We start from the raw sequence: 72,089 nt of genomic DNA on the forward strand, positions 1-72,089 counted from the left end.
CCATTGCATTTACTTTATATCGAATTGTGCAACCATGCATGGCTCTTCCCATTTCTTTGATTTTAGTTGCATCCATGTTCTCATGAAAATTGCCATAAATATGGATGTTGTTGCAATTGTTGATTAAATTCCATGAATTATATATATATATAGAAAATCAAATCCAAGAACCAAACAACTCAAAATTTAGGAAAAGTCAATGGTGCTAGTGTGAAACTTGCATTGTTTCAGTCATGACATTGCCAAGTTCCTCAACATTTGTCAACCTTATTTCCTTATCTTCGCCATGTACCTCCACATCATTTTTATCAACTTCATTTAATATTTGTTTTTCATATATTCACCATTTTTCTTATTTCTTTCATCTAAATCATACTCACTATGATCTTACTTTTTCTTATGATTCCTTTGGCATCCCATCTTCATAGACACAAAAACTAGGATTTATCCAATGCTTAAATTATACTTCAGTGAGAAGCATAAAATTTCACAAGTGATAAAACATATTTCAATAAATCTTACATCAAAATTTCACAAGTGATAAGAAAAATTTCCTAATATCCCAAAGCCAAAATTCCACAAACAATGAGGTATATTCTAATATCCCAAAACTAAAATTAATTTCACAAGTGATGAGGCAAAGTCCAAATTTCCAAAGGCATAAATTCAAAATTATTACTTAAGAAATTTGATAAATGATAACAAAAATCACATATCCAAAATTCAAAAATAATTAACCTTTTTTTTTTATTATTCAAAGGTAATTCAAATATAAATGTTATTAACAGAATTTCAACCAAGTGCGTACACACATCTTTCTACTAAAATATTGGATGTGCAAGATTGTCGCTTCAAAAGATTCTCAAGGTGGGGTTGTAAAAACCCTCGGTTAAGAGTTTTTGACAACTCTCGGTGAAGAGATTTTTGTTAACCAAAACAAGAAAAATTCATGTAGTTTTCAGCGACTAGTAACTTCAACAATCGTGGACTCCTTCAAATTTTACATATTACACGTCAACAGTGCTACCAATAGATTCATTATGAATATAATTTGCAATGATATACGAATTATCATTTTTTTTTGTTGAGAATTGCTATTTTTGGTTTAAATATTTATTGTAACGACCTATCTATAATACAGAGAACACAAGAATAATAGCAGGCATACGATGCATGCATATGATAGCTACATATGCATGTGTTGCATGTACCACACTAGTATTTATATACTAAATTAACTATAAATATTAAATATCATGACGCTTCTTCAAATAGAAGTTATATTCGCCCATCAATACCCATATTGCTTAAATGCGTCATGATTAATGGGTAAATACTAAATTTAAAATGTATAACGTAAACATAACTATAAAAGATAGATGTTAAAAATTAAGCTAAATCCTAAAAGATGGTTATATAATTATATATTTTATATTATTAATAAATTAATAAAATGATTAAACATATATATATATAATAAATTAATTAAAGATAAGGTACTTAGTATAACCTTAGGATCTTTATATTAAAAAGAAGTATTTTATTAAATTATAAAAGAAAATATATTTATTACGTGACATGGATGGGTGTCACGAGGAGGCAAAGCGATAGGCTTGTTGGTATCATCCCAAGACCTCTTTTTCCTCCAAAAAAACATATCATTTACCCATTCCTTTTCATCATATATCCCTTAGAATCCTTGAAAATTAATTATTAATAGTCTTATAGTTATTAAAATGCATTGGAATTGATTTAGGAATTTTATGTTGAAGAATTAGAAGTTTTTGGTGAAATGGTTACAGGAAGTTCCAACATCCTGTAATTAGCTCATTGTTTGACATGTGGCACAACAGCTGGGCGAGAACGAAAGGCATGGATGAAAAGTAGAATGTCCAAGCATGGACAAACACCTATCTTACAGCCGGATCGACTCTCCTACATGCGCGGTCAACTCAGGTCAAAGCATGGCACACTGGCGACAAAGGCAGAAACAGCAGCTCATTCTATTTTGATTTAGTTTTTGTTCTTTTTGATCAGTTAGGATAGAAACATTTTGAAAAGCTCGATGTAATAAAAGCGGCAACAGCCAAATTCCGAATGTACATTCATTATCGAAATGACATGGTTATGTAAATACAGTCCGAGTAATGGATAGAAGGTTAATCGTTGTATCATTCTAAAAACTCTGTTTTGAACTTAATACTAAGAATCCAGTTACAGTTCCGATTTGTGTCTCGTGTATTGATTTGATAGCCGGTCGAATATAGTCCAGTGTACCTCTGGAACGCGGACGGGCCCTGCGTTCAACCGGTATACTGTTCTTTTCATTTTATTTGCACTTAGGTTATCGTATGGTTTGATTTCGATTTCAATAGGTCTTATATGGTTTGCACAGCAGTTACAATTACTTGGGTTTCGATTTCCATAGCTTTTGATTTCCATTGAATGTATATGGTTTGCGCTTATGGTTGGTTTGCGTTTATGGTAATGCTGAACAGTCATCACTGAGATCTGGAAGTGCGTCCTGTAAGGGATTCGATCCCTGTGTTGTCTTTTAAAAGCACCATCATAAACTTTGTTTTCATTTCACAATTCATTTATGATCTCTGTATATTTTGATATTGTATAAATATTAGCGAATGCTGGGTGTTTACTGAACAAGGGTTTTATGTGTAATGTCTTTGTAAGGAGATTGAGATCATTGTTGCAGTGATACACAGTGTTTAGTTTCAGTGTGTAATTTGGTAAATGCATTTAACGATAGCATTGTAATCAGTTATATTAGCAGGGTGACCTGAGTGTTTGGATGATAGGTGACATATCCCAGTCTTCCGTAAAGAAGCCCTGTGACCTACATCATAACCACTTAGTCAACAATCCTTTATGTCTATATACTTTAGACGCATGCCTCTAAGCGTACACATCCTGATCGATAATTAATATAGTCTAGTCTAGTACCCTAGCTAGAACACTACATTTTGGCGCCGTTGCCGGGGACGCGTACTTAAAGGATTCAGACAAAAAGAAAAAAAAAATTCAACACACAAAAATAAACAAAAACACAGTTAGAAATCATGTTCATTTATGCCTAGATTTAGAGACAGTCACGGGAGATTTGTAAAAACCCCCCACCATCTAAAAACTAACCCATCATCATCAGGAGCAGACTCTCTAGGGAATACAACACCAGCTGAGGAAGTTATCCAAACATTGGCAGAAAAATTTTATTCAGGACAGGAACTTACTCTTATTGAGAGGGAAACTTTATTCACACATAAATCGCAGAAGAAGCACTTTCCTAAACCTTCTACACAAGGAGAAAGTAGTACAGTTACCGAACAATCTTCCTTCCTCCTTTTTCCACCAAGTGACACTGACACAGAGAGACCAATTACAATGGCTGAGGAAGGATCTGGCTCAGTACCACGCCAAGGAGATGAAGAGGAGTCAACTTTTAAGTTCCCTATACATGAACCACAGGAGGATGAGGAGATCAAAATGAAAAACATACCCCCATCCGTGCTACCAAATTTCTATGGTATGGCTTCGGAGGATCCGGACTCATTCTTGTTCGAGTTTGACATTGTATGTCGAACTTATGGCTATACAGATGATGCCCATAGGCTTAGATTGTTCCCAGCCACACTAAAGGCATCAGCCTTAAAATGGTTCATGGGGCTTGGTGAGCATGCTATAGTTGATTGGGATGGTATGAGGAGAATATTTCTTAGGAAATATCAGCCTTATTGTAGATCCAAAGACTCTAAAGATGATATCTTTAGAATGAGTCAGCAAGAGGACGAAACCTTAGAGGAATATTTAGAACGGTTTGTCTATAACTTACAAAAATCTAAACACCGAACTATGCCTCCTGATCTGGTCCGCACAATATTCTTGAAAGGTATTCGAGAGGAATACATGGATGATCTCAACCTGATGGGCAAAGGTGACATTTCTGCCTTACCCTTTGAAGAAATCGCTGAGTTGTGCGAAAAGCATTCAAGGAGTAAAGCTAAAATGGGAAAGAGAAGCCTGTCATCAAGGATCACAAAATCTGCCTCTGCAAGTGTTACAAGGACCGAAATAGGGAATCTTTTAGAAGAGTTTAAAATAGATTTGTTAAGCACTCTAGGGAACCAAATTGACACTTTAAAAGCCAAAAAGAAACAAGAAGATGAAGATCATATCATGGCTATCTTCTGCCCAAAATGCCGAAAGAAACATGCATTAAAAGATTGTCCTCTAGAGAACATCCAAGTTTGTGCTTTCTGTACTGAACATCATGATATGTTTAACTGTCCTAAAGTTAAAGTTTTGCAGAACTGTAATATGGCAGCCAATGCAGAGATGGAAAACGTGTATTACATGGGCACAAAGCGACCATGGCAGCCAAGGCCAGCAACCCAAGGTATGTTTCCAAATCAAAATCTGCAGTTTCCTATGAATGATCAAATGTATGCACAAAACTCATGGAATGTACCCATGCCATGGCAGCACCAAAACCAACCACAACACCAATGGTGTTATAGACATTTTTGTGCCTTACAGCATTAAGCATGAAATGTCCATAATCTAAGGGATCCAAAGTCCCTAAACATGTTGTTCCTACCCCTAGAGGAACAAGGCTAACAAACCACAGCAATTCACAGAAGTTCTCCACCAGAAACTGCTCAAAAACAAGTCAATTTAGGATCAATTCAGTGGCTCCACTAGCTATTTGTGCTGAATGTCAAAGCCAACACTGGCTACCTGCGCTGAATGTCAAAGGCAACACTGGCTACCTGCGCTGAGCGAGAGTTGACATGTGGCAAGTTCATTCCACGAGGTGTCAAAGCCCAGGAAGCTTCCAAAATCTTCCTCAATGACACTTGCCTCAGGGAATTCGACTGGTGATGAGTAAGAGGTTCCAAATCTCCAAGTGGAAGCAAGAACCTCCAAGTGGAATCAAGAACTGACAGAGGGAGAGGACACTAGTCAGATCTCAAGCTGACTCATCCTCTCTCCAAACATCTATATATGGATCTCTCCTCCATGAGATCTAGGGGCTGGAATTTTGTTATTGCAAAGAATTGCTGTTGGTTTGAGATTGGAATCATTGGGTGCTTAATGCTTTGAAGGGGGTGAAGATAGGAATTCCATTTGCTGGGAAGGAGATGCTGGATTGGAGCCCTCTGGGTTGTATCTCTTCCTGAACCTTGTTATTCATCAATAAAGCTATCTTGGTTTCTCCTATATGCTGATGTATTTTTGATGTATGAATGCATTAGTATGTTTAGTTTATTTCTAATCCTGAACTAGTTATGAATATGAATCCATGTCTTGTGTAGTGTTCTCTTCTTGTGATCTTGCAAAAACCTCTTGAAGCTGGGCGAGCGAGAAGGCAAGTAGCTAGGAATTCTCCAAGAGAAGAGAAGCCGGATCGAGGGACAAACGGAAGACATCGGTTAGTCCATCTATCTATCTCTTCATTCTTAATTCATAAAGGAAGAATACTAGAATAGTTGTCTCTGTTTGTTGCTAAGGCACTGTCACACCTTAGGTGGATAGGATCGTCCTGCATAGGCATTTTTCCCCACAACAAATTGGCGACTCCGCTGGGGAGATATGTTTAGTTATTTTATTTGTGTTTCTATCATTGTTTATTTCATAGACTTGACAGCAACAATCGAACTGCATCTTTCCCGGATGCAAAGTAGACAGTTGTTGCTTTGATCCAATCACTGGACTTGTCTATGATCTGAACAATGGACTCACAAATGATTTGATGATCCTTTGTGATAGATCTTAGTACCCCCTCAAAGCATCCCTTTGATTGTACCTTGCTTGTTGCTTTTATTTGGCCTGAAACAGTGAATTAAATAGCAATCTGTGACCCAGAACTTGTGAGAAACGAGAGTTTCTCCTTCAGCGCAGACCCAGTGAAGGGATTCTGCATTTCAACGCAGGTCCCGTGAAGGCTACCTGCGCTGAATGTCAAAACCCCTGTGTTGAGGTTGCGCTGAACCAGTTTGCTCTTGTGCAGCTGGGGTTCTCTGCTCTGTTTTGCCTTGTTTTGATCTCTGATTTTTGCAGCCTATAACCAGCATAGGTACCAGTCTGATAACTCCTTTTCTCTGCTTAGATTCCGCCTCCTTTTGTACAAAAAGACTGTGAGTGTTTTTATGTGTTTGTAGCGTCATTTACAGTTTTCCTTTGCATGAGTGAAATAGTCATCCTGTAGCCCTTGATTCAGATCTGTTGATTGTGATCTTAGAAGAGAGTTCATTGGTTGTTTGCAGATTGATTATACATTTGCTTTTGCTTATTGGTTTGAGTTTGTCTCTTTTAAGTGTCGAAACAAGTATTCATTTCGAAAATCGTTAAGTGTTGTAATCTCTTCTACCCTCTCTGATTTTGAAAAAGTAAACTTGTTTGTATTTGTCATTTAAAATCAAATTCAAAGTTGTACAAAAAGCTTTCTTTGTAGGCATCAATACTAAGAAAGCGGAAAACAAACACCTGCATTGTGCATTTGCATCTTGATAGTTTGCATGTTGGATTTAGGAAAAGTGCATTAGAGTGTGTTGATTGCTCTTTGAGAAAAGATGGTGTCTTTCTTTTCCCTTAGTAGCTAGGATTTTCAAAGTTGAAAAGATATAAAGCTTGCTTATCATCTTTAGACTGCATTTAGGAATTGTATCATACATCTCGTGGTGAACCTTGAAAGGCAAACTTCTAAAAAGATCAACCTAAAATAAATTGAATGAACTTAACAACGCTTTGCAACATAACACACAACATAGAGGTCTAGGCTAGAGACGTGTTCCGGCGTCGTAAAGCCTGGTGACTGTCGATCTCGTTGATGGTGGGTGATTCCTCCTGAGAGACGATAGCGCCAGTACGGATTGTGCTCCCACGTACCGTCGCGTATATATTGGAAGACCCCTATAGGCATAAAACCTTTATCCTTAGGAAGTCGTGTCGGCCGCCCTACTGATCGCAATGCACTGAACACAGCATTCAGGAAGATCGACCGCCCGTACCCTAAAAAGTATTCTGCGGTTTTGCGAAAAGTTTGGCACACCCTCTACCTAGAACTCCATAGCAGTTTCTTTTGGCCTTTTTCAAACTCTATAACAGAAAAAGTCCATTTGAGCATTTGTCACTTCGGGCTCGTTAAAACATCGAAGGAGACTAGAGTCATCTTTAGTTTTTTCTCGACTCTTTAAAATTGAAAAAGCAGGTTGTGTCTAAGCGTCGTTAAAATTTATTTTAAGCGGAATAATCATCACCATTCCCTCGTTGATCTTCGAAGTTAGTCTCTTTTCATCGTAAGTTCTTGTAGAATCGCTAGAAAATCTTTTGGATAGACTAGATATGTCTGAACAACCGTCGACATCCAGGACTGTGTCATCCGACACAGCAGCGGCAGAGCCTCCTGCTGCTACCCCAACGATGTTCGATGGTATACCATCTGTCCCGGCAAGTTATCAACAACAAGCTGGAGTCCCATCAGGGACTGCTTCGATGACATGGTTAGTTCCTATTTCTTCATCCGGATTATCATCTGGTATTTCTTATGTTGAAACTCAACAAATTGATCCAATGTGTCTTCAAAGGCCAATCTGCCCTTTAAGTACTGGATTGCCACCATATGGAGGGAAGTATTCTTTTTCATTGTTCCCTCCTGGAGAACAACCATATGGGAGTTTACAACAAAGTTCAGGTCAAACTGGAATTACATCCAGCGGTTGGGTACCAATACTGCCTCAGCAACCAAGGGTTGTATATTCAATGCAACCAGTCCACCCTGTGTCGAATATTCCCACTATACCTGCTATGGTTACTGCGTCGCAAGTACAAGCGCTACATGTTGTATGTCAACCCCAACAGCCTCAGGTTGCAATACAACAACCTCTTGTCTCAACAACTCAATCACAACCTCAGGTTAGTGCCTCCTTATCTGGAGCGACTCAGGATCAAACAAGTACTGTGACTCCTCATCTTGGTCAATCATCTAGTATTGGTCAACAGCAAATGGTTCAACAACCAGAGCTGGTTCAAACTCAACAACCTCCATTCCAGCGATCATATCAAGGACCTGAGCAACAAGTCTTTGTAAGTAATGGGCAATGGCATTTCCAAAGTGGTAATCAACAACCATATTATAATGGTTATGCCCATCAACCTTGTCAAAGTTGCCAGCATCAAATACATTATCCTGGTATGCAAAGACCCACTGCTCAGGCGATTCCATCTTATCCTGGGTATGCTTCGCCTAACCTGAATCAACAGTTGCCCTTTGTAGCAACTCTAGAATTACCAGATCTAAACCGGCTGACGAATGATCCAATTTCTTATGCCCCTTGGTGGCCAGCGATTCCGCATAAACTTCCGTCAGATATTCCTAAATTTAATGGAAATCCGGGTGAATATCCGTCGAATCATGTGATGACATTTCATCTGTGGTGTTCATCAAACACCCTAAACGATGATTCAATTAGGCTTCGCCTTTTTCAGAGGACGTTAACTGGTCCAGCGGCAAAATGGTATATTGAATTGCCTAGAGCTTCGTTCAACAACTTCAGTACCTTAGCCACGACTTTCTTAACCCATTTTCAATTACCGATAAGGTATGAAACGGGAACGGAACTCCTAACCAACTTCAAACAGACAACGGCCACTCACATATCTGATCATATACATGAGTGGCGACGTCGTCGTAGGATGGTGAAAACGTACGTTCCCGATCAGCTATTAGCTGAATGGTTTATCAAATCCTTACTTCCTACAATCACGGAAGATGTGGCAAAGGGGGGGGTCGTAACAGAAGAGCAAGTCATCGCTCGTGCGCAATATCTGGACTTGGTATATACCCAGTCTGGCACGCTCTACGACAAAAATACCTGACGCCCCTAGACCAGAATTCTCAATTCCTCCTCCTAAATCAAACAATGACTCTCACGCTGGCGATGGCGTGATTGGCACGAAAGACACGAAATCGACAAAGGCTACATCTAAAAAAGCCCGTAAGATTTCCAGTCAAAATGCAAATGAGGAACTTCTTGCCTCGGAAGTAAATGCCGTGTCGACCGACAAGGGCAAACAACTGAAGCAACCGGGGGGCAAGAAGAAAAAGAAAGGGAGAAAAAGGAAACCCACTGCGGGGTGTCATATATGCGATGAGGATCATTGGACGAGAGATTGTCCACATATAGCTGAAGTTAAGAAACTATTTAAGAGTTCAAAACCCTCAGCAGTATTGATTGATCCGTTTCCAAACCCGGGAACCAAACTGGTTGCTAATCAAAATACTTCCCGATCCCAAGTGCTTATGTTGTCTGTCTCAAAGCAGCAAAATGATGCTTTGACAAGGAATAAAGATTACGGGAATCCACAGCTGTCGAATAACAAGGCTAATGAACAACCTAGTAGTTCGACGACAACTTTGATCGAAGTTGTGCCACCCATCATTCCTGAACCAATGATAAAGTCGCCAAAGGGAGGAGTACACAAATCAACATTTAATCCTCGTGCCAAAGTAGCACAGAATTATAATATAGTAGAGGACCTGGCCCAATCACCGTCCGCTATGTCGACACTTGAGGTACCGCAAATTTGCCTCTCCCAAGAGCAAGCTTTATTATCAGCAATAGGTGGGATTGGCCCAAGGGATTCCAATCTTGTGGCCTTTGATCATAAAGGATATGACCCTCAGTTACCAGCTCAACTAGCTTTCCTTATTCAAGTGAAAGCCCTCAACAAAACTGTTCATCGAACAATTATTGATGAGGGGGCATCTACGTGTATTATGTCGATGACTTGCTGGAAGAATTTAGGCTCACCACCCTTGTCGAGATCGTCAACGACGTTAAAAGCATTTGATGGACGATCATACACTCCATACGGGATTTTAAGTAACTTGCAAGTTGAACTAGGGGGCAAAACAGTAGGAATTGATGTTGAAGTAATTGATGGAAACCTCGATTACAACATCCTACTGGGAAGGCCCTGGATATATGCCATGGTTGCAGTTGTGTCGACCTACTTCAGAAAGATTGCATTTCCCTTTCAAGGAGGAATTACAGTCGTCGACCAACAAACTTTCCTCCCCGACAGTTCACAAGTTACGGGAAGCATTCCAATGATCCATGGAAGCAATCATTCGCTTCAAAATATTGGAGTAGGTCTCCTAAAAGACCCTGCCTTAATGGGTACTTTTGCCCTACCGCCTGCAAGTAATCTGGCGGAAGTGGCCACAGTGGAAACCTACAATATGAAATCTTCTATATCTAATGGATTCGGAAGATTCCTAAACATTTTTTCAGCGTGGATCATCGCCCTAATAGAAATATTGTAAATACAGTGGGCTCCAAGGACGGTTCTCATCTCGTGTCAACCTCGTTAAAAAATGAAACAAGGAGTCATGAGGATAGTTCTTTTACTGTGTCAACCTCATTAAAAAATGAAACAATCCCCTTTCCAAATCTCAAAGGTAAACCTTCATTCCAACCACCGAGTTGAATGCAATGAAGCTTGGGGGGCATGCACCTCGATTTGCGTTGTTATGCTAGGGGAATGCAAACTCATCGAATAGTTTTAGCACACAGTTCATGCTCGTTAAAAAATAAACGCAAGATTCGAGCAGTTTTAGCACACAGTTCATGCTCGTTAAAAAATAAACGCAAGATCCGAGCAGTTTTAACGCGGACTTCATGCTCGTTAAAAACTAAACATAAGCAATGAGAAAGTGTTTCCACCAGCGTTTAAGCTCATTTTAAAATAAAAAATGAACCTACCCGGTAAATAACCACTGTGAATGTAACCTTATCAGCCATTAAAGCCTTGGTCGTGTTTGCACCGTCACCTCCACTTTTCATTTGGCCGATCGTTCACCTCCATATGATTGTTTACCCATTTTGAGGAACAGCTGCGAAGAGTGATTTCACCTAGCCATCCTTGTGACACTGCCGTGATTGGAAAATTCCAACCTGTACCTGGAATCAGCTGCTAACCCTGTTTATCACTCGTTCCTCAAAAGACGAGTCTTCTTTAAGCTCTTTTCATCTGACTCGTAAAATATGAAAAGATTGCCGAGTCCTTGGCCTTCCAGCTCGTTAAAGGGACGGGAAGTGCTATCCCTCCTCTAGATTTTAATCTTTTTGGACCTGAGGGATTATTGCACAAAAAGATCGAGCGCTTGTTTTGTTCGGCTCGTTAAAACTATCGAAAACTCATCCCTTCTGTATTGTTTTATACTTTTTCGGACTTAAGGGATTAGATGACGAAAAAGGACTTTTGGAGTTAACTTTATGTACCTTTTCAGACTCTCTAAAAATGAAAAGGACTGAGTTATCCTTGTCGTTAGACTCGTTAAAATCATTAAATAGCGACAAACTTGTCTTTAGACGAGAACGAGTTTCACTATCGCTAGGCTCATTAAAACATAGCAATGGGTTTGCCCGAAGGGCAGGTTATAGAACAAGCATATGTTATCCTCCTCAAGCTTGACAAAAATAAAGAGGTACTGGTCAGCAATGACTAGGGAAAAATTGGGAGAAACTCAAGAAAACTTTGATGGTAGCAAGTCGCTCTTGAACATGACACTTTTCCTCCGTACCACAATCGGGTTGGGTTGTTTCATTCACCGGTCACATCACCATGGTCTCGCCATACCATCCATATTTGGGGTAATGCTACCGATTCATCGCATCAGTGTCGCCATATGTTCAAGAGAAGTCGTTCAGAAAAGTCAACCGTGTCCTATCCACTGCCATACATTATCCTTCATCCTTTCATGACCGCCACCCTGAATCATATGTCACAGATCGTTTTCACCTCCATCAAAATCATTAGCTCCGTTCCGTGTCATTGATGTGGGATTCATTAAGGCCCTCCTTTGATGGATCGCTTCTTGTCGACATCAGCTCATTATCCAAGAAGTTGATCTAGGAACAACCCCTTCGGTACTTTGAAGCTTGCATGCCTCAATGGCAAGTTTCTCACTTCCGGCGACAGGTATACATCAATGACCTTCGACTGAAATATTTTGCGTGGTGTTCGACGCCAAGTCCTTTATTCACACCACGTGAATTGTACTGCATTACCTTGAGGGTCATTATCATTATCGGTGATTCCTCTCGCGCTTGTTAATGGTTTACCTCATTGACCGGTAATCAAGCGATGTCTTTCCATGTTCGACTTCAGAACATTTCTCACATGGATCGACTTGTACTTAGAGTGAAGATCGAACGAGTTTGAAGACCCCGGATCTAGTTTCATCCATCCGGGCTGCGATATATATTCAGGAAAGATAAAGACATTGACATGTACATCATTGCAGCAGATAATCATCCTACTCAAAGGATGATAATTTCATCAAAATTATCAGTCTACCATCAGACGATTGTCTGTTCTATGTACAGAAAAATGAATTTATAAAGCTGAGCATGGGAATGCCCGCCTCAGCTAGATCATGAAAGCAGTATGAAAAATAATGTATTGTATTGTATCTTATTACAGGTCCCCTCCCAGCATCGGATGAACTTCGGATCCTCCTGATAAAGCATTTCACCCGATAAACGGCCTCATACTTTAGGGGGCAACTGTTATAGACATTTTTGTGCCTTACAGCATTAAGCATGAAATGTCCATAATCTAAGGGATCCAAAGTCCCTAAACATGTTGTTCCTACCCCTAGAGGAACAAGGCTAACAAACCACAGCAATTCACAGAAGTTCTCCACCAGAAACTGCTCAAAAACAAGTCAATTCAGGATCAATTCAGTGGCTCCACTAGCTGTTTGCACTGAATGTCAAAGCCAACACTGGCTACCTGCGTTGAATGTCAAAGGCAACACTGGCTACCTGCGCTGAGCGAGAGTTGACATGTGGCAAGTTCATTCCACGAGGTGTCAAAGCCCAGGAAGCTTCCAAAATCTTCCTCAATGACACTTGCCTCAGGGAATTCGACTGGTGATGAGTAAGAGGTTCCAAATCTCCAAGTGGAAGCAAGAACCTCCAAGTGGAATCAAGAACTGACAGAGGGAGAGGACACTAGTCAGATCTCAAGCTGACTCATCCTCTCTCCAAACATCTATATATGGATCTCTCCTCCATGAGATCTAGGGGCTGGAATTTTGTTATTGCAAAGAATTGCTGTTGGTTTGAGATTGGAATCATTGGGTGCTTAATGCTTTGAAGGGGGTGAAGATAGGAATTCCATTTGCTGGGAAGGAGATGCTGGATTGGAGCCCTCTGGGTTGTATCTCTTCCTGAACCTTGTTATTCATCAATAAAGCTATCTTGGTTTCTCCTATATGCTGATGTATTTTTGATGTATGAATGCATTAGTATGTTTAGTTTATTTCTAATCCTGAACTAGTTATGAATATGAATCCATGTCTTGTGTAGTGTTCTCTTCTTGTGATCTTGCAGAAACCTCTTGAAGTTGGGCGAGCGAGAAGGCAAGTAGCTGGGAATTCTCCAAGAGAAGAGAAGCCGGATCGAGGGACAAACGGAAGACATCGGTTAGTCCATCTATCTATCTCTTCATTCTTAATTCATAAAGGAAGAATACTAGAATAGTTGTCTCTGTTTGTTGCTAAGGCACTGTCACACCTTAGGTGGATAGGATCGTCCTGCATAGGCATTTTTCCCCACAACAAATGGAGACCGTCTCAACAGTACTCCCAATCTTATCATACATATCCTCAATCATACCCACCTTACTCACAACCATATCAACAATACCAACAGCCGTATCCATCACATTCTCAACCATATCAGCAGTATCCTTGGCAAGTTGTCTATCAGCCCCAACCTCCTCAACAAGCTCTACCTGCTCCTCCACCAATAAATGCACCACAGCTGCAACTTCCAGCTAACTCACAACCTCCCAGACCCACTCAAATTCCTGCTCAAACTGTCCCAAATCCTAATAATAGAGCAGAGAGGCCAGCCTACAATGTAGAAGAAGGAACCTCATATTCCACACTGCCTTTGCAAAACATTAATTTGAGGTCTGGTAGGGTGCTTCACAAGGATTCTCCAATAACAGATAAGCAAGAAGAAAACTCAGAAAAGGAAAATGAAATGACAAATCCAACAAAACCAAACAATGATACCAAAGATAAACAGATGCAACCACTGCATCCACCTTTTCCAGACCGATTGGTCCAAGTAAAACCACCACTGTCTATACCACAATTTGATGTCTTAGATGAGCTTAAAAATGTCTACATAAAAATCCCACTGCTGCAAGCTATAAAAGACATTCCTATCTATACCAAAGCCATCAAAGACATGTGCCTCAAGAAGCCTGCTAGGAAAAGGATTGATCCTCAAATCATTCATGTTTTAGGAAATTTAGCAGGCCTTATGACCAATACCATATCCATGGAGAAGTATGTTGATCCTGGCATTCCCAAGGTGACCACCATCATTAACAACATACGGATTCCAAACACTTTGATAGATCTTGGAGCCGCAATCAATGTCATGACTCTTGAAACCATGAGAACACTCCAGCTCATGAATTTGCAACATACCACGATTGTTCTTGAACTAGCTGATAGGTCCAAAGTCATTCCTGAAGGGATTTTGGAAGACATCATTGTCTCACTGGATTCTTGGGAGTATCCAGTGGATTTCCTAGTCCTTCAACCCAAATCCAATTTAGGAGGACACCCTATCATTCTAGGTAGACCATGGTTGGCGACTGCTGATGCATTTATAGGATGTCGATCAGGCAACATGATCATTTCAAGGGGGACCGAAAGAAAACAACTCACCCTTTATCCATCGGCACAATCACCAGCAGTAACACATAATTTGTGGCTTGATGATAAATTTAATGATAAAGAAGAAGTACAATCTGTTTTTAGCATTGACCAAATCTATGATTTCCAGGAAGACAATAATGATTTGGTGGAATTATTCCTTTCTCAACCTGATATATCTGAAAATTTGAGAAGTGAACAATATCATGCTGCAGATGTACTTCTGGCCCAAAGCTTTCAAGAAACATGCACCATCCAATCTTTGCAAACTACATTTCACGACATTTTTCCCGTTCAATTGATCACCAATACACAGAGTCAGATCATAGAGATTAGTACAGGGAAAACTATGAATATAGGCAATCACCTAGACTCATCTCAACAAGAGAAATTGATTAAACTCTTGAGAAAATACCAAAAAGCCTTTGCTTGGGACTACACCGATATGCATGGGATTCACCCCGACACATGCACTCACCATATCTATACAGATAGCACCATTAAACCAGTGAGACAACCACAGAGAAGAATGAACCCCATGCTCCAAGATATTGTCAGAGAGGAATTGCAAAAACTTTTGAGAGTTAATTTTATATATCCTATTTCTGACAGTTAGTGGGTATCCCCATTGGTTATAGTGCCCAAGAAAAATGGTAAGTGGCGCATTTGTGTTGATTACAGAAAGCTGAACAAAGCAACACTCAAAGACTACTTCCCACTGCCATTTATTGACCAAGTGTTAGACACCCTAGCTGGCAAATCATCATTTTCTTTTCTTGATGGTTTCAGTGGCTACAACCAGATCAGGATAGCCTCTGAAGACCAGGACAAAACCACATTCACTTGTCCTTGGGGCACCTATGCCTACAATGTTTTTCCATTTGGACTTTGTAACGCACCAGCTACATTTCAGAGAGCTGTGTTAGCTATTTTCGCTGATTTAATTCATGATTGTGTTGAAGTCTACATGGATGATTTTTCAGTATATGGCAATTCATTTGAACATGCATTAGAAAATCTTGAGAGAGTTTTGAAAAGATGTATTGAAGCTAACCTGTCCCTCAGCAATGAAAAGTGCTTTATGATGTTAAACGAAGGGATAGTGTTAGGCCACTATATTTCTTTTCAAGGCATCCAGGTTGACCCAGCCAAGATCCAGATCATAGCTGATTTGCCAATTCCACAGAATCAAAGAGAGGTAAGAAGTTTCCTTGGGTATGCAAGCTATTACCGCAGATTTATTGAAAATTTTAGTAAGATAGCTTTACCTTTGTTTAAACTTCTAACCAAAGATGTACTTTTCAACTGGAATGAGAACTGCCAACAAGCATTTGAACAGCTCAAAAAGAAGTTATCAACCGCACCAGTCTTGAGAGGGCCTAATTGGAGCCTACCATTTCATATCTTTACAGATGCATCCGACACTGCAGTAGGTGCATCCTTAGGCCAAAAAGAGGAATCTTGTACTTATGCCATTTATTTCATTAGTAAAAATCTAACACCTGCAGAGTTAAACTACACAGTTAGAGAAAAGGAAACACTTGCCATCATTTATGCTGTGAATAAATTCTGACATTACATAACTGGTTATGTGGTCTTTGTACATACTGATCATTTGGCCATTAGACATTTAATGAATAAACCAATAACTAGTGGCAGAGTTACCAGATGGTTACTATTGTTACAGGAATTTAACATCACAGTGTTAGATAGACCAGGCAAAGAGAACCAGGTGGCAGATTTTCTCTCTAGACTGCAAAATCCAGGTGAGGTTGTTCCAGTTGAAGATTCTTTTCCAGATGAAAACTTATTTGCAATTTCCATAGTAACTCCTTGGTATGCTGATTTGGCCAATTATTTGTCTACAGGAAGGACACCTCCACACTTTACTGCAAAGGAAAGGAAGAGACTAGTCAAACAAAGTGCTAGATATTCATGGCTTAATGGCGATTTATTTTACACTGGTTATGACATGATTGTTAGGAGATGTGTAAGAAATGATGAGGTAATTGATATTTTAAAATCTGGCCATGATGAACCGTGTGGTGGGCATTTTGCAGCGAAGCGGACAACATTCAAAGTTCTTACTCTTGGATACTACTGGCCATCCATTTTCAAGGATGCCAAGAAGTATGTAAAGAGTTGTGACAGCTGCCAAAGAATGGGCAGGCCCACAGCTACCGATGAGATGCCCCTTCAGCCCCAAGTTCACTTAGAGCCATTTGATAAGTGGGCTCTCGACTTTATAGGACCCATTAACCCAACCTCCAATGGTAAGAAGTACATCTTAGTATGTACTGATTACGTTACAAAGTGGGCTGAAGCAAAAGCACTGGTTAGAGCAACCGAACACACAGTAGTCAATTTCCTTTTTGAGGAGATTTTTGTGAGGTATGGAGTACCAAGGGAAATTGTGACTGATCAAGGTACCCAATTCACCTCAAAGCTAGTGAAGGACATCACAGACAAATACCAAATCAAGCATAGGAAAAGTACCCCTTACCATCCACAGGCCAATGGGCAGGTGGAATCCACAAACAAAACCTTGGAAGGCATCATTACTAAAACTGTTGCAATGAACAGGAAAAACTGGGAAGAGAAGCTCAAAGATGCACTCTGGGCTTACAGGATTACCTGGAAAGATACTACAGGATTTACACCATATCAATTGGTGTACGGCAAAGAGGTAATGCTTCCTATTGAGTTCCAAATACATACTTTTAAACTGGCTGCAGATTTACAAATTGATTTGGACCAAGCACAAAAAGAAAGAATTCAGCAGTTGAACCAGCTGGATGAGATGAGGCAGCAAGCAGAGGAAACCACAATCCTCATGCAAAAACAAAGGAAGCAGTGGCATGATGCACATATTAAGAAGAAGCAGTTTAAGGAAGGTGACTGGGCTTTACTTTTCGACTCAAAATTCAGAGATCATAAAGCCAAGTTCACCACCCATTGGATGGGCCCCTATGAAATTGTTCAGGCTTATGACAATGGTTCAGTCAAGCTCAAAACTATTGATGGAGAAGGTCACTCTTTCACAGTCAATGGTCATCGCCTGAAACTCTACACCAAGCCCATCAGCAAGCAAGATTTTCTCCATACACTATCTCAGCAAAGAGAGGTTGAGGTATTGCAGCCCTCAGCTGCAGTACCACTGCCTTAGTTTCATTTCCTTTCAATTTCAGAGTCAAAAAGAAATAATAATTAAAAAAAAAAACAATAATAAAAAAAAAAATTAATATAAAACAAAAACTAAAATATATATATATATAAAATAATAATGGGTTAGATGTGAAAACCAGTCTCTGGCACACTCTAACCTCGAATTCCTACTTGAAAACCAGTCTCTGGCGGGTATGAATTCTCTTTCTTTTGTTTACTGTTTGATTTATCAGCTGAATCATGACTTGAGGACAAGTCAAAATTTTAGTCGGGGAGAGAGGCATCAGCACTTTGTTCTTTTATCTCTCCATTGTAAATTCTTAAAGATTTCTTATTCTATATCTTCACTGTAAATTTCCAAAGCAGCTTGTTCCAGCATTCCAGACTTCAATAAATAAGCTGTTTTGTCATTGTTTTATCTCAGAGGGACCTGGTTATAAACATTATGCAGGGGGACCTGTTTTGTCCAGACAACTATGCTACCAACACCAGCAGTAAGGGACCTGTTTAAGACATTCAGAAGGGACCTGTTAAAGAAATTGACACCAAGGGCTACTTCAACAAAGTTTCATCAAGCTTCTACAAGGATTTGGGCACCAAGACTCCATCAAATGCCCAAGCTCAGTGAACCTGTATCAATATAAGGAGCTGCATGAACATTTTCAATTTTTCTCAAGGGACCTGTTATATCTTCAAATTTTTCTCAAAGGACCTGTGCATTCAATCTTCCTTAGAGGACCTGTTACAACAAGCAAAAGAACAGTCAAAAAGGGACTAGCTACTCAGCATGTCAATACAATAACGACCAACAAAAGAGTAATATGTTTCTTGTTCTTAAACATTTAATTTCTTAGATTGATTTTTAATGTAACTTTGATGACTGTGAACTGTTATGATTGATTTCAAGGACACCTACATTTCCTATCATCCCTTATTCCACCGATTCTCATCATTCTCATACATCAACCTATTCATACTTCTAAACCCATTACCAACACATCAACCTATTCATACATCCTACAGTCATACCAACATCCTCCATCTGACCGAATACCAACTGGAATAGGACACGTGGCGGATTGTGTTTTTAAATACAAGGGAAAGAGACAAATGTAAAGCGGCCTATCTATTTCATTCCACACAGCCAAATCATAACTCCACCACCCGACGTACCCAATGATTCAAGGGACTTCCCAAAACCATACCCAGCATTATATATACATGCTCCCAGCGCTCTTGTGGTGACATCTATGTAAGCGTACAGCTTGTGGTGACATCTATGTAAGCGTACAACACTCCTCTGTTTTAAAATGAATGAATACGTTGTGAAGTGAGTACAGCCGGGTATCTATCATTTCCGCATTCGATTCCCATAACTTTCAAAGTAAAATCAGAAGCAGTAAGCGCCGAAAGAAGTATTATCATTTGGGTCGATTTACACAGTGAGGATTGGAGGCAGTGAGCGCCGAAAGAGGGAAGTATCACCACTCTGTTTCGATTCCCACCACAGTCATAAGACAATCGACCGGCCGAGCATCATCTTGAAGACTAAGGGAAGCGATACACCAGGTAACCAGTTTGAAATTTCTTTGTTAAAATTGTAAGAACATAAACAGAGAAGGGTTAGAAGCACGACCCTCTGTCACTATGACTAATAGGGTCGAACCGAGTGTGTTCGACAGTTCACAATATCATGAGGATTGCATTGAAATTCTTAGAGAAATACAGTGGTTACCATTTCTAGAGAAATTTCATGGGAGCAATGAGGAGGTTACCAAGCAATTTGCCTTCACCTTCAATGGAGAAAAAGCCCTTATAGGTAACTTCTCATTCAGGGTTTCAGAGGATACTATAGCTCAGGCAATAGGGATTAGTCCAGAAGGGGAGAAGTATTTTAAAACCAAGCAATTTAAAGAGAAATCGTGGACACAGTTTATGTCTAGATCTAGAGTCTCATCAGTGAACTGGAAGAAGGGTGTTCCAAGAAGTTGGTTGATGCATCCCTGGGATGAGATGGTCTACATCCTTCAAAAATTCATAACCTGTGAAGGCCGCTACAGTATTGTCTATCTATACCACATTAAACTACTCCTCCATTTGAAGAAACAATGTGTTATCAGTGTACCATATTTTCTGTTACAAAGCTTAACCAAGATGTCCAAGACTATCCAGAAGCAGAAGGGGAATGAAGACAAAAGCCTGTATCACTTTGGCTTAATTAAAATCCTTATTGAGCATGAATTGCAGAGAAGAGGGAAACCATGGAAAGAATTCCTAGCTGTTAATCAAATTAGAGATGAGGAAGATAAAGAAGAAGTGCAAGAGGACTCAGGGTTCATGAAGGACATTGATGAAGAAATCCCAGTATCCAAAACCAGCAAGACACCTCTACCTGTGGGCAGCATAAGGACCAGGAACATGAGAAAGGAAGATGCTAAGAGGGCCGAAAAAGATAAAATTTTCACCACTTACTCACGAAGAACAAGGAGGACACCAAAAGCCCAGTTACAAGAGGACCAGCTTGAATCCAATGCACCTGCACAAATGGATGTTGAGAGTGGTGACCACTCACTACCAGGACCAGAAATTGATATAGAGGTGGAAAGCAATAACAAGCAGGAAAGATGTTCACCGCCTCCCATTAAGAGACAGAAGAAACTAGAAAAACAAATTGAAGAATTAAAGGAGGAGCTCATGGAGGCTAATATGCTAGAAAAAGTTATCAAGAGAGAAAATGAAATGCTCCGGGCGCAGAGTAAAGAAACTCAGAAGAAGAATGAAAAGTTAAAGGAAAGAATCAGTGAACTGGAGGCTGAGCAAACTGAGATCTCTAACTGGGCCACTAAGTGGTACAATCAGAAGAAGACCCTCAAAGAAAAATACAAAAAGTTAAAACAGGAGCTCAAGGGTCAAAAAGATAACCAGGTGAAAAAGAATGTGGACACATTGCTCAAGGCAGCGGAGATCCAGGCAGGGACAGAGTTCAAGGGAAGCACTTCGGGGATAGCATGAGGACATGCTAATTCCTTAAGTCGGGGAGAGATGTTGGTATCATCCCAAGACCTCTTTTTCCTCCAAAAAAACATATCATTTACCCATTCCTTTTCATCATATATCCCTTAGAATCCTTGAAAATTAATTATTAATAGTCTTATAGTTATTAAAATGCATTGGAATTGATTTAGGAATTTTATGTTGAAGAATTAGAAGTTTTTGGTGAAATGGTTACAGGAAGTTCCAACATCCTGTAATTAGCTCATTGTTTGACATGTGGCACGACAGCTGGGCGAGAACGAAAGGCATGGATGAAAAGTAGAATGTCCAAGCATGGACAAACACCTATCTTACAGCCGGATCGACTCTCCTACATGCGCGTCAACTCATGTCAAAGCATGGCACACTAGCGACAAAGGCAGAAACAGCAGCTCATTCTATTTTGATTTAGTTTTTGTTCTTTTTGATCAGTTAGGATAGAAACATTTTGAAAAGCTCGATGTAATAAAAGCGGCAACAGCCAAATTCCGAATGTACATTCATTATCGAAATGACATGGTTATGTAAATACAGTCCGAGTAATGGATAGAAGGTTAATCGTTGTATCATTCCAAAAACTTTGTTTTGAACTTAATACTAAGAATCCAGTTACAGTTCCGATTTGTGTCTCGTGTATTGATTTGATACCCGGTCGAATATAGTCCAGTGTACCTCTGGAACGCGGACGGGCCCTGCGTTCAACCGGTATACTGTTCTTTTCATTCTATTTGCACTTAGGTTATCGTATGGTTTGATTTCGATTTCAATAGGTCTTATATGGTTTGCACAGCAGTTACAATTACTTGGGTTTCGATTTCCATAGCTTTTGATTTCCATTGAATGTATATGGTTTGCGTTTATGGTAATGCTGAACAGTCATCACTGAGATCTGGAAGTGCGTCCTGTAAGGGATTCGATCCCTGTGTTGTCTTTTAAAAGCACCATCATAAACTTTGTTTTCATTTCACAATTCATTTATGATCTCTGTATATTTTGATATTGTATAAATATTAGCGAATGCTGGGTGTTTACTGAACAAGGGTTTTATGTGTAATGTCTTTGTAAGGAGATTGAGATCATTGTTGCAGTGATACACAGTGTTTAGTTTCAGTGTGTAATTTGGTAAATGCATTTAACGATAGCATTGTAATCAGTTATATTAGCAGGGTGACCTAAGTGTTTGGATGATAGGTGACATATCCCAGTCTTCCGTAAAGAAGCCCTGTGACCTACATCATAACCACTTAGTCAACAATCCTTTATGTCTATATACTTTAGACGCATGCCTCTAAGCTTACGCATCCTGGTCGATAATTAATATAGTCTAGTCTAGTACCCTAGCTAGAACACTACAAGGCTGCTGGTGGAAGGGCGGCCACCGCCAAGAAACAATATATAAACCTGAGAAAAGAATTTTGGAGGGGTTTCGGAGGAAGAAGGAAGGAAGGAAGGAAGGGGAGACTGAAGAAGGGAGGATATCTATAAACTGGAGTTACCAAGAGAAGGAGCGTTGATTGTTCTGAGGTTTCTGGGCACGGGGGAACAATGTGCTTCAACTGAGAAGCTTACTGGGCTGAGTAGTGAGGTTCTGTCAGTTTGGCTAGGTGGTTTCGGTCTTTTGGTAACCGAAGCAGAGTAGCTTGAGGCATCATCAACTGCAGGGATACAGGTAGGTACTCTCATCAATTCTGTTAGTTAATTTGTAAAATTTCAAGAAATTTATCACAAGCACATGATGAAAAACCCTTTACTGTATTTACAATGGCTTTACAATCCTTACGTTTATCCTTTATGAATTTTATTATTCCCAAAATCATCTTAAATGAAAATCCAATATCATCAAAATCACAGTATAAAAGGAATAATAAAAATCACAATGCACTTTGTGTAGTGTTTATATATTTTTTCCCTAAAATACGTTATCATCTTTAAAATACTAAACACATGTATTAGTAACTCATTATTTTACTTAAAATTTTGAAGTATCATAAACACCCATATTAGTGTATTTTGTTTCTGTAAGGTGAAATTTTTATTACTTTCATAAACATGAGTATACAAAACACGTTGAAGATATTCAGGTCATTATCTCACTAAGAAGACCTAATCAGATCCAAAAATTAACTCTCTGCAAGGAGGAGATAATCATTTCAGTACATGAGAGTCAAAAGTAAACATAACAAAACATATACATTGTCCAAAACATTTTTATAGAGTCAAGTCTTAAATATAGGGAACAAAGCACATAAACATGATCAATACTAGGGAAAGTGATATGAATCAAAACTTGCAACCTGAATGGGCTCCTTAGAGCCCTCAAATGTTTTCTCGGCCGAGGGGGAATGCCAAGATGGTGTTCAATTCTTTCCATTCACTCATCCAAGTCCCTCAAATGTCGTGAAGGTGCTCTAGGGGTGGAGAATATCAGTTTGGTGCTCATGTTTGTCCACGAGGGTGTAGCCTAAAATGAATTTCATATTCCAATAAAGATCCATTGTTTGCTTGTATTGGTTGATATGACCTCTCATGTGGCATGTGTCCAAAATCCAAGCAACCAATTTAGTGAAGACCACCGTGTTAGAGAGTGGTTATCTCTACATAGAGGCTTCTCCTTTTGCACATGTGAGTTTATCTTGGAAATGACCTAGCGTGAGTTCACGATAGTGCAAAGAAAATTCCTCCAGTTGGTGGTGCATATTGTTGTTGCCCCTGTGGGCTCTCTTTTGGTAGTACACAACACCCCTCCTAACTCGCACCCTCTAACGAAGCACGATGGATAAGACAGAGGAGCAGAAAAATATAAGAAACAACCATGGAGGACATAGAAAGAAAATGAGACAAAGAAGAAGGCATGTTAGATAAGGGCTAAGCCCAGTAGAACCACCACCAATATCACCTTTGAATATGAAAAGGAAAAGTTTCCATAGAAGGGAAGGGGGATAAGGAAACAACAACTCAGTTAAGATGGCCACCCAAAATTGCAACTAGATAATAGTAAAACCAAGACTAGAAAAGGAAAAAACCAAATAGCGACAGAGAGAGGAGACACACAAAACGTTAAGAGACTACCCAAACAATTTGCCACAATAGGAGGCTAGGACAGATAACTAGAAACAATAATGTTCGAGGGAAAAGGCATGAGAGGCGAAGGCCCAAGGAAGGAAAAAGAACATAAGGAGGCCGAAAACAGATAAATATGAATTGGACCTATAACCAATAAGTTGCACAGCCAGTTGAACCACACTAATTAAAAAATACAGAGTAATAATTCATTACCATCTCTGAGATGACGCTGCTACGTGGGAATTGAATCGATATGATGGAATTCTTGCCCTGTTATTAGAATTTTGGCAATGAACATTGCATCTCGATCTGGCTAGATATTCCCCTCCTAAGATTTTGCCTTAGCCCTAGTGCTTTCTCACAACTCTCTTTCTCCACTAAGACAATTTCTACTAAAGGGATCATGTCGATTACCATAGCTAAAACCTTGACGTACATCACCTCCACACGCGTGAGGCTTCGGTAATTACCCACATGTTGTTGTTGTGACAAACACCCTCCAAAATTTTGCCTACACTCAAATTTTGGAGCCTACTCTGGATCTTGCGATTGTTCATTTTGTAGTTAATTCTTGGTCGATAATGCTTTGTTAAGATTTCAAGCTCCCTTCTCGGATTTCAAGTGTCGAAGTCACCTACTTACACACGCTCAGTCTGTAATGAATTCATGAGCACATTCTTTCGGGCAAGCTTGAATAGGCTTACGTAGTTCGTCAAAACAATATATGTGTTATGCTCAACCCTTGTTGATAGTTAGTGTGCATGTTCATTGATAGTCTCTCACTTTTGGCTCTGTTAGTACTTCTATTTTGGTGAGATTTTCAAATTATCGCTTTTGCACACTTTGACTCTTGCAAGTGTTGTTTTCATGTTTTTGATTGTCATTTTTACTTTATTTCACTCTAGTTAGTGTCGTTTCATGTTAGCTTCGCTCTGGCATGTGTCACTTTCACCGTCATTTGCAGATTGCAAGTGTCGTTCGCTCTTTTCTTTCCATATCGCATGTGTCATTTTTGGGCATGGAAAGTGTCGCTTATCACGTAAAGTGGAGTTTTGATTTTTCTAAAGGGGTAATATTTGTGATAATGAGTTTCTCTTATCATGTAAACATGTATCACACTCATTTCCAAAGTTTCAAGCACTGTCGCACAAGTGTCATCGTTGTCGTCGCAAAGTGTATCTTTAGTGTCACACTTGGAGTGATTCGTCGCAAAGTTGTCACAATGAGGAGAAATGTGTTGTTCATGTGTTTTGAGTGTTCCTTTTCGTGTCATCAAGTGATCTAAGTGTGTGATCATGTTAAAGTTGTGCTTTGGTTCAACTTTTTCTCATTGATCCAACACTTAGTCAAAATTGGGAAAACTCCCCGACCGGGCTACACAGCCTCAGTCAACGCTCTTGGACTGTGTATTGTGTAGTCTCAGTCCTAAAGCAACAACCTTAGCTCTTAACATTGTGCACTACACAGTCTCTTCCCTCCAGAACTATTCATTGCACAATCTCAGTGCTCGATCCCAACCCCTGAGCTTCAAAATTAAGAAATATTTCTCTCCAACCCAACCTGAACTGAGCATTGTGTTGTCTCAATCCTTAAGCCTCAACCTTGAGATCTTGAACTACATAATTGTGCAATCACCCTGCTTCCCAGAACTGCACAGTGGGAAAATTCAAGGCTCAAGCCTCCAACCTGAGTCCTTAAGTCCCTTTGCCCAAGCCTCTGGAACTGTGCATTACATAGTCTTAAGGCTCAAGCCTCTAGACTAAGTCATTGATCCCCTCAAATGCACAATTCCTTGGCCTATGTCCTTGCAGAATTGCACAGTGGGAATATTCAAGCCTCAAGCCCCAACCTTGAGCTCTTAAGCCCCTCAACTGCGTAATCTCTTAGACTTAGTCATACTGAACTGTGCATTGCACAGTCTCAAGCCTCAGTCCCAGACCTTGGCCTATGAAATCACTTATCCAGTCACTTAACTAATCACTAGTTTCAGCCCTAACAGGTGAGTTCACGAAATATGTTAGGTTAGGGGTTTTCAAAATGATGTCAACTTGTCATGAATGGTTTTTAGTTGCAAATACTCTATCTTATCATGACAGGATCATAATTGAGGAAAAAGAGAAGGGGACCATGTTAGAAGACACATATGGACTTGAAGGGATAAGATGATCATCAGGCAAGAAGACGAAGGAACACCAAATTACAACAAAAGATTAAATATCAGGACCGCATGAAGGATCCATCTGAATCACAAGCCTCTGGAAGGTGGATATGAAGAAAAACACATATATCTCATGAAGATGAAGCATTGCACATCTAGTATTGAAGACAACGCAACAACAAAGAGTGGTTTGACATTGCCATGTCATCAGTGTCATGTCATGTCATGAGTGATCATGTGCCACATCAGTTGTGGATTATGTAAATTCTATATTGGAAAATGTAATGTAAAGTGGAAGTCCAAGAGTCATCCATGTAATGTGAAAAGTCATGTGGGAGTTGAAAGGTCATAGAGAAGTCAAACAATCATGAGGGTAGTCCAAGAGTCACATGGGAGGTGAATGATCACCCCATTTGTTATATATACACCCTCATCGTACATGCAAAGGACTTTTCACCTTGGCTCCTCCTATCAGGCATTAGAGAGGAAGATAGTTGTTTTGGAGGAGCAAGTGATTGCTCTAATGCTCTACTATTGGGGCTAGTGGTGCTCGTTGTCTTGGTGTATCTTGGAACTTTTACTTAATTCGACGCTCGTTGAGCCGACACACTTTCATGCATATGTCGTGAATATTGTAAGATTGTTCTTCGAATGTTTGTGATGTATGTTGTTTCTCGTCTGTACTAAGGAAATTGAATTATTTCGGTGCCTTTAGTACTTATCTTGTTGAAGGTGTGTTGTATTTTCTTTAACAATCGTTGCTTCCTTGTGAACTATTTCGTTGGTTGATCAACGATTCATTCTTATGTATATGCTCGTGTTCCTTTTCTAGATTAGTATTATTACTTATCTTTAAAGGGCCCACTTTTCTCACCCCTTTCAGTAGAAGGACCTTGATATTTTCCGTAGCTAAACATTTCACAAGGCATACTCACTTATTGATCTGAAGATACCTCTGTATTACTCTCTTGTGCCGAACTTTGTAGCCAAGGAAAATCTATAAGGATATATGGCAGCTGGATTGATACTCCGGACGGGGCTCCTACTCCAAACGGTGTGAGATCTAATTGGGACTTCACATTGGGGAGACCCCCTTGGTTGATGGATTTCCAACACCATCAATACCACAACAAATGTTGAACAACTCATCGCCATTACCCACCTCCGCTTGGAATGATATGCCTTAATGGCCCTTCTCTTGTTGTAGTTTATGATCATTAAGACATTCTCGAGTGTGTGCTGCCATGGGCCAAGTGGGATGGCGACAACCTGCCCCCCCCACCCTTCCTCTTCATAAGACACCCCATCTGGGTTAAACACTCATATTATGTACTCATTATTTTTATCTAAAATTTTGAAGTATCATTAAAATAAATTTGAGGTCTAAAATGGGCTTCTTAGTGAAACTAATAAATCAAAGTAAATTTGAGATTTAAAATGGACTTATTATGAAATATAATAAATTAGTAGAATGTATGCCATGTCATACTACATGATAGGTTTTATCTAATGCTGGTGTATCTATATTTTCTAGTTAATGAAACTTTCTATATAAGCACTTTCATGCAAATTTATAAGATGGGAGTTAAAAATAATAATGAGAGATTTAGACTCTCGTGCATAGTAAATGACCGAATGCTAAAACATTCCAATTTCTATAATATGTTAATTAAAATTTATTACAAACACAATTAATGTTTTGTATATCTAATATTATTGAATTTGAAACTAATCAAACAATTTCAATTTCAATATATATATATATATTGAGAGAGAGAGAGAGAGAGAGAGAGAGAGCTTATATTCCACGCGATGTGAATATACATGTGGAGATCTTAAGAGGGACTATATAAGCTAATAGAAATATCATTACAAAATAAAAAGAGGGAATAACTTACCAGTCCATATCAACCTATATTCTTGACTTCATTATGGATCTTAAACAAAAAACTTTATAATTGTTCCTTACTACTTTTGTTGAAAATTAAAAGAGTGCTTTAGAAATGAAAATCCATCGCTCCCTACTCAATCCCATTCACCAACTCATTAATTCCAAATGTGTCAGAGGGAAATGTCAAGGATTTATTGGAAAGAGCATTAGCCTAGGTGTTTTATTCCATGAGAATGTGAGTAAACGATAACCACTAAAAGGACTTTATTGCCTTTTAATATCTTGAAGTAGCAAATGGAGAGAAATGTTGGTAATTAACAATATTTTCTTTGCCTAGTCAATCATAAGTTTTAAGTCCTCAAATATTTGTAATTTTTTAATTCCCTTCAGAGAAGTTAATGCAAAGAGAGTTCTCAAATATATGAATTTAGCTTTATTGTTGGAAACTTGACCTGGAGCACAACGAACTTGAATGGAATGAGTATGAGATAAGTGAAGAGCAACTCCATGCACGCACGCATGTATGCCCACACACACACACACATAGTTCATTATATGTCTTTTATATAACCATTATATTTACATGATATTAGAAGTTATATTTTATCATACATATGTTAGAGGAAACTTGAGAAAAACCCTAAGAGAAATTGTCTCACTCACACACACACAAAACAATTTCATTATATTTATTTTATATGACCATTATATTTACATGATATTAGAAGTTACATTTTCACACACATATGTTAGAGGAAACCTGAGAAAATTTGTAAGAGAAATTGTCTCTCACCATAAGACTATTAAAACTATCAATTACGGGTAGTCATTAGATATAGAGTTAAATTTTGCTTTCAACAACCAACCAAATTTTATACTTTTAATGAACCTATAGTGAAAGAAATTAAAAAACATGTGGAAATAATAATGTGTTCATATTTTTTCCTTCCTAAATGCTTAACACAATTTTAAATATTATTTCATTTTTCCTTAAATGTATTAATATTATAAAAATAACTATCATATTCCAAAGTTAATGTATTCCAAAACAAACTTATTTTTATCTTAATCAATAGAAAACTTATGTTTTTTAATATGTAGAAGTGGTAATAATATAAAATATTATCATTTATTTATTTTAACGAATATAAGTAATAATAGTATAAAATACTCCCCCAGATGGGGTGACTAAGCAAATGAAAAGTGGGTGGGTGGGGTAGAAGGGTGGCATGTTGCCACCATCTCACCAACCCACATGCCAGCAAGACATGGCAACATTCTTTTTAAATAATTTCATTAAAATATGTAGCTTACATGGGCAACTGCCACAATCCACCACCCAAAGGGATTGCTTGGCATTTAAGATAGAGATCTATCAACTGTGTGGTGGGAAACTCCAACAAATTTTTGGTGGGATTTTACAGTTTACAATATTTCTCTCATGGGTGAGTTTGGTCAACAAGGTCTCTTCACTTGCATGGAATTCATTAACCAACATTCAATGGGAAATTTACCTTGGTTATAAGTGATGAGGAGGGAACTACCTCATACAAACTAGTTCGTATCAAAGAATGGTCACACTACTCTTAGAAAATGTCTCTAGATTATAGGTACATGGTTCTCCTTCATACTAGGTTTTCCAATATAGGCATATGGCCCCTTATTCTAGCTAGTTTTGATGGCTTTCTAACTGGCACTATAGAATGCTGGCTCGAAGGATAGGTACGAAAAGTTGGCACAACCAAACAATTCTCACAACCCATATTGTAGATGGAGTCCTCTCTCATCACATTTTAGTTCTCACAGTTGCATGTCTCTATTTGTGGAGGTGTTTCTCCATCCTCTCAACCAACAAATGACTAAGGCTATTTTTGGCCTTCCACTCAAACCACCTCTAAAACTAAGTTATTCAGGGGGCTTACGTATGCAATGATTCCCCTCCTTTTTATTTCATTCCTAACCATTTGTTTACTACAGACATTGCCACTATAATGATTACGTAAATTTGCTTGCTCCTACTCTACATGATGTGTGTTAGCTCTCAGGGTTGAGACCCTACCCCACCATAACCTTAGGGTTTCTCCCTCACATCTCAATTCTCTTCTCATCCTGCTCTTTAGCTATGCCTTAGCTAAGGGCTAGAGTGGGCCAGGGTGCTACCTATTATCAAGAAAGAAGACACTCTAGAGCTCATACTCGAGCTAAAATCTCAACCATGCATTACAGAGACTTGACACCCCAATGAGTATAATCACTTAGGTGGAAAGGAAGCTAGCTAATGAAAGACACACTCTTGCAGATATAGAGGTTCTTGCAGAAGTGACATACTAGGTTCCTGAAGGCCGATACAATCAATACATGTACACCATGGACATCTATTGGCATCTCAAGTTTTCTTGGGGAAGGTGCTTGTAGATATAACGAAATCAAGGAAGAAATTAACTTATTTGTGAATAAAATGCAACAATATATGATTGCAATGGACCGCTAGTTCACGAGAATGGAAAGATAGATGTGCATTCATCCTAACCCTAGTTGTTCCCCATGTAGAAACAAGTAACCCATCCACATCAAAGCAATTGATTCAGAGAAGTAAGCATGAATGTTTATTTGCTCCTTTGTCTTTAGTTTTTTCTACATTTCATTTACAAGTTTTTAATATGAGAAATGCCCCTATGTCCAAAAAGTTAGAATCTATGTTTTGCCTCTTAGAACTTTAAACATTCTCTTATTTTCCGACATTTTGAATCAATTGAAGTTTTATGTCTAGTTCAATTGAAGTTTTCTGTATGGTTTGGTTTCCCTAGTGACAGACCAACACAACCTTCAACAACTATGGATGCATATGTTTAAATGTAAGCAATAAAACTTTTACTTCAAAAAAATAAAAATAAAGAATAATATAAAATACTCTAATTTATTATTCCAAAGATATATGATATCTTAAGAAGATCTCACCAAAAATGTGATTAATTACCATCAAATAAAAATAAGATTTATAAACATAGTCATGTTTGACTTGTATAACTCCAATTCAATAACTATTATCAATTCAATTTCTTAATATTCTATTAATTAATAAATTTTATACTTAACAATTATTATTTTCGAATTTAAGTTTTTGTGATCTATATTTTGAGTTTTGAGAAAATTTTCAGTAATAATCACATCACCGAAAAAATAATTTAATAACTTATTATAAACTATCAAAAATAATATAAAATACTCTAATTTATTATTTCAAAAATATTTAAGATATCTCTGAAATAATAATTAATCACATTTTTAATGATATCTTCTTAAAATATTTAGGGTATCTTTGAAATAATAAATTAGAATATTTTATATTATTCTGAGAGTTCACAACAAATTATTAAATCATTTATGCTTATCTTAAAACTTAAGTTATATATATCACTTGGAAAGCACTGTATCTTAAAACTTAAGTTATATATCACTTGGAGAGTAGTGTAAGTGCCATTATTATTAGGATAAGTTGACTTGTGGATTGTGTTCTCTAGGTAGCATTTAGCGTTTAGAACTTTAACTATCAAACCTAAGTAATTCTCAACGTGCAGTCTAACATGTAGAGTTCACAAGAAGTTAAAAAGATATAGCCTCAACATCTCACTTAGTCAATCCCACACATCAATATCACATATTAAATACGAATCAATGAAACAATAACTTGTGCATCAACAACACTTATGGCAATGTTATTTCACATATTAAATACGAATCAATGAAACAATAACTTGTGCATCAACAACACTTATGGCAATGTTATTTTTTACATTTGATGGTGGAGAGCATTTACATCCCTCTCTAATCACAATCAAAGAACATGAAATCAAATTAAACTTATACATATATGTAATCACAATCAAAGAAAATGAAATTAGTTTGAAATATATATAATTAGTAGGATATTTATTTTTTTCAAATTTATTAAGTTGGGAGAGAAATCAAAGTTTTTTAAATGTAAATTTTTTTATTATAAAATTTAAAGGGAAATTTATATTTAAAAAAAAAACAAAAAAAATTATATTTAATTTTTTTAATTACAATAAATTTATACTATTTTTAATAATATTATTTATATTTATATAAATTTTAATTTTTGATTAATATTAATATTTTAATTTTATTAAAATATGAATAATTTATATAGTTATCTAATGGATTTGGAATTTTTCTTCCATATGTATTATTATTATTTTTAATTTAATTTTTTAATACCATATGCATAATATTAATTATTATTATTGTTATTATATATAATTTGAATTATATTTTTTTAATTCAATTTTTAATGTGATAATATTAATTATTATTTATAGTTTATAAAAAAATTATAGCAAGTATTAAATTTTTATATGTTTATTAATTAAATTTGTTAAGTTTTAATATGTTTATTAATCATATGCTTTGAGATATTATGATTAAGTCTATAGATTATTATTATTTAAATTTATTTTAATGTAATATAGATATTATTATTTTTAAAAAATGAATTATAATTTTGTTGATAAAAACAAAATTACAATATAACAAATTAAATTGATTTAATTTATTATTTTTAATTAAATAAACATTATATTTTATTTATCATAACGATATTTCTTTATTTTAAATTGTCAAACACCTTTAAACACAATGAAAATATTTATAAATATAACATAATTTTAAAATAATAATTAAGAAAAATAAAATTCAATTTCAAAAAAATTGTAAATCAACTCATTTTTTGGTGAAGGTTTCTATCTTCAAAGACATAGAGTTTTCTATGTAACATAGTTAAGGAGTTGTCTTTAAAAAGACTTTTTGGAAGCTTTTCCGGTGGGTTTTTCCAGTCAAAATCCACCAGCAATTTATTGAAATCGCAAGTTTGATAGCTAATTTCTGCACAATCAAAGCGTCCCAAGGGTTTTTCAGGGTGCTGAATCCAAATATGCAGTTAAAAAACCATTTTAAATAATACAAATCAAGATTTAACCTCAATTTTTTCCGCCGTATTCCGTCACCAGAATCTCCAAAAAATCGCACTAAAAACAACTCCCATAGTTAATACTAGTTATAACTATATATAAAAGAGAAATAATATTTAAGTGTATTTATTTTATAGTATTTTTGAATAATATATATGATTATAAAATATATTTTTATTTGTTTATATTATTTTCTTTCACTGTAAACCTCTCATTATTATGAGAATAATTATAATTAAATTAACTTATTATTATAAATTATAAATCTTTTTGTCTCTTGTATACATTAAGGGGACTCATTTGAATGATTATTCTATTTTGTGAATTTGATATTTATAAAATGATGTTTCTTCTTTAAAAATGCTTCTTATTCATTCATTCCTTTTTTTAGGTGTGGTATTATTAAATTGGACATTTTTATGTTTATTTGGTTGTTGAGTGAATAACATTTGATATCATAGTAGAAGATCTTTGGTATAGCTTCTCTAAGTTAGTCGTCTTACTATATTTGTTGTAGCTATTTTTTGGAATAATAAAATTGTGTGGAAATTGCATGGTTGGTATAGCAAAGAGTGAAGTATCTTGCAAAAAGATTCAAAATTGATTCATGTATTTTCAAAGTTATAGGCTATACAACTTAGGGGTTTTGTCGAGTCCTTAAACGAGGATTAAAATAATGATTTTAGTAAAACATACATATCTAAAGATTATGAGGCTCAAATTTACTACTACTTATTGGATTGTATTAAAAACAAACCAAGGTGTTTTAGGTCTAGGTTTCAAAATTGTTAATGAAACATCGGTGAAGTAGTGGTCTATACAAGTTCTCTTAACTTAAAAGGAACTAAAAGAAATAGGTTTTGGAAGCCTGCATCTAACTTCCTCTTAAAACCCTAAAATTATATGAGATTTGTAGGATTTTGAAAATTGCAGTAAAAAAATTTAGACTTAGAGAAGAACAAAATAAAAGGCTGGCTTGTAAATTAGACGCCAAATTAAGGCTTTACAAGGATTCTTAGAATACCTAATCTTAGAGTCTCTTTTATATTCTACAAATTGTTTTTTTAGATTAGAGGCAATGTAACAACATCTACAAACACAAAAATTTGTCATTTTGTGGGTAAAACTATGACTAGGTGGAATACACGTAGAGAATGCATGTAGGGTCATCATAGGATTCCCTTGTATACCTCTACTCGTATTGTATTAGTCAAAATATATTTGTGGGTTTGGTGTTCCACGTACCCTAGGGTATATCAAAAGCTACATTAGCATTACAGAGACCATAAATATATAGCCTTTGATTCATATGAATCTATAGTGCACCAAGCACAACACGTGAGGAGATCATTCTTATGTACTACAAATTGTGTAGTGTATATCAAAGTATGGTCCATCGTTATCAATCAACACCACTAAAGATTGGTCATCTACTACTATTGGAAACCCAATGGCATATTCGAGAGTTATTTATCCTAACACTCCCTTGGGCACAAGACTTTGCAAAATCCTAGCCAATCATGTCTAGAGATAAGATAAATGTGACTCCTTTGAAGGCTCATCCTTGACATAAAGAGAATGAAGATGTGGAATTTAAGGTGTTTAAGTTGGAAGAGAAAAAAGGGAACATGAAAACTACCTTGGAAATAAAGGTTGACATCTTAAATATGACAAGTAAAATAGTATCCCAAAATTTTAAAGATGATATCAAGTCAAACATGGCAAGCAAAGATGATCTCAAAGAGATGTCGAGTAAGGAATATATCAAATACATGGAGGGGGATATTATGAAGGACCTAATAAGCTTCCCTATCCTACATTCTCCTCTTCTACAATAGTATAAGAAGAATAAGAGGAATGAGTCTCATTCATATATGGAGAGTGTTTTAATACATCCAAAGAATAAGAGGATTGAATCCAAAACATCTAACCATTCATTAATATAAAATCCATTTCAATTTAGACCAAGGAACTATTTATTTTCCAAATCAACATGTATAAGTTTAATGACCTCATGATCGTGTGATATGGATATTGTAGATGGAGTAATTATGTGATATACAACAATTGTCAACTCTACAAAAGGTGATTATTGCATCCTTATATTTAGAACTTGATTAATTTGTGTGGTACTAATGTCTTTGTGATAAAAAGAAATAAAGACTATATTGTCTCTTGGTATATTTTTTATGAAAGGAACTATTACACATCACAGAGATAATATGGGCAACACTTTCACAACGGATCCCCTGAGCGCACCCCTGCTAGGTCAAGCGAACTTGATCGCGCCTCGGCCTTCGGCTCTTAGCCATGGCCCCTCAGGAGGCTTCACCGAAGGCGGCCGCTGCTCAACATGCCTTCTCAGCTCTGGTCAGGTCCTTACCTCCCTAGAGGCCTCGCCCAGCAATCTCCAAGTTCGTGAAGAAGCTTGACATTTTGCATGAAGTTAATCTACCCCCAGCTCTCCCTCATATGGCCGCTCTTGCTCTAGCAGAACGAGGTCTCATTGGGCAATTTACTGGGCTCTGGCCATCTCCGAAAACAGTACAAAGATGGGTTGAAAGGAATTGGTTTGATAAAATACAAGGCAAAATCTCCATTCGATTTTGTGGAAAAGGGTATTTTACCTTTCATTTTGAAACAAGAGAAGACAAAGACTTGATATTCAGGAATGGGCCCTATTTCATGGATTCAAGAGGTCTATATCTCAACAAATGGACTCCGGACTTCGATCCCGAGTTGGATATTTCGAGCGTTGTTCCTGTTTGGGTTCAGCTTCCACACCTCCCTCTCCACTACTGGGGAGACGAATCGGTCCGAGCTATTGGGAACGTTGTGGGCAGATACATTGACCGCAGTGAACCAAAAGACAACATGCAGGCTTGTGCCCGCATATGCGTAGAAGTAGATCTAGGCAAAGGACTTCCAGAGGCCATCAAGCTCAAGGTGGATGACTGGACTCACATTCAGCAATTGGACTACGAACAGATTCCCTTCAAGTGCAAGGTATGTCATGAATATGGACATTTTTCTAATCATTGTACTAAATTAGTTGATGTAGAGAATACTTCGCAAGATGAACAATGGGAACCAGTTAAGAAAAAGAAAGCAGCCCCCACCCCCAAGCCAAACCCAAAAGCTGGCTCTGCTTGTAATCCTCCCATTCCATCCACCTCGTCCCTCTCTAACTCCTCCCTACCCCCGCAGGACCAGCCCCACCCCCAACCACCTCCTTCATCCTCCAACCCTTTCCATATTCTCACTCCCCCAGAGGATACCCCCCCCCCACGTCGATACCCCAGAATCCCCTCTCCCTCTGACTATCTCCTCCACCCTCCCTCCTGATCCACCCTCATCTAGAATCACCAGAAGTAACTCAAAGGAGCATGGTGCAACCTTAGACACTCAAAAGAGAAATGGGCCAGGAAGGAAATCTGCCAAGCAGCAGAGAGATGAAAATACCCAGAAGGATATAGCCATGGGCACCCAGAATCCCATAGAGTCCTACATCTTGGGACAAATCGACAAAGATACAACAAATAAGGAGCAGGGAGGGTGAGCAACTCTCCGTAACCCCCACATGAAATGATGAAAGTCCTCTCCTGGAACAGTAGGGGACTAGGGCACCCCTCCAAAATAATTGCCTTAAAAGATCTAATAAATCAAGAGAAACCAGGAGTTGTATTAGTCCAAGAAACAAAGCAAGGGCAGCAAGAAATGAAAAAAATCATAGGACATCATAAACAGTACAAAGGTAGCGTTTGTGAATCAAGAAGAGCCTCAGGGGGAATCGCAACGCTTTGGGACCAAAACACTTGGAGTATCTGTAGAAATTTTGAATAATAAACACATATTCAACAGAGATTATCCCTATTATACACTATTGTGGAAAACATGCATAATACATAACCTCCTCTATGTTGATCATCAATTTGCAGAAGCTGAAACAATAACATGCGCACATAGAAGCATCAATCACACATATCAACACAATATTTTCCCAGGGAAAGCATCTCACTAAAAACCCCAACTATCTGTATATTATATTGATTGAGAACATGTAACAAACATAGTACAATACTCCTCACAAGTACTCAGTACTATCTCCACCTGTTACACACAATACAGCTTAGATCTGATCTCCAAATCTCCTCCGCTGCTTGCCTGCCTCCACTGCACAATACCTGCTAAGAATGAATGAGAATGGCTTATCCAAACTCCTGTTTACCTTGTGAAAATCACCCACACTGTAAATCACGTGAGCACAAGCTATATTTCACTTGGTATTGGCCCACACTACACATAGATCATTGGCATAACTCCATCCCATGCATGTGCACAATCTCATGCACAACTGATAGCAATCTCAAACTCCAACACCTGGCTCCACTGAACTTTACATGCACTGAGTTAACTGACGTATTCTTCAGTTGCATTATGAGTTAATAATTAGTGAATTAATTAATAACTAATTCACACAACTCATCACTTAGTCTATTGATCAGTTAGACTAAATACAACTAGTTCAACTAAGTCAAACTGAACACAACTCCATTAACTACTCATCCAACTCCACAGAACTCAACCACATGAGTTTTAACTGATGTCCTGCATGAAATAGCTCAAATAACACATAAGAAAACGTGTTTCCTTCTGACAGCTGCATGTGCCACATCTGTAGCTCAAACCAAAGTGCTCCAAGAGGATAAGATAAAGTTTATAGTCTAAATATTATTATGAGACAATAATATTTGACTTTTCTATTTTTTACTAGAAGTCTAAAAATAGACTGTGATCACTCATGCTGTGATCACTCCTGTTGTGATCCAAAAATAGACTTTGCGCCATAAATTGCCTGCGGGCCCACTTAGTGAAGGCGACTCCTTTCCACTAAGCTCCATCATCTTGTTGCATTCTCAACAAGAATTTCTTGTTGCACACTTTTCAACACTCCCTCTCAACAAGAAAGGCTTCCTCTCAAACCCAATCCTGTAACTCAGGAATGTTCTACATGCAACACATATGGCTGGTCCACTTGCTCTATCATCAAAGTCTCTGACTGCTATTGCCTCTGTCGACTGAAAACTCTGCATCTCTGTGCTCTTCAGTATTTGACTGCTCTAGCCTCTATCACTTTGATCTCTGACTGCATCCGTGCTGCTGCTGGTTCTATCTCCTAGCATTGCATCCGCACTACACCTCCCAACTGACCTCCCTGTTGGGCTAGAAACACCCTCTGATGCTGAAGCTCTACCTGCTGCTAACAAGTGCTCCCTCTCTGACATCTGCGCTACTGCAACATCTCCATGCATCTAGCACCATTGCACACCTCTCTGTGCCACCTAGTACTGTGCAAAACACTTGTGCCTCTCGCATTGCTGCAGCCTGCATGCTAGCGCTATCCTGGGATTCCCTGCACTGTCGCTCTCTCTGCCGCTCCATCCGCATCTGTCTCTACCCAATCAATCAGTTCCTGCTACTCCACATCCGGGCTCCCATAGCAAGGTCTCATCTAAGAGGTTGGGTACCTCAAGGATCCTGCCCCTCCTCCTTGGGACGGTCAATCCACATCACCCCACCTCCTACCTGGAGGTATGGCTGCATGCGATCCCTCTACCCACCTGGCTCGAAGTCTCCCCCTACTGGAGGTCTCTGCATGAGTAGATGTCTCTACTCGATCTCCTCTTAGCTTCCCTTGTTGTGGCTGCTCCACAACCTCTTAAAGCAGCTACACCAATCGTGGCTCCTCCACAATCGTCTGAGACTTCTTCTGGCTCTGCATGTTGAGAGGTAATATATGCTCCCTCTCAACCACCAAGTCTCCATCAGTTGCCTTGCTCCTCAAGGCTTTGCATGCATCTTGAACCTCAAGAGCATACAGGTTCTTAACCCGTGAACTAATCTACTTCACCTGTCTAGTGATGATGTGTCTAAGGAAAACCTTTCCCTTACTGAAGACTACATCACAGCCTCTGTCTTCCAGCATCGCAATCGACACCAAGTTTATCTTCAGTCCTGGTACATACTTGACACTGGTCAAGGTAAGGCGAGCTCCATGCTCCCTCTGAAAAATAACCGTGCCTACACCTGAGACACTATACTTCTCATCATTACCCATCGCTATGAGTATCTGGAGATCTTTCTCCTCCAAAGTATTGAACAAACTCTTGTCACCGGTCATGTGAAAAGAAGCTCCACTATCAAGAAACCAACCACTTCCCACCATGGATGAAACCATGCATGCGAAGAGTGTGAAGTCCAACTCAAACTGTGAAGCAAGTGAGGCTGCCTCACCTTCAGATCCTTCCCCGAATCCCTTCTTGGACTTCTTCTTTGGGCAATTAGTAGCATAATGGCCCAACTCATGACAACGAAAGCATAGCACCTTCGACTTGTCAACCTTCTTCCCATCATTGGAAGAACTGGATTCGGAAAGAGAAGCCTTCCCCTTCCCCTTCTTCACCTTACTCACTAAGGCACAGTTCTCCTCATCATGCATAGATGAAGAACTGTCTCTGGTGCGCCATCTAATCTCCTCTTGCACAAGATCCGACCAAAGTCTCTCCCATCCTGGCAATTTCTCCCTTCCATTCACGGAGTCCTGGTAGCTATGCCAACTCTTAGGAAGGCCAAGGAGTGCTAGACTCACCATATCCTCATCCTCAACAGTTACCCCCACACTTCCAAGCTCATCCCGACATTGGGTGAACTTCGTGAGATACTGGGGCATACTGTCTCCATTCTCACACCTGATGTTTCTGAGTTTATCCTTGAGCGCCATTCCACCAGCTCAAAACTCAACCGCTTCTGATCTAAAATTCGTGAGAACAAAGTATTTCTTGTACAAAGATCGACTGTATGGGCATTCACCGGATATCTCACCTTCCAAAAGAAGGATGAATCCAGAGGATACCTGGCCCGATTACAGACTCTGCCTGGAGAAATAAAATGTAAACACTTTCTGAATAATAGATCCGATGATCAATCCTCGCTTTGATATCCTATAGAACTTTCTACAAATCAACTAGCTCTTATACCATGTAGAAATTTTGAATAATAAACACATATTCAACAGAGATTATCCCGTTTATACACTATTGCAGAAAACATGCATAATACATAACCTCCTCTACGTTTATCATCAATTTGTAGAAGCATAAACAATAACATGCGCACATAGAAGCATCAATCACACATATCAACACAATATTTTCCCGGGGAAAGCATCTCGCTAAAAACACCAACTATCTGTATATTATATTGATTGAGAACATGTAACAAACATAGTACAATACTCCTCACAAGTACTCAGTACTATCTCCACCTGTTACACACAATACAGCTCAGATCTGATCTCCAAATCTCCTCCGCTGCTTGCCTGCCTCCACTGCACAATACCTGCTGAGAATGAATGAGAATGGCTGATCCAAACTCCTATTTACCTTGTGAAAATCACCCACACTGTAAATCACGTGAGCACAAGCTATATTTCACTTGGTATTGGCCCACACTACACAGAGATCATTGGCATAACTCAATCCCATGCATGTGCACAATCTCATGCACAACTGATAGCAATCTCAACCTCTAACACCTGTCTCCACTGAACTTTACATGCATTGAGTTAACTGATGTATTCTTCAGTTGCATTATGAGTTAATAATTAGTGAATTAATTATTAACTAATTCACACAACTCATCATTTAGTCTATTGATCAGTTAGACTAAATACAACTAGTTCAACTAAGTCAAACTGAACACAACTCCATTAACTGCTCATCCAACTCCACAAAACTCAACCACATGAGTTCTAATTGATGTCCTGCATGCAATAGCTCAAATAACACATAAGAAAACGTATTTCCTTCTGACAGCTACATGTGCCACATCTGTAGCTCAAACTGAAGTGCTCCAAGAGGATAAGATAAAGTTTATAGTCTAAATATTATTATGAGACAATAATATTTGACTTTTCTATTTTTGACTAGCAGTCTAAAAATAGACTCTGATCACTCCTGCTGTGATCCAAAAATAGACTTTGCGCCATAAATTGCCTGCGGGCCCACTTAGTGAAGGTGACTCCTTTCCACTAAGCTCCATCATCTTGTTGCATTCTCAATAAGAATTTCTTGTTGCACACTTTTCAACAGTATCACAGCAGAAACAATCAATCAACACTGGATAAAGACTGCTCAGGAGAGCACTACAAATAATCAAAGGATAGTCATTTATAATGTTTATGCTCCAAACCATTAAAGAGACAAGGAACAATGTTGGGGCACTCCTAAAGAAAATATAGATGAAGAGAAAAATAGTAACATTATTCTGGGGGGAGATCTAAAGCTCATTTTGCACTCCAATGAGAAGCAAGGAGGCTGCTTCTCTTCAGACCGCTATAGAAACCAGTTGGAGACTATCATTCAGGACCATGACCTCATTGATGTAGTCCCAAAAAACCACAAATTCACCTGGAATAATCGAAGGTTGGGGAAAAACAACATCATGGAAAGGCTGGATAGAATCTTGGTGAATGTCTCTCTCCTTTCCACCTTCTCTGCAGCATACGCCTTCATCCATCCCTTCACAGCTTCAAATCACTACCCCACATCTCTGGCTCTTGAAACCCACTGCTCATTGGGGCCTATCCCCTTTAAGTACAGTCCTCTGTGGAATGATAACTCAGCAGTCAAAAATATTATCCAAAGCAGTTGGCAACAGCACATAGAAGGATCGTCGGGATACATCTGGGAAAGAAAAATTAAAAGAGTCAAATATGCTCTAAAAGACTGGGCAAAAAGCTGCTACACGGAGCCGAAAAAAGAGAAAAGAGAGACCAAAGCCAAATTGGAGAACCTCCATAGCACAATTGAGGAGCGCGGATTTCAGCAGGAAGATAAAGATCGTGAAGACAAACTCTATTGTCAGCTATATCGCATCAATAGAGAAGAAGAGCAGAAATGGAGAATCAAGTCTAGGCAGCTATGGCTGAAAGGAGGAGACAAAAATTCGGCTTTTTTCCATAAGCAAACTACAGCTTGGAAAATTAGGAACAACATTACCTCTATCATAGATAAAGAAGGCAATCTCCAAACCAGCCAAGGTGCTATCAAACAGGCAACTTCAGATCACTATAGAGCCCTCCTAACAAAAACTAAAGAAGAGGAAGATTATGCAGACCTGCTGCAATACCTTCCTAGTGGGATCAACAAAGAAATCAATGACAACTTGAGCAAGGAGATAGAAGAAGAAGAAATAAGAGGAGCCATCTGGGCTCTCCAACTAGACAAAGCTCCTGGACTGGATGGCTTTCCAATCTATTTCTACAGAGCTCACTGGGGAATTATTAAAAAGGATCTTATCAAAATGATGAAATGGATCCAGCGCAAAGGGAAAATTGGAGGCTATACCAATTCCACCTACCTAGCCCTCATCCCCAAAGAGAATTGCCCCATGACCTTCTCCCGTTTCCAACCCATTTCTCTTTGCAACTCCTCTTACAAAATCCTCACAAAAATTTTAGCTACCGCCTCAAACCTCTTCTTCCTTCGCTCATCTCTGAAAATCAAGGTGGGTTTCTGGCCAACAGGCAAATCTCTGATTCAATCCTTCTTGTTCAAGAAGCAATTCATTCCAGTCACTTCAGAAAAGAAAAAGGGTTCATCCTGAAGCTGGATTTGGCCAATGCCTTCGATAGGGTAAGGCACTCCTTTCTAATTGTTGTCCTTAAGAAAATGGGCTTTGCTGCGCCCCTCCTTGATCTCATCAAAGCCTGTATCACGGGGCCTTGGATTTCCCCCCTTGTTAATGGTAGGCCTGGACCTCCCTTTCAATCTTCGAGAGGGCTGAGACAAGGCTGCCCTCTCTCCCCTTACCTGTTTATCTTGATGGCCGAATCTTTCAGCAAAGCTTTAGATTACAAGAGGCAAACTGGTCTCATCACTGGCATAAAGTTCGAGAACGGAATCAAAAACATAAATCATTCCCAATTTGCGGATGACACTCTGTTAATAGGAGGGGCGTCTGTCACAATAGCCCATCATTTCAAAGCTCTTCTAGACAAATATATGAGTTATTCAGGAGGCATGATCAACCATTTAAAAAGTTGCATCTATGGTTGGCATGCAACAGCCCAAACCCTCCACAATATAGCCAACACTTTTGGGGTTCCTTGCAAACTAAATTGGGAATGCTTCACTTACCTGGGAATGCCTGTGAGCATTGGGCCCTTAAAAGTTGAAATCTGGGACACAATTATAGACAAAATGAAGAGGAAAGTGCAACAGTGGGGTTCTACATGGCTTAACCCGGCAAGCCGCCTTGTTCTCCTAAAATCAGGGCTCTCATCTCTTCCGCTTTACCAATTCACACTAATGCAGGCTCCAACCATCTTCCATAATAAAATGGAAAGTATTCTCCGCCATTTTCTTTGGTCAAGGGGGGAATGAGAAAAAGAAGTTCAATCTTGTTAGCTGGAAGCAAGTAATTCAAGGCCAGGATTGTGGAGGACTCGGAATTAGATCTCCCAAGCTCTCAAATTTGGCTTTTGGAGGCAAGATCGTGTGGAGACTAATCAGTGAACAACCGGCATGGTGGAAAAGAGTGCTAGAAGTCAAATATCTAAGCTACCCAAGACAACAGCTTTTGGACTGTGAAATACCCACTAGAAACAGTTCAAAAATTTGGAAACTATGCAAAAAAGCAATCCCTTTTTGGCCCAAAACACCTCCAAGGTCCCCAAGGGAGGCAGCAGTATCAAAATTGGAGCAGAAAAAATAATGGGGAATCAATCTATCAACATTCAACCAGGTATGGATAAAATCCTTCTCTTTCTTCACAACAAAGGAATACATTATCTGGACCAAATCTCGCAATGGGACACCCACTCGCAGATATGGATGGGATGGACTTTTCCACCCATACCCATAGATCTTAAGGAGAGCTTCGACAACCTTCAAACTCACCTCCATAGTATTTCCCCCATTACTAAAAACGGCATCGACAGTTTTCGATGGTATCATACATGCTCTAACTATACAATTCAAGTTGGCCACCAATATTTGTGTAACAAAGATCATCTTGCTCTTACTTGGACACACTGGAAAATTGTATGGAAGTCTGAGGCCATCCCTAAAATCAAATTCTTCATCTGGACCCTCTTGAAAGGGAAAATTCTCACCACTGATAATCTGCAAAAGAGAGGTATAGCAGGACCTTCTCGATGCCCAAACTGTCAAGAAGCAAAAGAAACCATCCAACATCTCTTTATCACCTATCCTTTTGTAATTTCTTGCTGGAGTGGAATATCCCCCAACGACCATCTCCCATGGAATCCCCAAAACTCCATTGGCGAGGTTCTGAATCTCTGGAAGAAGAGTTACCCCTGGCATCATAAGAAGAACAATATAGCCAAATGGGTCTGGGATGCTCTCCCCTATGCCCTTCTATGGAAAATTTGGCTGGCAAGGAACCGTATGATATTCCAAGACAAGGAAACCATCATAAGGCATCTCTGCAGCAAGGCAAAAAGTTTAACGTTAGAAACCATTTCTACTAAAAATCTGAAGAAAATTGATGTTGATGGCCTCTGTGTTGAGGAAAGGGATTTTATCGGCTATTTGTTAGATAGAAACAATAGCAATCAGATAGAAAGTAATGCCAGCATCCAGTCCAGCATCCCCAAGCATAGTTGGAAAATAAGAACCAAAGAAGAAGAATTCTCAAGCTGGCTCCGAGGCAGCAATCTCCACTATCTCTTCTTCGATGGAGCTTCTAAATCCAACCCAGGAACAGCAGGTGTAGGCGGAGTTATTTACAATCCCAGTGGTAGCATTATAGCCACTTATGAGTGGGGACTGGGTTCCTTATCCAACAACAGGGCAGAAGCTCTTGCCCTCTTTCAAGGACTAAATCAACTCCAAAAATTTGGAATTAGCAAAGCGATGATTTTTGGAGACTCAACCACTATCATCAGTCTCATGGTTTGCAATCGAAAGGCATCCAATATCTTCCTTCAGCAAATGATTAACAGATGTCAAGCACTAACCCGTCAAAATATGGAACTTCGATTTTTCCATGTGCTCTGTTCTCTCAACAAAGAAGCTGACATTTGTGCCAACAGAGCTTGTTGCAAACCCAAAGGCAATGTTCTCTACAATAACATTGAGTCCCATCATCATCTCCCATAACCAAATCCCCCATCATGATATGTGGCAATTCCTCTAACCTTGTCCTCCACAACATCTACTTGGGATTTTTTGACAGACACCTGCATCTTTATACCTCCGCCAAATCTATGATTGAGATTTCCTCTCCTCCCTTCATTCCCATTGCTCTCTCTGCTCTGTCTCGATTGCCTCAATCCCCTCACTCCCGTGATCCCCTCCTCCTCTCTCTCGTGACTCTGCAACTCCTTTTCTATGGTCTTCAACCCATAAATTCAAGCATCCTCCCTCATTCTAGCGCTCCAAATTTTCTCTGGTCTTTTATGCGACCTTCTGCTTTGTTCTTCGACACCCTGCTTGGTTGGGACCTTGGTCTCCGTTATCTCGCCAGCCTGCTACTGCTCTTCGTTTCATCCTCGCCTGCATCTCCCTCAGCTCTCTACCCTGCGCTCTATCCTCCTCCTTCCTCTGTGGCATCATCCCTTTTTTCTCCCTTTCCTCGACTCTGAAAGGTTATCCCCTCAGCTTCTCTGATCATCAGGGCGATCTCCAATCTAGTCCAGCTTTGTCTCCATTGACAAGGCAAGATTCCTTTTACTTGCCAGGTCTTTCTCATTCCAATCAATGTAGAAAAACAGCATCCAGAATCCACGATATGGCAAGAAATGAAGACTGCCTGCATTGTGCTGATCTACAGGCAAAACTGGAGCAAATCCACGCGCATCGAAGACTTCTAGATGATAATATTGATTCCCATGCCAGACTGACCAGTGAAAAATATGAATCAAATCTCAACCTATTCCTTCATAGAGTCTCCTCGCTCCAGGAACAGTTTAATGATCTGGCCAATAAATGCAGCCATGTTCAGGAATCAATCGAAATCCTGAAGTACACGATGGAGAAAAGGAATGCACCTAGCACCAATTCTTCAAGTCTCAGGAATGTTGAAGTTGAAAACAAGCCAGAAGATTCCACTGCACGCCAGATTAGCCATATTAACATAGATTAAAGATGTATTGCAGATATTGCTTGCTTTTGTCTTAGTTTGTTAGAATTTTTACTTGCTCTTGTTTTCCAAAAGTTAGAAATGACAGACGCAAAGGGGAATTTTGTCCTCCCAATCATCTCCTAGCTTCCCCTTTGAGCTCAAAGCCTTGTATCACAGGAGCTCAGTCTCCCAATCTTTTTTTCGAAATATAAACAGCAACCAATTATGTAAAAAATAAATAAATAAATATATATATATATATATATATATATATAGAGAGAGAGAGAGAGAGAGAGAGAGAGAGAGATATGGGCAACACTTTCTTTAACCAATTTACATATCTTGGGAAAACACATTCAATTATCAATCACATTCAACAATTTCAAAAGTTGTCATAGAGAGAACAACGTTCTAGACGATAATTTGTTGGCCATTTCATCATGGGTATTTTAAATGAGAGAACTCATTATGAGGTGTGTATATTTGATCATAAATCCTTGTTGAAGGCTTCTAATGTGGAAATGAGAGTTGAAAGTAAAACATATGAATATCATAAGAGTTGTTAGTAATATCTATAGAGAGCACAATCTTCCCACTCTCAGACTCATTCAACCTGTAAGGTTGACACCTTAAGAATTTAGTGAAAGCATAGAAAAGGGACTAATTTCTAGTTGTGATAACAAGTACAATAAGGGGCATAATTGTGTTGAGAATAAAGTCTTCTATGCATATTGTAAAGAGGAAGAATAACAAATTATGGGACCTTCTCAAGATCTAGAACAAATGAAGTTGCCCTAACCATATATTTTTGTGCTTTGGTTGACATTAGCTCTTGTCAAACTCTCAAGGCAAAAGGTTATATCAAGAAAAAAAAGGTAAGAAAGTTGGTTGAATGTGGTAGTGCCCATAATTTAGTTAGCTACAAATTAGCCAAACTTCTTAATTTCTTTATATATCTAGAATAAGAGTTTCAAGTAATGGTTGTAGGTTGATGTACCATAAATTTTTAAGGGAAGTGTTATATTATTAAGGTCACTATGGAGGATTATTTATTGGACAACCTAATGGTTTCAATCTAGATGGGTGGCATTCATTTAGTCTTTTAGGTCTGATGGCCAAGATAGTTGGGAAGGGGCTATGGATTTTCAAGAATTTTTCTTGAATATTTTTTCCCCAAAAGACCGGGGAATTGAACATGAAGGTATGCAAGGGAAGCCAACTAAAGTAATAAGATTTATTGGCATGACAAACTATTGCATAAGGGATACCCATGAGTAAATGCAAACTTCTGCTCACTATAAGCGCAAGCATCTAATCCCTATGTGCCATTGGATTTCTAAAGATTTATTGACAACCACTCCAAGGTATTGCTAAGATGCCCAATGGCCTTCCTCTTACTTTAGAGCATGACCACGGTATTCGACTCAGCTTGATGAGCCTTTCCTCCTAACATTCAACCTTACAAATATCCTTATGCCCAAAAGATTGAGTTTGATTATGTCATTCAAGAAATGTTACAAGCTAACATCTTTCAACATAGCCTAGGTGTTTTCTCTTCACTAATAGTGATGGTTTATAAAAAGAAATTGTTAATGGTGCATATGTATATATTATAAATAACTCAACAAGATCACTGTTAAAGTTAAGTTTCCTTTTCTTGTCATTGATGAATTGTAAGGGGGGGAAGTTCTTTGCCAAGTCAATGAAACATGGATGAGAGCGAAAAACCATACTAAAACCTAAAACAATGATTGAAACATGAATCAAGCAACTAAAAAATCATATCAAAATCTAAAATGATGATTGAAACATGAATCAATCGACTAAGGGCCTAAGTAATTAATAAGCACCTCATAAAGTGACAAAATTTACCGACAAAAGATGTGACTTGAGAAGATATATTCTTCACACAAAAACAATCACAACTTATTAGCATTAAAGATGATGTTTATTTGAAGGGGAGGGTCATGTTAAACCCCTAATTATAATCTTCACTCATTAACAATACATTGATTATCAATATGGTGATTTATTATTATTGCTTTCGAGCCTTATTTGTATCTTATATAGACATCAACGAACTCATTTGAATGATCATCTATATTATGCATTTGATATTTGTAAAAGGAGGTTGCCTCTATGGAGAGGATTTGTATCGTGACTCTTTAACTTGATTGGGGTGTTTTTTCCTGTGTACTTGATTATTTGGTCCATAACATTGTGGTGTTTTACAATTGAAATCTTTTTATGAAACATTAGAGAAATTTTAGGGTATAGAATGTGTTTCATAAAAAAGAGGCTCTAGTTAATTTGGAAATGCAAGGACTAATAGAATTTCTTGAAATTGAGTTAATCATAATCATTAAGCTCGAGCTATAAAAGTTAAATTTGACTATATACCATATTTTTATTTTAATAATAATTAACCACATATAATGTCACATTAAGAAATCTTGGTAAGATTATTTTTTTCTATATAAGAAATATCATTGAAATAATAAATATGGATGACTTACATTATCACTACTTCTACTCTAATAAAAGGATTTGTTTAAGCATGTAAGCATTTCGCTTGGACGATGATTTTCTCGTTGGAATCTCATGAATTTATTTATTTCCAAAAAATATGAAATTGAGAGTGTTTGAATCATTTTTTTAATGGTGGAAATCGATTCATCATCCTCAAGAATCCCAGGAGCACTTAAAATTATGAAACTTGGCAATGGTAACCTGGATTTTTGAAAATTTCAGCCAAATTTCATCAAAATCGTGTCAGGAAAACCATTCTTTTATGAGTGAAATCATCACTTGTTTAAACTACACTCTAACCAAATAAATATCTTATTCATTAAGAGTTTTTTTTTTTTTTGGAAAATAATCACTTTGGAATATGTTAATCTCTTTGAATTTATTAAAAGTATGACATAAAGATGTTTAATCTCAAATAAATATGCACACACATTTGATATTTTTAATAAATTTACAATAATATATATTAAAAAAAAACCTGCTCACCTTTAAAAACACATTTATTTAAGTTTAAAATAATTATATTTCTCTTTAAATTTATTTTCAAATAAATTTAAAAAATAATACTAAAACTGCTTTGTAATATCATTATAATGTTTAATTATATTTATTATTAATTTGTTTTGGTTAGTTTTAAATTTAATATTATATATCAAAAATTATGTATATATAGATATTTGATTTGTGTAGATTATTTGGTGATAAAGTGCACTAGTAAAATACTTGATATTGGTTCAACTCTATCTCAACTAACCTTGTGAAGTGTGGGAGTGCACTCCTAGAGCACCCAAAAACCCATCTATAGAGCCTTCTAGCTTCTCTAGCCCTAACACTCAGAGTACCTTCAGAGCTATTATTGATCCACCCAGCCTCCTATAGAGCAAGTTGACTCACTCCTTGAGGAGGTCACTGAAGGGAGGTGCCCTTCAGATACGGATACATATACATATGATGTCCTCATTGGCCATTTCCCTTGCGCTGACAGCCACTTTGGACCTCCAAAGCCTTACCCTCTGACCTCCAATCCCTCCTAAAAGGCCATTTCCCTTGCCCTTGCAGGCTCACCCTATCGGTCCTTTAGTGATTCGAGTTGATGGCGGCCCGAAAGATCCAGACCCCTAGCCTACAGGGGCAGAGGTGGGAGCAGATCCAAATCCATCCATTGACCTAACAGCACCTATAGCAAATACAGGAGCAAAGGAAGGGTCTTCAGAGAGAAGCTAAACAAATAATTCATCAGTCGCCATTCAACAGAAGTCACCTTTCAACATTCACTTTACGAAATGACCCATGAGCCATTAGCCATAAGCCTCTCACCTTGAGCCATTAGACAGAAGCCTTTAGCCTTTTGCCAGTCGATTTCATACATGCTGTTACTTACGTTGATTCAGCATTTGAGGAGAGGAGCAGAGTCCAACTGATGATGTGTTGAGGAGCTGGACGAATGAGTCTTCAGCCTACTGATTGAATCACCAAGAGCCACATGAGTCACCATAAGCCAGAAGCCTTGCCCAACTTTAGCCTTAAACATCAAGTCCACAAGCCTTTCATATTTTGCCTTAGCCTTGAACCTTTTGCCAAAACCCCTTCACCAGGAGGAGCCAAGCCAAGTGGCTTCTAGTCAGTGTTTAAATGAGACTTCAAATTGAGTGCAGCTCTTCCATTGTAAGAAGAAATTCTATTTCTAAAGGTCTCTAAAGGTCATTGCTCAGAGAACCATATCACATACCTGCTGGGTCACCTTCAACACAGACCCGAGAAAAAACTAGGCCTAGCAAGCGAGGGAGGCAAGGAAATGTAGCCCCCAGCGTGAGGTGTACTCCCATTGCTCCTTCCTACACCCATTCCATTCCATAGATCTAGAGGTTATACCGGTGGCAAAGTAAATCAATCTTCATACTCAAATGAGTATGAGCCTACCCAATTGCTTGCTAAATACAAAATAATATCATATAACTTAAAATGTCATAATACAATATCATTTTATTATGGGTGCAAAAACATCTCAATCTTTCATTATAATATTTAATTATTATTTTGTACTCTACAACAAATTAGTTTATGTGGAAAGTATCACTCATGAAAGGATATAAATTCACCTTTACTAAATAACATTGATAACAAAGTGAGAAATTGAGAACTATATTACATTAATAACAAAGTGAGAAATTGAGAGAGTAGGCATTATGTGTACTCATAATGATGTAGAAAGACTCTTTCTTTTCTAAGAAAACATTTTTAAGTTGTTTATTCGAGTAAATTAGACAACAACTTGTTTGACCACATTTGAGGAGTTGTAATAGACCTCAGAGCTACTATGTAGCGACCATATGATGAATTATCCAATCTACTTCAACAAATCGACGAATTGCAAGTTAAAATAAATTCGAAGAACATAGAACATTCTTCCTCCATCAATTGGAATACCCAAGAACTTCCTGACATGAATGCTCCCTCTTTGGAGTACAAGAACATGAAATTATCTCTCCTTGTAGATGGTTTAGCATGCTTTGTAAGTTTTGCAAAAATTTGAATGTATTTTGTTGTATATATCTTTATCAACATCCTAATTTTGATATTCTAGACATCAAAAAATTTGAGAAAAAAATACTATGTGGTTGATCATGTTTCTTAGAATCTCATAAAAAACAACCCTTTTTCAATGTACTCCCTATGCTTATTGAGCATGTAACATCCCTGGTGAAAATTACATGTAATAAAAAATAAAAATAATAACCACAGATGAATGGGACACTTATTCCAAGTTGAATGTTGGGCAAGACATCCTAGGGGGTGTTCATTTGGTTGTTTATGGCTAAGGAAATTGGCAAAGATAGTGGCTAAGGCTTTGGAAAGGCAAAATGACATTTTGGCACAATTATTTATGAAAATAATGGAAATTATGAGAAAAAGGAGGTGAAAGGTCACAAGTTGTGTGTGAGGAGGAAAATGAAGGAAAATAATGGAAAATGAAGAAAATAGAGGCCTCATTCATAAAAAGGCTTCTGAGAGTCAGTTGGTAACCTTTTGTCAGTTTAGCTTTGGAGCTCTCTTATTATTCTCTCTCTCTCATACTCTTGGACACTTAAAGTTTTCTTGGAGCAAGAAAGGCAAAGAAGGCAAGAGGAAGCAAATATCAAGCAGTGAAAGGGAGGATCAAGTAGCTACAACAAGCTTCATTGCATGTATCAACTTGCATGTGTATTTTCCTTACTAGTTTGACATGCATGGGATTGCATGTGTTTCTTTTCTACCATGGCATGGATTTTGCCAAGTGTGATAGTATTTTCAACCTAACCTTGCCATTTTCTGATAGCTTTGATGAGATTGGTTCTCTCATGAAATTTATGTGGGATGGACAGATTGGATTCGACGCTGAGTGGGGTGGATCTTTGAATTGATAAACACATGGTGGTAGTGGTCCTTGAACTAGACTGTGGGTTGCGGTAAAGCCAGATTGTGTGCCTTGGTGGGCCTAGGAATCCTTGTGGATGAATGGCGGGATATACGGTAAAGCCAAGAGGTGGATTTTCTCTCTGTTGGGCCTAGTGATTCTTGGATGGAATGCACGGTAAAGCCTGGAGAGTATGTCTCAGTGTAAGGCCTAGTGATCCCTAGATCAGACTATAGATGCATGGTAAAGCCTAAGAGACTAGGAGGCACTCAAATTCCTCACGATGTAAGCGGAGAACTCCGGTGGCATCCACATTGATTGGTGTTTTTGATGTGTTCTATGAGTCCCACATTCATGCTTGGAATATGGCACAGGGGTGATTGGCTAAAGAGAGACTTGGCTCAACCAATCTATGATCGGGTGGAACGTGGAAGTCCCATCTCTCCGATCGGTTCATTGCATTGATTAATGAGAAATTCATTCCATTGGTTTTCATGTGTAAATTTATTGGTGTATATATGAATTTTGATGGTTGATATGTCTATTGTAATTATGTTCCTATTATGCTAGTTATATGTTCATTTTATGGCAGCAGTTATGTTTGGCTCTCAGCATGTTTTTACTTGTATTTGAATGGATATTGTATATATGGCTTAATAAGTGATTGATCTGAAATGGGGTAGATTAGTAATGCTATGCTAATTCCCCATTCAGAATAACACCCAAGATGTTTATCATTTGCTTATCAAGTGCTTAAGGATTCACCATTTTTTCTTAATTAACCGATTCCCATGAAAGTTTCTTATGTAAATGTTATAAACAATTTAACATAAAACATATGTTGAACAATAGCAAAATAACAACAAAGAACATCAAAATACAACACACAACACAAAGATTTGATGAGGAGTTCACCCCTCCTGGGCTACATCTCCTTAGTCCAACTTCCAATGCTTGGGCCTCTCTATTATGCTCAAAATGACAACAAAAGTGTGTTTACAATGCTCAAATGCCTCTGAAACCTGTCTCAATGAGTTCATAATAGCAAAAACTGCTACAATTGACTCTTTTTACAACCAATTTGGATAAGAAATGAAAAAATTATGACTTCTCCTAGTTTTCCCACTATTCGTTCCACAATTTTCTCCTCCAAATTTGGTTTAGTGGTAGTTAAATTCATTATTTGGAGTTAATTTTGGCAATTCTGCCGAAATCGAAGGTCCTGCCATCTTCCCCGCTTATCTCACGGTTAAGGCCGAGTGGTCACATACAAAGTGCTCGGTCTGGTGGAAAAGGCAATGGTTCCGCAGCTCTGTCACAAATCACAATCAACTTTACTGGGGGTGATTCTTATATTCGGGACTTAACGCATTGTGATATGCAATCTGGTGATTTGGCAGACCCGATGAGTTATACACTACAACTCTAAAATTATATCACATCCACGAATCACATCGGCGGAGTCCCTCAGTGACATATATATCAGCGATGTACTGGTGTGGTATGCGATTGCGATTATCGCAAATCACAACCCGACTCTATGATTGCGATATATCGCATCGCAACCCTGACTAATTCGGGGGCCAATTTCCTTGACTCCTTCGATATGCGATATCGCAAATCGCAAATTGACACTCCTAGGGGGCGATTCTTAAGCCATGACCACTATTTTTTCCCCGATATGCGATATGCAAGACCCAATGGCAACTTGTCATTTGGCGCTTCCCCATTCGTTGGGACCTTTGCCATGTCATCCAATCCTGCCACGTGTCCAAGTTAAACTTGAACTTTGACTTTCTCTAACTTCTACATACGAGCTTGGATTTGAGTGTCGATCACACAATTATAATCTGAATGAGGAGCTCTTCGGTCTGAAGTTAAGTTTAACAAAATTTTGACACTTTGATTGTTTTAGCATAATTTTGAGCACCTAATCACTCCTCCCCACTGGAAGTTTTTGGATGCTAAAAGATTATATTCGGTGGTTGGACAGATGAAGGTATTGTTCCCTCACCTTCCCCTCTTCAATCCATTTTTACTTTGATGTATTTGTACCTTTGAGCCCCACTCGAAGATAATCAACATTTGCCCTCTTTGATGACCTCGTTCTTCTATAAAGTATGGTGTCTTGCTGAAGCTCAACAAGAAATTCTGGAGAAAAATCTTCAATTGATGGAATCTATGCACTTTCTCCTTGATCTTCAATCAAAGGAGGCTCATACAATCTCAAACTTTCAACATTAACAACAGAATTTGCATAGATGAAGGCAAATCAAGCTTGAAAGCATTATTACCAATCTTTTCCAGAATTTTAAATGGACCATAATGGATTGGTTTCAGCTTTTTACCTTCAATTAAAGCCTATCCTTGCTAATGTAAAGCCAAACTTCATTACCTACTTGAAATTGATGATCCACGCGATGCTTATCATGCCTTGCCTTATACTTTCCTTAACTCTTTTCTAGTTGTTATTGAACTGTTTGGTGAATCAACTGAATTTGCTCAAGGAATTTCTTTGCTTTGTCTATGTCGTTATGTCCATCTACAACTACATCTTTCTCAAAGATGAAATCCGAAGGCGATTTAGGAAAATAACCAAGACATGCCTCAAAAGGCGAAGTTAGTGATCCGAATTGGATCCATAAAGAACTGTCAAGGAACCATGACTGTATCAAGTCGGGACGAACATCAAAGAAATCATAATAGTGATCAAAAACACCCCTGAACCAGTGGCAATGGCAGCCAGCGTGGAACGACGAGGACCTCGGTCAAAGCGCGTTGACCAAGGCCCATGGAGACTGCATGGGAGGCTGAATTAGCCCTTGGGAGGCCCAGATTGGGAAACGGAGGTGGATTTTGATGCGCTAATCGCGCATCGAGGGGCCAAAAGGCTTGAAATGGAGAAGCCTCGAGCACTCGGTCACGTGGGGAGCCAGAGAACCGTAGGGAAAAAGGCAGAAGGGATAAAAGCTAAAGGCGGGACCCGCTCCGAAACCGTCGGTATTGATCGAGGGCTCCTTGAATGGTAAGCGGTTTTGGATGAAAGTGGAGCGATTACACTCAGCAGCTGACGCGTGGCAAGCGGAGGAGAGAGAAAACCATCGTTGATCGCGCGCTAACGGTCAAGCAAGTCAACCGCACGAAACGTGCGTATGGCGTCGGATCTGGAGGCCCTAGATCTAACGGCTGAGATCGCGCCCGATGAGGAAGCGGAATAGACGAGGGATTAAGCCGCAGTTTGTAAAGAATTTGAGGTCCGTTTGACTGCCACGGTGGAGGAAGACTCATTCCATGACATAACTGAAGAATTGAACCGACAAAGCAGGCTAGCGCCATTTACAGGAGGACATGTGGCCACTCCCTGAGCGTTGATGATGACATCGAACAGGGAACTCCAAGCGCAACTGCAGAAGGCGATTCGACGGAGGAACTGAACAGGCATGGGAACGGATGGCCTTAAAGCTATGAATAGAGATAAAAAAACACAAGGAGATAGAGAAGTGGAACCAGAACCCCGAGAGGAGGATGGAACACAAAGAGAAGAAGACAGTGAAGTAAAAGCAGAATGGAAGATAGAGGGCCGAGCTGACCAAAGGTAGCATCGAGCATCCGAGAGCTTGAGAGATTCAAGCCATCCCAGAGAGGATCTGTCCGGACTGAGCACCACATTGGGCTCTCTCCATTGTAGACTAGAACATCACAGAACTAGTAAGGAAAAAAGTTTGTGTACTCTAGTGGCTTGGGGCATTCAAGAACCACCCTGCCAAGTAAATTTCCGTTTCAGGAGACTCACATTAAGCTCTGCATTGTAATTCTCTGCTTAAGACACAATAAAATAAGGCCACCATTGACAGCTAGACCGGAGATGTAACCCTTGAGGATAGGGTGAACTCCTTATTAATTTCTTGTGTTCTTGTATTTGCTTACTGTATTTCTCTGTTGTCTTTCCATTTCAAGTGTTTGTGTATTTGCAATATGATCGATCTGTTGCTTAAATAACATAGACACACACACCAACACATGAGTCCGTAATACCTTGTTCAATAAATCTTTAACTGGGGTCACTCATAGGGTGATTATTAGATCAAGTGGTATCAGAGCTTTAGGCTATAAGGTTAGACAAGCTTGTGTTGGTTTAGCTGTTGAATGCTCACCAGATCAAGCTCAAATTAGGAGAAGGAGATTTGGTGGAAACTAATCTTGAAATTGAGAGAGTCTATCCTCGGAAGACAATGTCAGAGGAAGGTTTTGTGGGGCCAGACCCTCAATTCATAGAAAGTTTCCTAGATATAAAGTCTATGGTAGAAGAAATGTATAGGGACTTTAGAAAGCATAAGGTTGAAGACTCCTCAGGTTCAAAACAAGATAAAGAAGAAGATGAGTCTCACTTCCATGACCACTCTAAAGGAAAAGGGAAAGAGGAAAGCTTTCTCACACCTCCCAATAGCCCTGTGCATAATAAGAAAGCATCTTTGATCAAGTTAGATGTTAAGTTTGACTTGCCTATATATGATGGAGAGCTAAATACTGAAAAGTTGGACAATTGGATTAGACAAATTGATGTGTATTGCAGGGTACAAAACATAGACTCGGACAAGAATAAGATTCAGCTGGCAAGCCTACGCCTAGGAGGCACTGCCTTGGTTTTGTGGGAAGGAAAAACCCAAGCTGATATGAAAAGACATGGTAAGACCATCTTTGTCTAGAGTGAGTTTGTTTCTACAATCAAAAAGTAGTTCTATCCATTGGCCTACATGCAACAAGCCATGATGAGTTGGCAAACTCTTTGACAGTTGAAAGAGCAAAGTGTGCAAGTGTATACTCAAGAATTTAGAAAGAGAGCATTGATGCTGGGTATCTCATTAGACTCACCAGAGACTCTTTCGAAGTATATTGGTGGTCTACACAGCTACATGAGGCATACCATCCTCATGTTTAATCCCACTAGTATAGATGAGGTATCTGTACAAGCTACTCATCTAGAAGCTAGAGGAAAGAATGGAAATCCAGAAGTTGGGGGACCATCCCAACCCACTGCAAGCAAGTGCAAGGAGAAAAGAAAGCAGAAGTGGAAAGTAAGGAAGGCTAACACTGCACAGAAAAGAAAAGCTTCATGCACTCACTGTAAAAAGGATGGGCACGATGATGAGCATTATTGGATTTTGCATCTAGAGCTGAGGCCTAAGAAGTCCAAGGGCAAGAAGAAGAAGACTGTTGCAACTATTCAGAAAGATTTGGGGTCAGACTCAGGAGATGAAACAACTATTGTAGCCATAGGTATAAAAGGTAAGAATTCTGAAGCATCTACTAGTAATTCTGCTCAATCTGTTATTGATGAAGAAAATGAGAGAAAAAGACATGAGCTTTTCCATATTCGAGTTGTTTCCAAAAATCAAAAGATTGATACTTTGTTTGATAGTGGCTCACAAGTAAATCTAATTTCTAAAGCAATTGTAAAGAAATTGGGATTAGAAACTACACCTCATAAGAAACCATACCAATTAGGATGGTTGAAGGATAAAGCACAGCTACAAGTGACTAGACAGTGAAAACTCAAGTTTTCTTTTGGGTCAACATTTGTAGATGAGGTTGAGTTAGACATAATTCCTTTGGATATATGTGGAATTGTTTTAGGAAGTCCTTACTTGTATGATAGAAAGGCTATTTTCTATAGAGCTGAGAACAAGTATCTACTTGTTAAAGATGGAATCGAATACTTTGTAAGAGCTCATAAGCTTAAGAATAATTATACTCTCATAAACTTAGGGCAGATGAAAAGAATGATAAATTCATGCAAAAAATTCTTACTAATGGTTGTAAAGGAAAAGAAACCTGATAAAACCAATGTATTTGAGGGTTGTAATGCTGAACAACAAGCTGATATAGAAAAGGTTGTTTCAGAGTATGATGTCTTATTTCAAGAACCTAAATGTTTGCCACCCAAAAAGGGAATAGTACATGATATTATTTTGTAGCAAGATGTTCCATTGCCTAACATTAGGATGTACAGGTTGTCTGCTTTAGCGAATGTTGAAATCAAGAAGCAGGTGCAAGAGTTGCTCAAGAAAGGGTTCATCAAGCCTAGCACATCACCATGTGGGTCACCAATCGTTTTGGTGAGAAAGAAAGATGGCTCGTGGAGAATGTGCATTGATTACCGAGCACTGAATAAGATAACAATAAAAAATCGTTATCCCCTTCCTCGCATAGGTGAACTTCTAGATCAATTGAAAGAAGTTGTTTATTTCACCAAGATGGATTTGCACAGTGGATACCAACAGGTGAGGGTTGCAGAGCAAGATGCATGGAAGACTGCTTTCAAAACAAAGAAGGGATTGTATGAATGGCTGGTTATGCCTTTTGGCTTGACCAATGCTCCTGCTACTTTCATGAGATTAATGAATGATGTACTCAGACCTTTTCTTGATGATTTTGTTATTGTGTATCTGGATGACATTCTGATTTTTAGTAAAACGTGGGAAGAACATTTAAAGCATGTTAAGCGGACACTAGATGTTTTGAAAAGATAAAAACTTTATGTTAAACTCTCAAAATGTGAATTTGGCAAAACATCTCTAAACTACTTGGGTCATATAGTAGGGGGAGGTGAATTGAAAATAGATCCCTCTAAAGTAGCAGTCATTGTGAACTGGCCTAAACCCAGGTCTGCTACAGAAGTGAGAAGCTTCTTAGGAGCAGCATAGTATTGGAGGAAGTTCATTTCTAACTTTTCCTCAATTGAAGCTCCCTTACATGCTTTAACAAGATTGAATAAGGTGTTTCAGTGGGGAGGCAAATATCAGAAAGCCTTTGACACCTTGAAAGAAAATATTAGTACAACACCTGTACTAGCACTGCCAGATCTACAAAGACCATTTGAGATCCAAACTGATGCCAGTGACTATGCCATGCGAGCAGTGTTGACACAGCACGATAAACCCATGTGTTATCATTCTGAGACTTTTAATCCTATAGTAGTTAACTATCCTACATATGATAAAGAATTGTATGCATTAGTTCAGAGTGTGAAAAAGTGGAAAAATTACTTAATGGGCAAAGAGACAGCAATACACACTGATCATCAACCACTTCAATATCTACACTCCCAAACTAAGTTGCAGCAATCAAGACATTATAGATGGATGGGCTTTCTACAACAGTTTCATTTAGTCATCAGATATAAAAAGGGCATACATAACAAGGTTGCAGATATGTTATCTAGACCCATTATAAATGCATCTACCATACTTAAGCATAATTATGTGCTACATGAAAGCTACATTGAATAATATGCTCAGGATATGGACTTTAAAGATGTATATGCAACTTTGAGTCAAGGCAAAAGAGTAGAAGAATTGGACTATCACGTGAAGGACCGACTCTTATATCATTGTGGGAAACTCTGCATTCCACAAACTGAGAGAGTAAAGATAATTGGGGAAGCACACACTTCTCTAATATCAGGTCACTTTGGGGCAAGTAAAACAGTTGCACAGCTGCAAAGGTTTTGCTATTGGCCGAAAATGAATGATACAGTGTCTAGATATGTAAGAGGGTGTGCTATGTGTGCTAAAAGCAAGCCCAGCAATAGAAAACTAGGCTTGTAAACTCCATTGCCAGTTCCTTCTCACCCTTGGGAAAGTGTTTCCATGGATTTTGTTGGAGGACTTCCTAAATCTAGGAAAGTTCATGATTATCTATATGTTGTTGTGGATAGGTTTAGCGAAATGTGCATTTTGATACCTTGTAATAAATAGATTACAGCTGAACAAACTACAAAATTGTTCTTTGAACATGTATGGGTTCATTTTGGATTACCCACTTCCATTATATCTGATTGAGACACCCGATTTGTGGGGAAGTTTTGGTCGAGTCTGTGGGGGTGATGGACACCAAACTGAAGAAAAGCACAAATTTTCATCCACAAACTGATAGCCAGACATAAGTAGTTAACAGGACAGTGATCCAGTTATTGAGGGGATATTGCAACAAACATTCTAAACTTTGGGACGAACACTTGTGTTATGTGCATCATGCTTACAACAGAGTAAAGCACTCTTCTACACAGAGATCTCCTTTTGAGACCTGTTTTGGTTTCACACCAAGGTCTCCCTTGGATTTTGTCTTTGGTAAAGATACCATGGTTGATGGACATAGTGAAGTGGACAGGGCAACTAAGTTCATTGAACATATCCAGAAGATCCACCAGGCAGTACAGGAACAGCTGGAAAAGAGCCAAGCCAAGTACAAGGCTAGGCATGACAAGCATCAGATGGAGCATAGTTTTCAAGTTGGTGACCAGGTCTGGCTGTATATCAGCAAGTACAGAATGCAAGGTGAAGGTAAAAAGCTAAATCCTATCAGATATGGACCCTTTAGGATACTTGAGAAGATTGGTGAGAATGCTTTTCACCTTGATCTACCAACTTACATGCACATCTACTCAGTCGTAAATGCAGATTGCTTGAGATTGTTTGAACCTTCAATGGTTGAGGACCCTCAAGAGCAAAGTCAGTTGCCTTCTATTGATGACCTGCTACCTGAGTATCTTAATGAGTTGCAGGAAGACACAGTGCTGGACAGGAAGGTGAGGACGATGCGCAGGGGAGATGTGGAGTACCTCAGGATTGGGCTCAAAGGTTCAAAGCCAAGCAATGCAAAGTGGATTGAGATTGGACAAGTGAGAAAGCAATACCCTCACTTAGTCGATGCTTGAAAACCAACTTTTGGTGGTCCAAAAGCTTTTTCAGTGGGAAGGTCGTGATTCGAATTGGATCCATAAAGAACTGTCAAAGGAACCATGACTGTATCAGGTCGGGATGAACATTAAAGAAATCAGAACAGCAATCAAAAACACCCCTGAACCAGTGGCAATGGCAACCAGCGTGGAACGACAAGGTCCTCGGTTAAAGCGCGCTAATCGAGGCCCATAGAGACTGCGCGGGAGTCCGAATTAGCCCCTAGGAGGCCCGGATCGGGAAATGGAGGTGGATTTGATGCACTAATCGTGCATCGCTGGGCGAAAAGGCTTGAAATGGAGAAGCCCCGAGCACTCGGTCGCGTGGGGAGCCGGAGAGCCGTAGGGCAAAAGGCAAAAGGGCTAAAAGCTAAAGGCGGGACCCGCTCCGAAACCGACGGTATTGATCAGGGGCTCCTTGAACGGTAAGCGGTTTTGGATGAAAGCGGAGCGATTCCACTCAACGGTCGACGCGTGGCAAGCGGAGGAGAGAGAAAATCGTTGTTGATCGCGCGCTAACAGTTGAGCAAGTCAACCGCGCAAAATGTGCGTATGGCATCGGATCTGGAGGCCCCAGAACTAACGGCTGAGATCGCGCCCGATGAGGAAGCAGAATCAACGAGGGATTAAGCCGTAGTTTGTAAAGAATTTGAGGTCTGTTTGACTGCCACGGTGGAGGAAGACCCATTCCACAACGTAACTGAAGAATTGAACTGACGAAGCAGGCTGGCGCCGTTTACAGGAGGACATGTGGTCACTCCCTGAGCGCTGATGATGATGCCGAACAGGGAACTCCAAGCGCAACTACAGAAGGAGATTCAACGGAGGAATTGAACAAGCATGGGAACGGATGGCCTTAAAGCCATGAACAAAGACAAAAAATGCAGGGAGATAGAGAAGTGGAACTAGAACCCTGAGAGGAGGATGGAACACAGAGAGAAGAAGACAGTGAAGCAAAAGCAGAATGGAAGACAGAGGGTCGAGTTGACCACAGGTAGCATCGAGCATCCGAGAGCTTGAGAGATTCAAGCCATCCCAAAGAGGATCTATCCGGACTGAGCACCACATTGGGCTCTCTCCATTGTAGACCAGAAGGTCACAGAGCTGGTAAGGAAAAGAGTCTGTGTACTCTAGTGGCTTGGGGCATCCAAGAACCACCCTGCCAAGTAAATTTCCGTTTCAAGAGACTCACATTAAGCTCCTGCATTGTAATTCTCTGCTTAAGACACAATAAAATAAGGCCACCACTGACAGCTGGACCAAAGATGTAGCCTTGGAGGATAGGGTGAACTCCTTATTAATTTCTTGTGTTCCTGTATTTGCTTACTGTATTTCTCTGTTGTCTTTCCATTTCAAGTGTTTGTGTATTTTCAATTCGATTGATCCGTTGCTTAAATAACATAGACACACACCCCAACACATGAATCTGTAATACCTTGTTCAATAAATCTTTCACTGGGGTCACTCATAGGGTGATTATCAGATCAGTTAGAGTAGAAGAGTGTTTTTCTCAGCTGTAAGCATGCTCAATATAATGCAATTGTTCATCCCACAGCTTAGGGTGTTTCTGCAATATCCTCTTAGAAGACAACCTTCACGTTGATCAAAGCATGTAGTGGAGCTTCTATGGAAGAGAAATTGGCAATGAACTTCCTCCTGTACTGTGTTGCTCCCAAAAAATTCCTTACTTCTGTGACTAATTTGGGTATTGGCCAATTCACAATGACCGAAACTTTAGAGGGGTCAATCTTCAGCTCACCTCCTCCAACTATGTGGCCCAAATACACTAAAGAAGTTTTCCCGAATTCACATTTAGACATCTTCAGAAATAATTGTTCTTTTTTCAAGACATCTAACTCTTTCCTCACATGCTTGACATGATCTTCTCGTGATTTGCTGAATATCAAAATATCATCTAAATAGACAATTACAAACTCATCAAGGAATGATCTTAAAACATCATTCATAATTCTCATGAATGTAGCTGGAGCATTGCAAAGATCAAAAGGCATAACCAGCCACTCAAACAATCCATGTTTGGTTTTAAAAGCAATCTTCCAAATATCCTCCTCAGCTATTCTAACTTGATGATATCCACTTCTAAAGTATAATTTAGTGAAATATTTTGCATTCTTCAACTAATCTAGCAAATTATCTATTCTGGGCAGTGGGTATCGATTCTTTATGGTAATTTTCTTCAAAGCTCGATAATCTACACACATGCGTCAGGTTCCATCTTTCTTGGGTACCAAAACAATTGATGAACCACATGGCGAAGTAGAGGGACAAATTACACCTTTATCTAACAATTCATGGACTTGTTTCTTAATTTCTAAACTTTCCAGAATTGGCATTTGATACATACCGATATTTGGGAGTAGACAGTCTTGATGTAGCTGAATTTCGTGTTGAATTTCGTTTTTTGGTCGCAATCCCTTTGGTTCTTGAAACACATCTCCTTATTGATTGACCACATCAACCAATTCAGCTTTCAGCTTCACGTCACATCCTGTAAAGGATTCACGCTCTGTGTCATTCTTTTGCTTGATCATAAGGAGCATGAGATTCTTGTTGGAATTGACCAGTCGCTTCATTTTCCCTGCGCTTGCTAAAGACATATTAAGATTTCTACGATGGGCTCTCACAATATACTCCACTCCATCTTTGAACAAATGATATTTTTTCTCAAATCTATGGAAAACGACTTTCCGGTCATACAGATACGGGCTTCCCAACACAATTCCATAAATATCTAGCGGCACTACATCTAATTCGACTTCATCAACGAAATTGGCAAGTAATAGCAAACTTGAGAATGCATTTCCTTGTGACCTGAAGATTTGCATCCTTGGTTATCCAACCCAATAGATATGGTTTATGATGAGACATGGTTTCCGGATTCAACTTCTTGACCAAGTCTATAGAAATTAAATTTGCTTAGGATCCACTGTCAAATAGTGTATCAATCTTGGTGTGTTTGGAAATAACTCTGATATGGAACAACTCAATTTTGTTTTCTTCATTTGAAGCATTGTTGGAGTTATTTGTTGCGATGGTGCTTGCCACAGCTTCCTCTTTGCTTGTTTTTGCCAAGGCTTTTCCTTTGTTGACCGTGGCTGCAATCTTTGTTTCATCACTTGAGTCGGAACCCAAATCTTGTTGTACAACAATGTTTGTCTTTTATTTCCCTTTATTGTTAAATTTATTAGGTCTTAATTCAGGATGAAGCTTCCAACAATGTGCTTCATCATGGCCCTCTTTGGAACAAATCTTGCACACAGTTTTCTCCCCTTCTTTCTTAACAGAAGCATTTTTCTTCTGCTTTCCTTTAGATTTATTTCCTTTTTCACCACTTTGGAATGGCTTCTTCTTACCTTCTTCTTGTACACTTTCCCCTCATGCTTCACGCTGTGTAGCTTGAACACAAACCTCATCAAGATTTTTAGGATTAAACATAAGAATGGTGTGTTGAAGATAGCTATGCAAACCTGCTACTTATTTCAGCAAAGTATCTTGTGAAGTCAAGTCTAGCTCTTCTCCTAAACTCTTGCAATTTTGACCTTTTAACTGTTTGATATTTTGCTAATTCATGATAGCTTTTTGCATATGAGCTAAAGGGTAGAATTGTCTTTTTATAGCAGCAATGAAATCAGACCAAGTAATAGAGATCTTACCATGTTTTTTGATCTCATATTGAGTCCTTGCTTCCCACCAAATGAGTGTTGCACCCTCCATTCTCAATGAAACCAATTGAATTTTGATATCATCCTCTTGAATGTTCTGAATTCTACAATACACCTCCAACTAACGAATCCAATTATCAAGCTTTTCTGCATTCACTTCACCACTATACATGGGCAACTCAAATTTAACTTCAAGTTTTAAAACGGTGATTTACCAGTTCCTTTTGAAGATGATGATGAGTATGAGTAAGGTTTGTATTAGTGGAAGATTATGAAGATGCTTGTGAAGAAGAAGAAGAAGAAGATGGTGGAGAGGGTGGAAGTTTGTCTCCATTCCCATTCCTTCCTTTTCCATTACCTCTTCCTGAAGAGCCTTCTCCTTTGGGAGGTTTGGAACTTTCTCCTTGCAACCTGATATTCCTCTCTTCATAGAGGACCTTCACCATCTTTGTTATATCAAAGAAAGCCTTTCTGAAGGTCTTCTCATCTTCTGTCATGTTTGTAGGTTCTCCTTCATGAGACATGATCTTTGAAACTGGTGTTGGAGATTGTGGCAACCTTTCTCTTCTTCCCCTTGACCCAACTTCAGGGTTTCCAACCAGCTTTCCTTCATCTCTTTTGAGCTTTAACCTTGTTAGCATGACACAAAACTAGAAAACAATACTCCTTCTTTGCACAAGAAAATATAGTAAGCAAAAATCAGTGCTCTGATACCAACTTGATCTGAAATGGGGTAGATTAGTAATGTTGTGTTAATTCCCCATTTAGAATAAAACCTAAGATGCTTATTATTTGCTTATCAAGTGCTTAAGGATTCATCATTTGTTGCTTAATTAATTGATTCCCATGAGAGTTGCTTATGTAAATGTTATAAACAATTTAACATAAAATATATGATGAACAACAGCAGAATAACAACAAAGAACATCAAAATAAAACACACAACACAAATATTTGATGAGGAGTTCACCCCTCCTGGGCTGTGTCTCCTTGGTCCAGCTTCGAATGCTTGGGCCTATCTATTATGCTCAAAATTACAACAAAGTTTGTTAAAATGCTCAAATACCTCTGAAACTTGTCTCAATGAGTTCAGAATAGCCAAAACTACTAGAATTGACTCTTTTTGCAACCAATTTGGATAAGAACTGAAGAAGTTATGACTTCTCCTAGTTTTCCCACTGTTCATTCCATAATTTTCTCCTCCAAATCTGGCTTACTTCCAGTTAAATTCATTATCTAGAGTTAATTTTGGCAGTTCCCCCGAAATTGGTAGTCTTGACATCTTCCCAGCCTATCTCGCGGTTAAGGCCGAGTGGTCACATACAAAGTGGTCGGTCCGGCAAAAAAGGCGATGGTTCCATATCTCTGTCACAAATCGTAATCGGCTTTACCGGGGGTGATTATTATATTCATGACTTAATGCTTTGCAATATGCAATCTGGCGGACTTGTTGAGTTATAAACTACAACTCTAAAATGATATCGCATCCACAAATCACATCAGCGGAGTCCCTCGGTAACATATATATTGGCGTTGTACTAGTGCGATATGTGATTACGATTATCACAAATCACAACCTGACTCTACAATTGTGATATATCGCATCGCAACCCTGACTGCTCTAAGGGTCGATTTCCTTAACTCCTCTAATATGCAATATGCGATATGTGATATCGCAAATCGACATTGTTAGGGGTCGATTCTTAAGCCGTGGCCACTGTTTTTTCCCTGATATGCGATATGCGGGACCCAATCAACCTGGCACTTGGTGCTTCCCATTCGTTGGGACCTTTTCCATGTCACCCAATCCTGCCACGTGTCCAAGTCAAACCTTAACTTTGACTTGCTCTAACTTTTGCATACAAGCTCAGATTTGAGTGTCATTTGCACCGTTCAAATCATAATGATGAGCTCTTTGATCTGAAGCCGAGTTTAACAAAATTCTGACACTTTGATTTTTTGAGCATAATTTTGGGCACCTGATAAGTGATAAGGCGAAAAATGACATGAGGAAACAATGGTTCATGGTGATTCTCAGATAAGTAAGAGATCCATACACTTAACTCTGTTGTTTACACCTGTAGGTTACATGTCGATGATATGTTTAATGAAATGCCTGTCATGGCTAGTAGGGGTCCGGTTAAGGCCTTGATCAACTATTTACTTTTGCATTGTTATTTCCCTATATTTTACTTAATTCTGAGCTTTCATTCCATTTTGGGCAGTGGCCTGGGCTTTGGGCCTGAAAAAGTGGCTCAAATCCTAGAGTCGTTAGCATAGAACTGGGAAGTTTCGTCCACAGTCGCTGGCATGTAGGCTTATGAGAGCGACTTTAGGTATTTAGTCGCTCCCTTGGCCATAACATGAGAGTGAACAAGCCTTAAATTGTCCATAACAACAGTGGGACCCAGGGACAGGTTGTTTGAGTGGTTGACTTGTCTCCTGAGGGTTTTGTTGATGATGTTGGATGGTTATGTGTGATGTTCTGTTGATTCCACTTCCTTCAGGTTACCTACGAGGTTGAATATGATCATAGTAGCCTCTTGTCTCATGTTTACCCCAGTTGGCATGGTTACTTGGGTGGATGTGGGAGGAGGGTGTTACATAGTGGTATCAGAACATGGTTAAACTCTCAGGTCGAATGGGTTGAATGTGTGTTGGTCATACATGCATGTCAGTTGCATGTGTATCTCTTACACTTATATACTTGTTACATTTGCTCGATGGTGGATTAGGGTTGTAATATGGTTATCATGGAGAATTTGATGTTAATTTCATGAAGAGTAATTGACATGGGTATGTAATTGACTGTATATGGTTATTTGTCGCTTACATGTTGATTTTATGTCGCCTACTTGCATCCTTGTATGTTAGGTTACATTTTGAATATTTTGATTACATGCATCAGCCTTGTAGGTTGATTACAAGAACTGAACCATTATGTTCAACTACATGCAGTTATGCGTATTTGTAGTTGGTTAGGCATTGCTTATGCATATTGTCAGTTGCATGTAGCAATGTGTACAATGGAGTAATGGTTGTTGTCATGCATGAGGTCATAGCATTCACTATTGATATGGCCTTGCATCAATGACTGGATCCTAGTTAGAGTGATGTTTATGTGTTGATACATTTATTGTGTATGTCTATACATTGTTATGATTATGTTATACATATATCACACTAATTTGGTGATCTTGCAGACAAGGTATCCTCCCCAAGCTATACTAAGGTATGCCAATTTATTGTGATTTGGTTTATCTGACATATTATGCATTGCAAGAAGAAAGAGATCAAATGGCTAGCAAGGTGGTAGACTATGTAGAATCTCCCTATTCATCAGATGAGCAGTGCGGTGTGGGGCATACTTCTGATTTGGCAAATACACTGAAGAGCTTGAAGGAAGAGATAAGGATTTGTAAGGCAGATAATGATCGGATCATACAGACACAAGAGAAGCAAGCAGAGGTTAATGCTATACTTCTTCAGAGTTTGTCGGACTTGCAGCGACAAGGGCTGCTTCGGATCAAGCCATGCACATGAGGATGGAACTAATGGAGCATATGGCAGTAGATCTCCTGGTAGACACAGGTCAGATAGATCTGACACAATGAGAGATGGTAGGTTGTTGGACACTCCAGACAGGAGAGGTGATGAGTACATGTATTATTCTAGTTCTGGTTCTGATAGACATCATGATCGTCGTCGCTATCATCCTTACAGGAGGAATGATAGGGGGTACTTGCCGGATGAATTCAAGAAAGAAAAACCACCTACTTTTGATGGAGATGTGAAGAAGCCAGAAGATGTAGAGGCTTGGATACTTGGCATGAACAAATTCTTTGAGTTGCATGAGTACACAGATAACATGAAGGCCCAGATAGCTATCTTTAGCTTGAAAGGTAAAGCAGACATTTGGTGGGAAGATGTTAAGTAGGTTAGAGACATCAGGACAGATGACTTGAGTTGGTAGGAATTCAAGAGGCTTTTCAGGAAGAAGTACTTGTCAGAAAGGTACTACAACAGTAAGGCTAAAGAGTTCTATGAGTTAAAGATGGGGTCAATGACAGACGAAGAGTATACGACCAAGTTTCTTGAATTATTGAGGTATGTACCGTATCTTATTGATGAGAAGGCTAAAGTTCATAGATTTGTTAGTGGTTTTCCATTAACATTTAGAGATTGGATTGAGTATGATGAACCTCGGTCACTTGAGGAAGTCATTGGGAAACTGAAACATTGGTATGAGCAATCAAAGTGAAAGAATGAATCTCAACATGGATGGAAAAGAAAAGACAAAGGTAGAGGTAAATGGTAGCCTAAGAGGACAAGGCCTCAACATGTAGACGAGAAAGAAAATGTGGCACCATAGGAGAGATTTAATGCAGCTAGACAGGGACATGGGCCACAACAACAACAATAGCATAGAGGTGAGGGCACTGGTCGGTTGGAGGGTTGGACATGTGATGAGGAGCACCTTAGGAGATATTGTCTGCAGCATCGGGGTGGAAGGTCTAAGATATACAATGCATAGGAGGCGTAGACTGTTGAGGATGTTGGTGAGAGTATTCCACGTATCTATGCAGCAATGGACAACAGACAAACAAAACACTAGGCATCTATCATTGAGAGGGACGATAAACTTTGTGATCAAGTTATTTCTACTTTGATTGACCATGGATCTAATTATAGCTATGTTAGTCCTAACTTGGTGGATAGGTGTGGGTTGAATAAGGAGTTGCATGCAAATTCTTGCTTAGTGCAATTAGCCACAGGTACGAAGAAGCAAGTTCATCATTGGGTAAGAGCTTGTGCATTTGACTTAAATGGTATGCCTATAACAACCCATTTGAATGTATTACCATTGGGTTCATATGGTATGTTATTGGACATGGATTGGTTGTATCTTCATAGAACTAGGGTTGACTGTTATGGCAAAGCTATTGAGTGTGATAATGAAAATGGGGAACCAAGAGTCTTGCAAGGTAAGAAGAAGGACACATCAGTTAGGATGGTGATAACTATGCAAGCAAAGCGTAGCCGTAGGAAAAGGTGCAAGCTATTTGTAGTACACATTTCTAGTGATAAGGGTAAGGAGGTTGAGGATGCAGATGTGTTGAATAGGTACCCAGTGTTGCAACAGTTCAGGGATGTATTTCCTGAGGATATTATAGAGTTGCCACCTCATAGGGAGGTAGAATTTTTGATTGAGTTAGTGTCAGGGGCAACGCCAACATCGAAAGCACCTTACAGGATGAGCACACCTGAGTTTGTTGAGTTGAAATTGCAGCTGAAGGAAATGTTGGACAAGGGATACATTAGGCCAAGTGTATCACCTTGGGGCATACCGGTCTTGTTTGTAAGGAAGGAATATGGTAACCTTAGATTATGCATTGATTACAGGTAGTTGAACAAAGTGACTAGCAAGAACAGATACCCTTTGCTGAGGATTGATGACTTGTTTGATGAGTTGAAGGGAGCAACAATGTTCTCGAAGATTGAATTGAGATCTGGATACCATTAGGTACACATCAAAGAGGAGGACATATATAAGATTGCATTCAATACCATGTATGGGCATTATGAGTTTGTTGTTGTTCCATTTGGCTTAACTAATACTCCAACTACATTCATGTGTTTGATGAATAGTGTGTTGTGTCCATATTTGGATAAGTTCTTTATTTTGTTCATTGATGATATACTGGTATATTCTAAAAATGAGGAAGAGCATGCCGAGAACTTAGCAACGATGTTGAGGTTGTTGAGAGAGCACCAGTTGTATGCTAAGCTCAGAAAGTGTAGTTTCTTTTAGACTGAGGTGCACTACTTGGGATATGTTGTCTCCAAGGAAGGCATTGCATTATATCTAGAGAAGATAAGGGCCATCGTGGAGTGGGTAACTCCTAAGAGTGTGGATGAGGTGAGATTTTTCATGGGTCTGACAGGCTATTATAGGAGGTTCATCAGGAACTTCTTACATATTGCTTATCCCATTACATCATTGTAGAGGAAAGATAAGAAGTTTGAATGGACTGAAGAGTGTGAAGCTAGATTTGAGCAACTTAAGCAGTTGTTAACACATGCACTAGTGCTACAGATTGCAGATCTAGACAAAGAGTTCGTAGTATGTACAGATGCTTGCATGAGAGGACTTGATGGAGTCCTTATGTAGGATGGACATGTGGTATGTTATGAGTCCCGAAAACTGAACGAGCATGAGTAGAACTACTTGACGCATGATCTTGAGCTAGCAACGATTATACATGCACTGAAGATATGGAGGCGCTATCGTCTTGGCAGGCGGTTTGTGCTTATGAGTGATCACATTGGGTTGAGGTATTTGTTTAACTAGCCGAATCTAAATGCCAGGTAGGCTAGATGGTTGGCCATGATCAACGAATTTGACTTCAAGATCAGGTACATCAAGGGTAAAGAGAATAGGGTGGCAGATGCTATCAGTAGATGGGTATAGGTACATCACTTGGCAACTATGAGCTCCTATGGGATGGACTTACAGGATACGATCTTGCAGGCAGGACAACAAGATGTCAAGTATATGGAGATTGTGCATGGGTTGCAGTAGGGTGCTAGTATAGGTACATGTGATATTACAAGTACAGGTCATGGTAGATGTACGAGTACATATACATGTACATGTACATGTACATTAGGTACAAGTATATGTACATGTAGTGGTACAGGTACATCTGGCAGTACAAGTACATGTACAGGTGGCAGTACAGGTACAAGTGCATAGGGCATGGATTGTTGTCTTACACCAAAGGGATTGGTTAAGTTCCGAGATAGGATATATGTACCGGATAACAATGAACTCAAGAAGGTGATCTTTGGGGAATTTCATGCAAAACCTTATTCGGGTCACCTAGGTTATCAGAAGACACTCACAACAGTGAAGAGATATTACTATTGGTCGAATCTGAAGAGGGATGTAGCCGAGTTTGTGGCTAGATGTTTCGATTGTCAGTGAGTGAAAGCAGAGTGCAAACATCTAGGTGGAGTGCTACAACTGATTGCTATTCCCGAGTGGAAATGGGAGGTCATTTCCATGGATTTCATCACAAGGTTTCCAAAGACAGTGAAGCAACATGATTCCATCATGGTCATTGTGGAACGGTTAACAAAGGTTACACACTTATTCCGGTGAAGTCTACGTTTTGAACTAGTGATGTGGTACAGGTATTAATCTGAGACGTGGTTAGACTACATGGTGTCCCAAAGAAGATTGTGTCAGACATGGATACGAAGTTCACTTCCAAGTTTTGGAAGGCGTTATTTGCAGGTGGGGCACCGAGTTGGCCTTTAGCACAACTTATCATCTGCAGACAGATGGACAAACAAAGAGGGTCGAAAGGATATTGGAGGACATGTTGGGGATGTATCTGATGCATCAACAGAGGAAGTGGGAAGAGTATCTCCCTTTGGTCGAGTTTGCACACAACAACGGTTATCAAGAGTCACTGAGGATGAGTCCTTTTGAGGCATTATATGGGCGGAGTTGTAACACTCCCATTAGTTGGAGT

Source organism: Pinus tabuliformis, chromosome 6 (assembly GCF_031772625.1).
Source record: "Pinus tabuliformis cultivar Carrire ecotype Pingquan chromosome 6, CPIR1, whole genome shotgun sequence".
Lineage (NCBI taxonomy): Eukaryota > Viridiplantae > Streptophyta > Pinopsida > Pinales > Pinaceae > Pinus > Pinus tabuliformis.